Source organism: Coregonus clupeaformis, chromosome 23, assembly GCF_020615455.1.
Source record: "Coregonus clupeaformis isolate EN_2021a chromosome 23, ASM2061545v1, whole genome shotgun sequence".
Lineage (NCBI taxonomy): Eukaryota > Metazoa > Chordata > Actinopteri > Salmoniformes > Salmonidae > Coregonus > Coregonus clupeaformis.
Window position 1 is genome coordinate 37,153,898 of NC_059214.1, and position 72,089 is coordinate 37,225,986.

Below are 72,089 nucleotides of genomic sequence, written 5' to 3' on the forward strand. Positions count from 1 at the left end.
GAGGTGAACCAGCACAAAACCTTCACATCTTCCTGATTAAAGCAATTTTTCAGGGACATCGCTCTGCTTACAAATGCATTAATTAGCATCAACCACTTGATTATTGGCCTTTCTTTCTACCCAGACTAGGTTCCATGCCAGATTCACCTACCTGCCTGGCATGAATATAAGTAATTATTCAACTTCCTCCTTCTACATTGCAGATAGCAACGTGATCACCAGAGGAGAGGAGGCATCCATCCAACCAAAAAGAGGTGGATGGAAAACTCAAGGAGTGGCCTTATTATTTACGATCAGTAGCTTTCAGCTTTAAACATCCAGAACATTTATTAGTGTTGTATACTGATAATCAAAATAAAACACAGGCTATAAGTTATTTTTTATTCTTTCTAATATTCTTGAAGATGATTGAATGAATCAGGGTTAATGGGATAGATGCTTTATAATGAATGGAAATGATTAAACAATGCTGAGCCCTGTCTCCCCCGTAATCCCCGTCTGGCCCAGGTGAAGATCATGTGGAGGTACAGATATAGGATCTTCATTTGATCACCCAGTTGCAAGAGCACTTTCCTGCAATGCAGGAATTTAAAAACTTGTAGTGTTTTTGAGGTTTAAAAAGGCGTCTGAAGTTTGTAATTTCCATTTTGAAATTTCAGACTTGATTTTCCCTTATAAGAAATGTATTAACCCCTACAAAAATGTCCACTACTTATAACCCACATAATAATTCACATTTCCTGTCAATGCAGGATTATCTTCATGCTATAGCAAACTGCTCAAATTAAGATCATACATCTGTAGCACACACATACACACACCTGCTGCCAGGTGACCTGTCACCTACTAGTTTCAACAGGATGGTCAGACGGATGTCTAAGGACTCAGACCTAAAACCAAACAGCTGTCTGTTTTAACGGACCGCAGACGGCAGATGGTACTGTGGCCCCAGCTGTAAGAGAGCTGTCATAAAAGTTCTTCCATTGCCTGTATGGCAAGCCAATACATGTTTTAAAGTTGGTTCCTCTAAGTGCACCATCCAGCAAGTGCTTTATTCAGAACATCTGAGTAAGAAATGTCATTCAAGTTTAACCATAAAAGACCCATGCATTTCAGACTCAGATGAATACGATGATATTATCACAATTTCCTCAAACGAACTGCCAAACCCAGCGGTTTCCTTCCAAAAGCTTCTGTTTTGCATATTGTGGTGAGGTTGGTAAGTTTATCATTGAATCAGAGCCTTCGATCCTATGAAGGAAGATACATACAGTGGGGGAAAAAAGTATTTAGTCAGCCACCAATTGTGCAAGTTCTCCCACTTAAAAAGATGAGAGAGGCCTGTAATTTTCATCATAGGTACACGTCAACTATGACAGAAAAATTGAGAAAAAAAATCCAGAAAATCACATTTTATGAATTTATTTGCAAATTATGGTGGAAAATAAGTATTTGGTCACCTACAAACAAGCAAGATTTCTGGCTCTCACAGTCCTGTAACTTCTTCTTTAAGAGGCTCCTCTGTCCTCCACTCGTTACCTGTATTAATGGCACCTGTTTGAACTTGTTATCAGTATAAAAGACACCTGTCCACAACCTCAAACAGTCACACTCCAAACTCCACTATGGCCAAGACCAAAGAGCTGTCAAAGGACACCAGAAACAAAATTGTAGACCTGCACCAGGCTGGGAAGACTGAATCTGCAATAGGTAAGCAGCTTGGTTTGAAGAAATCAACTGTGGGAGCAATTATTAGGAAATGGAAGACATACAAGACCACTGATAATCTCCCTCAATCTGGGGCTCCACGCAAGATCTCACCCCGTGGGGTCAAAATGATCACAAGAACGGTGAGCAAAAATCCCAGAACCACACGGGGGGGCCTAGTGAATGACCTGCAGAGAGCTGGGACCAAAGTAACAAAGCCTACCATCAGTAACACACTACGCCGCCAGGGACTCAAATCCTGCAGTGCCAGACGTGTCCCCCTGCTTAAGCCAGTACATGTCCAGGATGGATGATCCAGAAGAGGATTGGGAGAATGTCATATGGTCAGATGAAACCAAAATATAACTTTTTGGTAAAAACTCAACTCGTCATGTTTGGAGGACAAAGAATGAGTTGCATCCAAAGAACACCATACCTACTGTGAAGCATGGGGGTGGAAACATCATGCTTTGGGGCTGTTTTTCTGTAAAGGGACCAGGACGACTGATCCGTGTAAAGGAAAGAATGAATGGGGCCATGTATCGTGAGATTTTGAGTGAAAACCTCCTTCCATCAGCAAGGGCATTGAAGATGAAACGTGGCTGGGTCTTTCAGCATGACAATGATCCCAAACACACCGCCCGGGCAACGAAGGAGTGGCTTCGTAAGAAGCATTTCAAGGTCCTGGAGTGGCCTAGCCAGTCTCCAGATCTCAACCCATAGAAAATCATTGAAGGGAGTTGAAAGTCTGTGTTGCCCAGCGACAGCCCCAAAACATCACTGCTCTAGAGGAGATCTGCATGGAGGAATGGGCCAAAATACCAGCAACAGTGTGTGAAAACCTTGTGAAGACTTACAGAAAACGTTTGACCTGTGTCATTGCCAACAAAGGGTATATAACAAAGTATTGAGAAACTTTTGTTATTGACCAAATACTTATTTTCCACCATAATTTGCAAATAAATTCATAAAAAATCCTACAATGTGATTTTCTGGATTTTTTTTTCTCATTTTGTACAATTGGTGGCTGACTAAATACTTTTTTCCCCACTGTATGCAGGAAGGGTAGTTACAGTAAGAGGTTTGGGTACCACACTACACTGCTCAGCATGGCTGAGGTGGTCTGGATGGAGCTGCAGACCACATCAGAATGCACAAATGTGCCACCCGGACAATAAACATATAATTTCCTCTCTGCCTTTGCTACCTGTATGTCATTGTGGCAGGTAACTGGCTGGTTAATATCCTGCATTACACATTCTTCTTGTTCAGACTTGAGGAAAGTCAGAGACCTAAGTTGACTTATGCATCTTCCTTTACATAGCTCTCCAGTATTCCAGTTATTCTGTGGTTCTAGTAGCTAGCTACACCATACCTTCCTCTCTGGTGTGATCTCTGCCCTCCCTCAACTCAACGGTTTCCAGTGGAGAGATGGAGAGATCCTCCCCCACCCACCTGATTGGAGTCAGTTACACGGTAAGATACTGTAAGATGTTGTTATAGGAAGAAGTGTGGGCATAAACCACTGACCTTTACCTATCCTAGAGGCTCTGCATGATAACATTCACACCTGGCTGCTGCCTTACTGGCTCTAAATGATGAGTATACAAGAAGAAAATGGTTTTAAGCTGCATATCATGACATATATACTCTAAATCATCTCACAATGTAGCTCATTGAAAAAAAAGTCACACTTATAGAACCTAAATAGAACAAAGAGTCACGGCAATTAGAATATCCATATGCACAGTATAATTCTACAATAAAGCAAAACGTTTCCCATGTATTGCTCAGTTTATAGCTAATCATTGATGTGATCTAATGTAGGCTTCATGGGGGGTGTATACAGGATATAGGCCTGTGGTTAAACCTAACAATAGATACACTACTGATGCGAAAATAGGGTCTTCAGACGGTAAACGTCCCAATGTGCTAACATTCACTAAAGGGGTTCTGTGGTTTTCACATTGACAAGTGGCAGTGTGGTTTGTGTAGAATTACTATGACAGTTTATGCATCAGGTCCTCACTGCTTACACACTATTGCATCAGGTGAGAATAACAAGTACATTGATGACTCAAAGATGACAGGTGGACATTGTACCTGGAAACCTCAACCAACACTTTCCTCTAACATCTTTCTACCAAGTGCTTTTGGGTGACTGTCTTTCTAAATCAAAGCCAACATATTCAATTTTAACTCCTTCATACAATCATAACCCTATGAATTGTTGTCTCTACAGAAAATACATTGTGGTGCTTTATGGAACCATACAATCCCAGACAATTGACATTATTTGACAGATTATTTATTTAATAAATACGTAAATCGAAATACAACTATGTGCAGCTGTGTAACAGTGAATGGATCGCAGTAAATGAAATTACTCCAGGTTGAGAGAGTTTCAGCCAGACTTACTCAGAGAGCGTGTAGGAGGCAGATGACTCAATCCCAAACCACTAAACAGTCTAAACCCAGCCAACAGTCTCCATGCTACTGTAGTCTCCATGCTACTGTAGGTATAGACCACTGGAGAGATGCTATGGCTCACCCACTAAGAACCAAAGTTACTATAATTCTGCTGGCTTCTCTGAAAAGACTTGCATTCATAGACCTTTGTCCGTCTTGTTTTGAGTATTTCCAGTAAGATGGCTACAAACTATCCTTTCATATCCTTCTAAACTTCACCCAGAGTTCAGAAAGGAAAGAGTAAGTATGACACATCTGGTCAACATGAAAAACAGAATATGTAACAACTAGAAATGTTCCATTGGTTGTCATGACAGAAAAATACCCCTATGATAAAAACCTTCCTAGCATGTCCAATAGAGTGATGCCAGCAATTCTCTCTAAGGCCATAGAGGAGAATGGATTGATGTATTCCTACTTAGTATAAACGTGTGGAGAATGTTGAGGTCGCTTTACAACATACAAGCTGTGACCAATCTGATTGGCCATGCCAATGTAATTACATAGTTCATTCAATGTCCTTGGAGCTGGCTTGCTTTTATTGTCAGCTTGGTGAAGCGAATGGGATTTCATTCAGAACTCTGCAAATGCAGTTTTACTTTCTATTGACCTAAATGAAGATCTGATGTTGGTGAGTGTCAGTAAAAATGTCAGCACGTTTTATGAATTTGTTTCCTTGGTAAAATTTTAATTACAGTAATAGCTGGAAACAGCAAAGTAATCCAAAGGAAAACTGATGTTTAGTTTTACTTCTTTAAACATATACAGTGCCTTCGGAAAGTATTCAGACCACTTTACTTTTTCCACATATCCTTATTCTAAAATTGATTAAATACATTTTTTCTCTCATCAATCTACACACAATACCCCATAATGACAAAGCAAAAACAGGTTTTTAGAAATGTTTGCTAATTTATTAAAAATAAAAAACAGATATTACATTTACATAAGCATTCACTGTACTCAGTTCTTTGTTGAAGCACCTTTGGTAGCCATTACAGCCTCAAGTCTTCTTAGGCATAACGCTACAAGCTTGGCACACCTGTATTTGGGGAGTTTCTCCCATTATTTTCTGCAGATCCTCTCAAGCTCTGTCAGGTTCGATGGGGAGCGTCGCTGCACAGCTATTTTCACTCCTGTGTTGTCTAGGCTGTGTGCTTAGGGTCGTTGTCCTGTTGGAAGGTGAACCTTCGCCCCAGTCTGAGGTCCTGAGTGCTCTGGAGCAGGTTTTCATCAAGGATCTCTCTGTACTTTGCGCCGTTCATCTTTGCCTCGATCCTGACTAGTCTCCCAGTCCCTGCAGCTGAAAACATCCTCACAGCATGATTCTGCCACCACCATGCTTCACCGTAGGGATGGTGCCAGGTTTCCTCCAGATGTGACGCTTGGCATTCAGGCCAAAGAGTTCAATCTTGGTTTCAGCAGACCAGAGAATCTTGCTTGTCATGGTCTGAGAGTCTTTAGGTGCCTTTTGGCAAACTCCAAGCGGAATGTCATGTGCTTTTTACTGAGGAGTGGCTTCCGTCTGGCCACTCTACCATAAACGCCTGATTGGTGGAGTGCTGCAGAGATGGTTGTCCTTCCGGAAGGTTCTCCCATCTCCACAGAGGAATTCTAGAGCTCTGTCAGAGTGACCATCAGGTTCTTGGTCACCTCCCTGACCAAGGCCCTTCTCCCCTGATTGCTCAGTTTGGCCGGGCGGTCAGCTCTAGGAAGAGTCTTGGTGGTTCCAAACATCCTCCATTTAAGAATGATGGAGGCCACTGTGTTCTTGGGGACCTTCAATGCTGAAGAAATGTTTTGGTACCCTTCCCCAGATCTGTGCCTCGACACAATCCTGTCTCGGAGCTCTACGGACAATTCCTTCAACCTCATGGCTTGGTATTTGCTCTGAGGTACACTGTCAACTGTGGGACCTTTATATATGTCCAATCAATTGAATTTACCAAGGTGGACTCCAATCAAGTTGTAGAAACATCTCAATAATGAGCAATGGAAACAGGATGCACCTGACTTCAATTTCATGTCTCATAACAAAGGGGCTGAATACTTATGCAAATAAGTTATTTCTATTTTGGTTTTTTTAAATACATTTGCTAAAATGGGGTATTCTGTGTAGATTGCTGGGGATTATTATTTTCTTTAATCCATTTAAGAATACGGCTGTAACATAACAAAATGTGGAAAAGGCCAAGGGGTCTGAATACTTTCCGAAGGCACTGTAACATCCCAATAGTTATCAATCAATTGCTTACTGTTCCTCTTTCCTGGCATTGTGGCATTGTAACAGACAACATTTACAGTTTCCTATAAATAATCATATGTAATATCTATAAATAATAATAATATCTATAAAGGTAGATAGCCATCAGTGGAAAGCAATACAGTTGAGTTGATCCCCTGTGATATCACAGGTTCAGGAGCAATCACACCAACAACCCCAACTCCCTGAAGTGAAACAACTAGTGATCAACACAACCAAACCAAAATGGCTGCTCAGTCACCTAGACAGAGATCTAGAGGATGGGAAAATGAACAGCTCTGTAGGAGCTACACTGATGCTACCAGACACCCAAACACACCAAACACATGCAGGCATGCATGGACACACACGCACACGCACACACACACACACACGTGATGAGCTAGTCCACCAGGACTGAGCGTCATGTGGTACAGGCAGTTTGAAAACGGTCATTACAAGAGATGTGAAGGTACAGACCACTGACAGTGTCTCTTCTTTTCCAGTATTGATTGAATCGTTTGACCATGCATATTTTATTGTTGAGGTCAGGGCTCTGTGCAGGCCAGTCAAATTCTTCCACACCGATCTCGACGAACCATTTCTGTATGGACCTCGCTTTGTGCACGGGGGTATTGTCATGCAGAAACAGGAAAGGGCCTCCCCAAACTGTTGATACAAAGTGGGAAGCACACAATCGTTTAGAATGTAATTGTATGCTGTAGCATTAAGATTTTTCTGCAGTGGAACTAAGGGGCCTAGCCTGAACAATGAAAAACAGCCCCAGACTATTATTACTCCTCTGGGAAGGTAGCGTTCTCCTGGCATCTGCCAAACCCAGATTCGTCCATCGGACTGCCAGATGGTGAAGCATGACTTCTCACTCCAGAGAACGCGTTTCCACTGCTCCAGAGTCCAATGGCGGCAAACTTTACACCACTCCAGCCGACGCTTGGAATTGCGCATGGTGATCTTAGGCTTGTGTGCGGCTGCTCGGCCATGGAAACCCATTTCATGAAGCTTCCGAAGAACAGTTATTGTGCTGACGTTGCATCCAGAGGCAGTGAGTGTTGCAACCATTGGACAGACGATTTTTAAGCGCTACGCACTTTGGAACTCGGCGGTCCTGTTCTGTGACCTTTGCCGAGCCGTTGTTGCTCCTAAACGTTTCCACTTCACAATAACAGCACAGTTGATTGGGCAGCTGTAGCAGGGCAGAAATTTCACGAACTGATTGTTGGAAAGGTGGCATCCTATGATGGTGCCACGTTGAAAGTCACTGAGCTCTTCAGTAAGGCCACTCTACTGCCAATGATGGTCTATGGAGATTGAATGGCTGTGTGCTCGATTTTATACACCTATCAGCAACGGGTGTGGCTGAAATAGCCGAATCCACTAATTTGAAGGGGTGTCCACATACTTTTGTATAGTGTAGTTGTGACCCAGCCTTAGTTTGCTTTCTGAATACATCTATGTTTTTACAGCCCTCACAGGACACTTCACATAAAGGCATGATCATTTAAACTTTGGTAAAGAGAGGACATCAAATAACCATAGAGAATAAAGGGAATTATTGGCGCAATGGCAGGGCTGCTCTGTGATTGCACTGTGATGTAGTACAAAATGAGATGATATGTCATGTTGCCTTTACCACCTTTCTCTCTGTAATCTGTCCAATGTTTGTGACCAAGGTCAGGTATGGTGGGTTATCTGATTGTCTGTAATTTATTTATTTTCTTAAGTTGCTGTTCTGCAATTTCACAGCCCAGGGTCTTCAGACACAAATGAGAATGAATTAAACAGTCTATTGGTCTCTCTTTGTCTGCATAACTGAAAGTTGCTTAAACTAAATTATAAATGTACCAAATGTTACCAACTTTGAACTAAGTTATAAACCAATTGTAATAAAGTATTTTCAACCAGCTTGGGAAAGATGTCATCACTCAGAACACACATAGATTAACTCTATCGTAAGAAGCTTATTACTTTTACATTATAAATTACTTGAAAACAACAAGAGCAATCTCCAGCTCTACTGAATGTAAGATGTTACTAACAAAGCTTTATCTCTAGCTGTGGGCTTTTTCTGTTAATAATTAATGAACCCGATCATTGGACATACTGCTGACCCGTTGCAATAGAAGACAACTAATGTGTTTACTTCAGGGTTAAAAGCATGACTGGTTATCTAACTGCAGCTAAATCAGATATAATAAGAAACACACCTACAGCACCACCCGAGCCACTGCCTGTTCACCCCGTTATCACCCAGAAGGCAAGGTCAGTACAGGTGCATCAAAGCTGGGACAGAGAGAATGAAAAACAGCTTCTATCTCAAGGCCATCAGACTGTTAAATAGCCATCACTAGCACATTAAAGGCTGCTGCTGCCTATTGAAATCACTGGCCACTTTAAGAAATGGAACACTAGTCACTTTAATAATGTTTACATATCTTGCACTACTCATCTCATATGTATATACTGTATTCTATAATAGTCTACTGTATCTTAGTCCATGCCGCTCTGTCATTGCTTGTCCATATATGTATATGTTCTTAAATTCCATTCCTTACTTAGATTTGTGTGTATGTGAAATTGTTAGATATTACTTGTTAGATATTACTGCACTGTCGGAGCTAGAAGCACAAGCATTTCGCTACACCCACAATAACTTCTGCTAAACACGTGTATGTGACAAATTACATTTGATTTGATTTGATTAATAAAGAGGATCTGCATAGAATTGTTTTTATAATTTTTTCTTTTTTTATTACTATTATTTTATTTTTTTGTAGTAGATCAGCTTTAATATTGCAGATAGATTGTAACTTCCATCCTTCAACTACATTCAACACCACCCATCTATCTCTTAACACCATCCATATTGGATTTCTATTTGCCATATATTTTCAACTGTACCGTAATGTTTTACAAAAGTTCTGAACCTTTCTATTCTCATTGTTTCTACAGATTGTAAATTGAAAATAAATATTTTTGCTAAAAGTATTATTATATTATTGATCGATTGACTATGACTTTTCAGATCACCCAGTAATGCTATCTGCAGGGTTAGCTCCAGGTAAATATTGCAATCCTTTAGCCATTCCTGGACCTGTGTCCAAAAACAAGCTACAAATGGACAGTACCAAAACAAATGATTTAATGATTATGTCTCTTCGCAGCAAAATCTGCAGACCTGGGAAGATTGTATCCCCCATATAAATAACATTCTATTGGTAGCAATAATTTTATATAGTAATTAAAATTGAACAATTTTAATGGAATCGGTACGTCAAAAATCTCTTCCCAACCATTTTGCAATCTATATGGGACGGCTGTCAATCCTTTGGTCCTTAAATGAAACTGGTATACTTTTTTATTAATCACAGTTTTCTTTAACCAATTATGTTCTTTAATGCAAGGCTGACAGACAAGTTCCTTACTTTTTCCCCCTTCCACTTTCCTCTTCCATTTTTGCGGTAATGCTGCAATTATTTGGTTGTAATTTTGGGTAGAGCAGACATGACAATATAATTTAGTTGGAGTTGTTATTGACTGCTTCCATAGCCACGGGAAGTAGTTTGGGTGTGGGGGGGTTGGTAGAAAAAAATGTTTTGCCAGCGCTGCAGATGGCTATATCGGTCCGCTAACACGGGACAATTAAAGGCCCAGTGCACTACGTTTGTATTCATTTTTAATGATTTTTTATGACGATTTTTCAGGGGGGTGCTGTAGCAACCTCTGCACCCATACTTCCCCCGGCTATGACTGCTTCTCAATTGGCACCTATTCCCTAAAACAGGGCTCTCCAACTCTCTTCCTGGCGAGCTACCGTTCTGTAGGTTTTCGCTCAAACCTTAATCTAGCGCACCTGATTCTAATAATTGTCTGGTTGATAAACTGAATCAGGTTAGTTACAACTGGGGTTGGAGCGAAAACCTACAGGAGGGTAGCTCTCCAGGAACAGGGTTGGATAGCCCTGCCCAACATAGTGCACTACTTTTGACCAGGGCCCATGGTGTGTTCCTGCTCAGTTAGACATTCTATTGATATCTTGTTTCGTCTCGTTTCTCAGAAAATGTATTCGATAAGAGACCCAGTCAGGCTTTGAGTGACATGCTGTGATTCGCTTTGGCACCACGGTGTGTGTTAGACAGGCCTGAGTGGATCAGACAGCGCGGAGATTAGCATATCTGTGTGTGTGTGTGTGTGTGTGTGTGTGTGTGTGTGTGTGTGTGTGTGTGTGTGTGTGTGTGTGTGTGTGTGTGTGTGTGTGTGTGTATTGGGATTCAGGAAAATGGGACACCTCAGTAAGTCAACCCAGGTAGCCTAGCGGTTAGAGCGTTGGGACACTGAGCGAAAGGTTGCTTGTTTGAATCCCTGAGCTGGCAAGGTGGAAAAATCTGCTGCTCTGCTCTTGAGCAAGGTGAGACCAGTTAACCCCCACAACAACTGCTCCCCCGGCATAGATGATGTCGATTAAGGCAGCCCCCCGCACCTCTCTGATTCAGAGGGGTTGGGTTCAATGTGGAAGACGCATTCAGTTGTGCAACTGACTAGGCACTTACAAGATAGATCAAGTCCACATGTTCAATATCTTACAAATTACTTATCAAATCAAACTTTATTTGTCACACGCGCTGAATATAACAGGTGTAGACCTTACTGTGAAATGCAAGCCCTTAACCAACAATGCAGTTCAAGAAAGAGTTAAGAAAATATTTACCAAATAAACTAAAGTAAAAAATAATACAAAGTAACACAATACAATAACAATAATGAGGCTATATACAGGGGGTACTGCTACCGAGTCAAGGTGCGGGGGTACAGATTAGTCAAGGTAATTTGTACATGTAGGTAGGGGTAAAGTGACTATGCATAGATAATAGACAGGGGGTAGCAGCAGTGTAAAAACAAATGGGGGGGTCAAGGTAAATAGTCCGGGTGGCCATTTAAATAATTGTTCAGTAGTCTTATGGCTTGGGGGTAGAAGCTGTTAAGGAGTCTTTTGGTCCTAGATCTGACGCTCCGGTACCGCTTGCCGTGCGGTAGCAGAGAGAACATTCTATGACTTGGGTGACTGGAGTCTTTGACAATTTTGTATTCTTTCCTCTGACCGCCTATTATACAGTGGCTTGCGAAAGTATTCACACCCACACGCATTTTTCCTATTTTGTTGCCTTACAACCTGGAATTGGGGGGTTTGTATCATTTGATTTACACAACATGCCTAACACTTTAAAGATGCAAAATATGTTTTATTGTGAAACAAACAAGAAATAACACCAAAAAAACTGAAAACTTGAGCGTGCATAACTATTCACCCCCCCAAAGTCAATACTTTGTAGAGCCACCTTCTGCAGCAATTACAGCTGCAAGTCTCTTGGGGTATGTCTCTATAAGTTTGGCACATCTAGCCACTGGGATTTTTGCCCATTCTTCAAGGCAAAATTACTCCAGCTCCTTCAAGTTGGATGGGTTCCGCTGGTGTACAGCAATCTTTAAGTCATACCACAGATTCTCAATTGGATTGAGGTCTGGGCTTTGACTAGGCCATTCCAAGACATTTAAATGTTTCCCCTTAAACCACTCAAGTGTTGCTTTAGCAGTATGCTTAGGGTCATTGTCCTGCTGAAAGGTGAACCTCCGTCCCAGTCTCAAATCTCTGGAAGACTGAAACAGGTTTCCCTCAAGAATTTCCCTGTATTTAATTCCATCCATCATTCCTTCAATTCTGACCAGTTTCCCAGTCCCTGCCGATGAAAAACATCCCCACAGCATGATGCTGCCACCACCATGCTTCACTGTGAGGATGGTGTTCTTGGGGTGATGAGAGGTGTTGGGTTTGCGCCAGACATAGTGTTTTCCTTGATGGCCAAAATGCTCAATTTTAGTCTCATCCGAGCATAGTACCTTCTCCCATATGTTTGGGGAGTCTCCCACGTGCATTTTGGCGAACACCAAACGTGTTTGATAATTTTTTTCTTTAAGCAATGGCTTTTTTCTGGCCACTCTTCCGTAAAGCCCAGCTCTGTGGAGTGTACGGCTTAAGGTGGTCCTATGGACAGATACTCCAATCTCCGCTGTGGAGCTTTGCAGCTCCTTCAGGGTTATCTTTGGTCTCTTTGTTGCCTCTCTGCTTGGCATGTTGACACACTGGTGGTTTGTTGTGGCCGAGTATTGGTGCTAAACCGTGTTGTTGAAGTCCGGCATGCTAGTTGGCTGTGGCGTCATATGACTAGGTGCCCTGGACGATTTTCACGGAAGAATACTGTACCAAGTTAGCTAGCTGAATAAACTAAGTTAGTCTATTCCTAGAAAACATTGAACCGCTGTTGTTTACAACAATTATAGTTTCTGAGGTGGAAGTTGGGAGAGTTATATTTGGGTGTTTCAGTGAAACATAAGTGAGGGAGGCCCTGCTCTCTCCTTTCCCAGATGTTTAGTTTGTTTCATTCCGATCTCCTTTGCATTATTGTAGCCATTTTCTGTAGCCTGTCAACTATGCCTCTGTCTATCCCTGTTCTCTTCTCTCCGCACAGGCTATACAAACACCTCACAACGCGTGGCTGCTGCCTCTCTAACCTGGTGGTCCCTGCATGCACCACCCACGTGGAGTTCCAGGTCTCAGGCAGCCTCTGGAACTGCTGTTTTGCTGCCAACAAGGCAGAGTTCATCTCAGCCTATGCTACCCTCCAGTCCCTCGACTTCTTGGCGCTGACGGAAACATGGATTACCACTGAAAACACTGCTACTCCTACTGCTCTCTCCTCGTCTGACCATGTGTTCTCGCATACCCCGAGAGCATCTGGTCAGCGGGGTGGTGGCACATTCTCTCTTTTGGACATTCTCTCTTTTTGTGGACATTCTCTCTTTTTCCCCTGACCCATCTGTCTATCTCCTCATTTGAATTCCATGCTGTCACAGTCACTAGCCCATTCAAGCTTAACATCCTTGTCATTTATCGCCCTCCAGGTTCCCTTGGAGAGTTCATCAATGAGCTTGACGCCTTGATAAGTTCCTTTCCTGAGGATGGCTCACCCCTCACAGTTCTGGGTGACTTCAACCTCCCTATGTCTACCTTTGACTAATTTCTCTCTGCCTCCTTCCTTCCACTCCTCTCCTCTTTTGACCTCACCCTCTCACCGTCCCCCCCCCTACTCACAAGGCAGGCAATACGCTTGACCTCATCTTTACTAGATGCTGTTCTTCTACTAATCTCACTGCAACTCCCCTCCATGTCTCCGACCACTACTTTGTATCCTTTTCTCTCTCGCTCTCCTCCAACACTACTCACTCTGCCCCTACTCAGATGGTAATGTGCCGTCGCAACCTTCGCTCTCTCTCTCCCGCTACTCTCTCCTCTTCCATCCTATCATCTCTTCCCTCTGCTCAATCCTTCTCCCTCCAATCTCCTGATTCTGCCTCCTCAACCCTCCTCTCCTCCATTTCTGCATCCTTTGACTCTCTATGTCCCCTATCCTCCCGGCCGGCTCGGTCCTCCCCTCCTGCTCCATGGCTTGATGACTCATTGCGAGCTCACAGAACAGGGCTCCGGGCAGCCGAGCGGAAATGGAGGAAAACTAGACTCCCTGCGGACCTGGCATCTTTTCACTCCCTCCTCTCTACATTTTATTCATCTGTTTCTGCTGCTAAAGCCACTTTCTACCACTCTAAATTCCAAGCATCTGCCTCTAACCCTAGGAAGCTCTTTGCCACCTTCTCATCCCTGCTGAATCCTCCTCCCCCTCCCCCCTCCCCCCTCCTCCCTCTCTGTGGATGACTTCGTCAACCATTTTGAAAAGAAGGTTGACGACATCCGATCCTAGTTTGTTAAGTCAAATGACACTGCTGGTCCTGCTCACACTGCCCTACCCTATGCTTTCCCCCCTCTCTCTCCAGATAAAATCTTGCGACTTGTGATGGCCGGCCGCCCAACAACATGCCCGCTTGACCCTATCCCCTCCTCTCTTCTCCAGACCATCTCCGGTGACCTTCTCCCTTACCTCACCTCGCTCATCAACTCATCCTTGACCGCTGGCTATGTTCCTTCCGTCTTCAAGAGAGCAAGAGTTGAACCCCTTCTCAAAAAACCAACACTCGATCCCTCTGATGTCAACAACTACAGACCAGTATCCCTTCTTTCTTTTCTCTCCAAAACTCTTGAGCGTGCAGTCTTTAGCCAACTCTCTTGCTATCTCTCTCAGAATGACCTTCTTGATCCAAACCAGTCAGGTTTCAAGACTGGTCATTCAACTGAGACTGCTCTTCTCTGTGTCACGGAGGCTCTCCGCACTGCTATAGCTAACTCTCTCTCCTCTGCTCTTGTCCTTCTAGACCTGTCTGCTGCCTTTGATACTGTGAACCATCAGATCCTCCTCTCCACCCTCTCCGAGCTGGGCATCTCCGGCGCGGCTCACTCTTGGATTGCGTCCTACCTGACCAGTCGCTCCTACCAAGTGGTGTGGCGAGAATCTGTCTCTGCACCACGTGCTCTCACCACTGGTGTCCCCCAGGGCTCAGTTCTAGGCCCTCTCCTATTTTCGCTATACACCAAGTCACTTGGCTCTTTCATATCCTCACATGGCCTCTCCTATCATTGCTACGCAGATGACACACAACTAATCTTCTCCTTTCCCCCTTCTGATAACCAGGTGGCGAATCGCATCTCTGCATGTCTGGCAGACATATCAGTGTGGATGACGGATCACCACCTCAAGCTGAACCTCGGCAAGACGGAGCTGCTCTTCCTCCCGGGGAAGGACTGCCCGTTCCATGATCTCGCCATCACGGTTGACAACTCTGTTTAGTCCTCCTCCCAGAGTGCGAAGAGCCTTGGCGTGACCCTGGACAACACCCTGTCGTTCTTCGCTAACATCAAGGCGGTGACCCGATCCTGTAGGTTCATGCTCTACAACATTCGGAGAGTACGATCCTGCCTTACACAGGAAGCGGCACAGGTTCTAATCCAGGCACTTATCATCTCCCGTCTGGATTACTGCAACTCGCTGTTGGCTGGGCTCCCTGCCTGTGCCATTAAACCCCTACAACTCATCCAGAATGGTGCAGCCCGTCTGGTGTTCAACCTTCCCAAGTTCTCTCACGTCACCCCGCTCCTCCGCACACTCCACTGGCTTCCAGTTGAAGCTCGCATCTGCTACAAGACCATGGTGCTTGCCTACGGAGCTGTGAGGGGAACGGCACCTCCTTACCTTCAGGCTCTGATCAGTCCCTACACCCAAACGAGGGCATTGCGTTCATCCACCTCTGGCCTGCTGGCCCCCCTACCTCTGCGGAAGCACAATTCCCGCTCAGCCCAGTCAAAACTGTTCGCTGCTCTGGCACCCCAATGGTGGAACAAGCTCCCTCACGACGCCAGGACAGCGGAGTCACTCACCACCTTCTGGAGACACTTGAAACCCCACCTCTTTAAGGAATACCTGGGATAGGATAAAGTAATCCTTCCACCCCACCCCCCCAAAAAAATACATATTGTAAAGTGGTTATCCCACTGGCTATAAGGTGAATGCACCAATTTGTAAGTCGCTCTGGATAAGAGCGTCTGCTAAATGAGGTAAATATAAATGTAAATTAATGCCATCCTTGCCTGGTCTGTGAGTTTTGGTGGGCGGCCCTCTCTTGGCAGGTTTGTTGTGGTGCCATATTCTTTCCATTTTTTTTATAATGGATTCATTGGTGCTCCGTGGGATGTTAAAAAGTTTCAGATATTTTTTTATAACGCAACCCTGATATGTACTTATATTTATATTATATTTATATTTTAGTCATTTAGCAGACGCTCTTATCGAGAGCGACTTACAGTTAGTGAGTGCATACATTTTTCATACATACTCTGATCACCAAAGCTTTTCAATTGTCTATCCCACTGCAAAGTTGTTCAATCTGTATTCTAACACTCACAACAAAGAACACTTTAACACCCTATCTATGGCTTTGTCTTTGGAGTCTTGTGGCCTGCTGGTCTTTGTTGCCTCAACCAAGAAGTCACCAAGTCAATGGACAATGACCTTACCTGGCTTCTCTAGTGTAAGCCAGTTCATGAGGGAGAGGTAACAATGAAAACCAGCAGACACTATAGATCTCAATGACCAGCTGTGATTGTGAATATGACGGATCTATGATGTAAGTAATGTCTACCATGATTTTCCCACACACGAGTGGAATGAACACGTTCCCAAACCAAACACAGGTTACAACGGTTTCAAGGCCATATGTAGCTACACACCCACATTAAAACATTTTTCTTCAGACCACACACTCTTGGTAACCAGTTATAACCACAATAATAATCTAATTTCTTCAGTTATCCACCTGATCCAAACCCCCTTGAACACATACATATTTATATCGCTATGTATAAAAAAAGAAATGAAGTAAAAACACAGTGCTCAGAAGACAGTGTGCAGAAGTCTCTGCAGGATGTTGAGTAAGAGAGACAGCGAAAGGGATATTCATTATTGCAACACCCAGGAAGTGACATCATCCTCCTCTAATCTCCTTAAAATGGCCAATCCTGGATGTTGGAATGATCACATATGCTGACCAGATGTAGCTTTGTATTCTCTTCTCCCTCTTCTTTGTCTCTCTCTCCTTCCAAGCCTCCACTCTCCCTCGTTGGTTGAAGCGCTAAGGCTGTCGTCACATCGGTCACTGGAACGGGAGGCATCAACCCTGGCATCCCACCTGACATCCCTGCGTTGGGGCCCAACAGGATCTGTCTCTGCTGCTCTAGCTGCTGCTGCTCCAGCTGTAGTCTCTCAGTCTCAAACACCACCGGAAGGACCAGGATCATGAACGAGGTAGTGCCCACCCACAGGGCAACGCGGGAGTAACTGTACAGCTTCTTGGCCACAGTGACTGAGCCCGATGCGGTCACCTCAGCTGCAGAGCGCAGTGTAGCAAGGAACATCTCAGTCAAACCCCACAGCCTCTCCATAAGGTTCTCATCCAGCTCTTCATCTTCATCTTCATCGATCTCGCCTTCTGGGGGCCGGGTTTCGACTGGGCCCCCAGCCAGTGATAGCTCTACGATTCCAGCCATGGAAAACAGTTCTCGCGCCGCTTACCAGCTAATTAGCTAATTTAAAATGTACATCAATCGGTGGAAGGGCAAATCAGTATTTTAATATTTTATTGTGGAATTATTACAATACTGAGGTGGTATACTCCTCAATGCCATTGGATGAATCCCGGAACAGATTCCAGTCTCTGCAAGCAAAACAGTCCTGTAGCCTAGCATCCGCGTCATCTGACCACTTACGTATTGAGCAAGTCACTGGTACTACCTGCTTTAGTTTTGCTTGTAAACAGGAATCAGGAGGATAGAATTATAGTCAAAGTAGATTAAGGATAGGTTTCTATGAATCTTCAGATACTAACATGAGAACCTTTGTCAGACAGCACTATCCTGCCCCAGGGTTGGGGAGTAACTGATTACTTGTAATCAGATTATATAACAAAAACTGTAATTACCTGCATTACCTGCAAAAAATATTGTAATCAGATTATGGATACTTTTGAAAAACTAGATGATTACTTGGATTACTCTTAAATTTAGAAAGGATGTTTGAGAGAAAAATATATACACTACCGCTCAAACATTTGGGGTCACTTAGAAATGTCCTTGTTTTCAAAAGAAAAGCAATTTTCTTTGTCCATTAAAATAACATCAAATTGATCAGAAATACAATGTAGACATTGTTAATGTTGTAAATGGAATTTATGGAATATCTACATAGGCTTACAGAGGCCCATTATCAGCAACCATCAGTCCTGTGTTCCAATGGCACGTTGTGTTTGCTAATACAAGTTTATCATTTTAAAAGACTAATTTATCATTAGAAAACCCTTTTGCAATTATATTAGCACAGCTGAAAACTGTTGTGCTGATTAAAGAAGCAATAAAACTGGCCTTCTTGAGACTAGTTGAGTATCTGGAGCATCAGCAATTGTGGGTTCGATCACAGGCTCAAAAACAAATAACTTTCTTCTGAAACTCGTCAGTCTATTCTTGTTCTGAGAAATGAAGGCTATTCCATGCGAGAAATTGCCAAGAAACTGAAGATCTCGTACAACGCTGTGTACTACTCCCTTCACAGAACAGCGCAAACTGGCTCTAACCAGAATAGAAAGAGGATTGGGAGGCCGCGGTGCACAACTGAGCAAGAGGACAAATACATTAGAGTGTCTAGTTCGAGAAACAGATGCCTCACAGGTCCTCAACTGGCGGCTTCATTAAATAGTACCCGCAAAACACCAGTCTCAACGTCAACAGTGAAGGGCGACTCCGGAATACTGACCTTCTAGGCAGAGTTGCAAAGAAAAAGCCATATCTCAGACTGCCAAATAAAAATAAAAGATTAAGATGGGCAAAAGAACACAGACACTGGACAGAGGAAGATTGGAAAAAAGTGTTATGGACTAATCGAAGTTTGAGGTGTTCGGATCACAAAGAAGAACATTTGTGAGACGCAGACCAAATGAAAAGATGCTGGAGGAGTGCTTGATGCCATCTGTCAAGCATAGTGGAGGCAATGTGATGGTCTGTGGGTGCTTTGCTGGTGGTAAATTGGGAGATTTGTACAGGGTAAAAGGGATCTTGAAGATGGAAGGCTATCACTCCATTTTGCAACGCCATGCCATACCCTGTGGACGGCGCTTGATTGGAGCCAATTTCCTCCTACAACAGGACAATGACCCAAAGCACAGCTCCAAACTATGCAATAACTATTTAGGGAAGAAGCAGTCCGCTGGTATTCTGTCTATAATGGAGTGGCCAGCACAGTCACCGGATCTCTGTAGCTCAGCTGGTAGAGCACGGCGCTTGTAACGCCAAGGTAGTGGGTTCGATCCCCGGGACCACCCATACACAAAAATGTATGCACGCATGACTGTAAGTTGCTTTGGATAAAAGCGTCTGCTAAATAGCTTATTATTATCTCAACCCTTTTGAGCTGTTGTGGGAGCAGCTTGACCGTATGGTACGTAAGAAGTGCCCATCAAGCCAATCCAACTTGTGGGAGGTGCTTCAGGAAGCATGGGGTGAAATCTCTTCAGATTTCCTCAACAAATTGACAACTAGAATGCCAAAGGTCTGCACGGCTGTAATTGCTGCAAATGGAGGATTATTTGACGAAAGCAAAGTTTGAAGGACACAATTATTATTTCAATTCAAAATAATTATTTCTAACCTTGTCAATGACTACATTTCCCATGCATTTTGCTATATTTCATATTCAAACTCATTTCATGTATGTTTTCATGGAAAACAAGGTCATTTCTAAGTGCCCCCAAACTTTTGAACGGTAGTGTACATTATGACACCTTTCTGTTTTCTCAATGACATTTAATTCAGCATAAAAAAGGCACAAATTTACATTTGTTGTTTGAGTATGCCCACCATTTAGAGACCACTATGATGACACAACAAATACGTTTGATGGATCCTTTTTGTCTTCTTCTAATGCCTCTTAAGGGGAAAGTATTCCAAAAGTAAGTGAAAATAATCTGATTACGTTAGTGAGTTTGGGTAATCCAAAAGTTACGTTACTGATGAGAATTTGGGATAGGTAACTAGTAACTGTAATCAATTACATTTAGAAAGTAACCTACCCCAACCCTTTTCTGCCCAGACATTGGGTAAGAAACAATCATATACGGACTGGTGAAAGAGACTTACTGTATGGTTTGATCTGAGGTGTTGTCTCACAGGGGATGTACGGTGCAGAGTGTGTCAGGAGGACTCGAATGAGACGAGAGAACAACTACAACAAAGATACCAGTGTCAGGATGGCATGTTGTCTAGAAATGAACGTTTCTACAAAATGAATTTACAGCCAGCTTTCAAAGCATGTTGAAACGGTTTTCATGACAAGAAGAGTCCCGCTGGGCACAGACATTAATTCAACGTCTATTCCATGCTGGTTCAACGTAATTAAGTTGAAATGACGTAGAAACAACGTTGAGTCACCCAGTGTGTGCCCAGTGGGGAAGAGCATGTTCCATTTGACAAACTCATGTTAGGTTTACATGGCATGCTGCTCGCCCTCGATAGCTGGCTGGGTGTGAAATACGATGCAATCCCCTCCGCTGTCTGTGTAAGATATGCAGCCGCGGCGTGAAGACTTACACCTGGGCCTACTCCTATAACTCTCAGACCCCCCGCCCCCCTCTCTCTCTCAATTTTCCCCTCTCTCTCTCTTCCTCTCTCTCTCTACTCTACACCCACATCTCTGCACTGATGAGCTCGCAGTAAGACCAGGGTTTTCTTATCACAATACATGAAGAGCAAGTCTCTCCAACCTCAGTGGAGCTGATGATATTCATCCTTCACATCCAAGTCTGTGCCTGAGTCCCAAATGGCACCCTATTCCCTTTATAGTGGGCCTTATGGGCTATGGATAAAAGTAGTGCACTATATAGAGAATAGGGTACCATTTGGGACAGACACTGTCTCTACAGATCTGTCACAAAATATGATACTGAGGGTGCTGAGAAAATATATTTATTTCATGGATGAATGGGTGTTATGGTCATAATTTTTCAGTGCATCATACAATACCTTTAAACCTTTTCACATTTAAACTGTGATGAACTGTGATATAGATCACCAGCTAAAAGGGTCAATGACTATACTTTCTCTTTCCAGCTGGGATGTATCCAGACAAAGCCTTAGGAAGAGCACTGGTGCCCTCTACCATCGCCTGATTATCCTATTGTTATTTTGAGAATATAATACCTAATGTAGATATTTCTTCATGTAATGCTTACTGGATGTGTAATCGCCACACTGTGTGCCACTGGATATTGAGAAATAATTAATTAACAATAAGTGGTACATTCATGACTGCATATCAACAGCATGATCAAACAGATGTGCTCCCCCAGTACACACTTACTGTTTTGAACAGTGGATGGCAGCATTGAGGTATATTGCTACAAGTCATAACTCACTGAACTATCTCTTTACATTGCTAATTACCTGCTATAGATCAACATTTCCTGTTTAAAAGTGCAAAGCTGTTATGAGGCTGTATTGAGAGTAGTTTCACACCTTTGCTGTCCTTTTATCCATTGCAGGAGCATGCAGAATATCAAGCCACAACATAATCTGTGACCTTAACGTGGGTGTGAAAGGCACTCGCTCTACCCTGAGGTTATGCCTTCTCACTTTTCTCTCTTCTGAAAGAGAGCATATACAGTTAATGACAACCGTTCGTGTGGCAAATTATTTGAGTTTGATGATGTGGAGGAAAGTGAAAAAAAGGAGTTAGAGGACAAGGCTCTAAATACGAGGAAGAGAGATGGCCTTGTGGTTTGGGGCCCGGCTGTTTTTCTAATTAGTGGTTTTGTGACACAATTCTCTATGTTTTTGTTTTTATATGGTTTTCAGGGACAGTAGTTCCTATACAAGTGATAATTCAACGTGGTTTAAACTTTTACTGTGAGTGAAGTCATATCCTCCCAGACTGTACAGAATATACTCTTAGAAAAAAAGGTGCTATCTAGAACCAATAATGGTTCTTCGTCTGTCCCCATAGGATAACCATTTCAAGAACCCTTCTTGGTTCCAGCTAGAACCCCTTTAGGGTTCCATGTAAAACCCTTTGCACACAGGGTTCTACATGGAACCCAAAAGAGTTATACCTTGAACCAAAAAGGGTTCTATCTGAAACCAAAAAAGGGTTCTCCTATGGGGACAGCCGAAGACCCTTTTGGAACCCTTTTTTCTAAGAGTGTAGATGCTGTGTGCAGTAGGTAACTATCCTTTCAACCATTGAGAGTTATTCAAGCATAGTTCACCAAACCACCTCTGTTATACAAACATACCATTGTCTTGGAGAACCCACACTAAGATGTCTTCAAAGTGTGAAAAAGGGAAAATTTAATTTCAAAATTCTTATGAGATGTGAGTGTGTGTGTGTGTGTGTGTGTGTGAGAGAGGGTGTGTGAGAGAGAGAGAGAGAGAGAGAGAGAGAGAGAGAGAGAGAGAGAGAGAGAGAGAGAGAGAGAGAGAGAGAGACAGAGAGAGAGCAATAGAGAAAGGTGTGGTTGGGGGCTTGCAACGGTTTTCCCTCCACTTCAAACGCCAACTTGCAGTGGAAACTTCCCTTACGCTCACTCTCAGGGTGGGTGTCTACTGTCAGACTCCTTTAAATCCAGGAGCTGCTATGTAAAAGCTTAACTTTGAGGTAAACACTTTCCAAGAGGGCAAATGTTATCATGCAGGAATTTTTTTTACTCAAACTGAAAAAATTTGAATTCTTCTATTTAAATCAAAATCAAATCAAATTTGATTTGCCAATTGCGCCGAATACAACAAGTGTAGACTGTACAGTGAAATGCTTCCTTACAAGCCCTTAACCAACAATGCAGATTTAAGAAAAATAAGTGTTAAGTAAAAAATAGATAAGTAAAAAATATGAATAAAAATAAAGAATAATTAAAGAGTAGCAGTAAAATAAAATAACAGTAGGGAGGCTATATACAGGGATATATGCTTCTCTCATCTGAATAATTTTGAGTTCTAATTTTGATAATTTGTTTACACATTTTATTTATGTTTCTGACAGTGTAATGTCCTAGGTACTGTCCAACTCCATTTTTCTCAAATAATACTCCAATTCATCTTATACTGAATAAAAATGTTCAGGACAAAATATACCACACTTATTCTGCATTACAAACTATATATACTATTGATAAATGAGTAATTGATTACTTTTAATTCATGTAATGCATTATAATAATCCCTATAATTTATAAATTATGAATGTATATTTATTGGGGGATTCATTCCTAGCCCTAACCATAACCCTAACCTTAACCCTTATCTTAACCCTAACCTTAACCCTTTCCCTAAGCCTTATTCTAAACCTAACCCTAACAGTAACCTCAGCAAGCATTTGCTTATCAACAGTTAGTTTGTTGATAGTATGATCATCTGTAGAGCATCTACAGATGGACTATCCAGACTATCCAAATAAAGTGTGACTAATTTCTTTATATCAAAAGTTCTGTATAATATAAATTAAATGTTGAAAATGTATTATATTTGGTTATGTATCCTTGCTGTGACAAAAGTGTGTCATGTTGGCTAAAGGTGCTTCACATTATCTTGTTTTTATTACCAGTAAGTAAGGTATCATATCACATCAGCAGTCTTTTTGTTATTCAAATCCAAAGAGTGAAACATCTAACCATTTGTTGGAAGTGACTAACGTGACCAGAAGTTCTCATGTGTGACATATGAACAACGCATCACATGAAAACATAGAATGTCAAAACTCTCTCACGTTTATTTTTTAGTTTCTTTTCATTCTGAGTGTGCAGCAACTTTTATAACAGGCATTGACAAACAGTAGCTAGGTCATTTCAGACAAGTCTGGTCTTTACCACAGGAGGGAGCAGAAGAGGCGAATAATGAATCTACAGGACAGAACAGAGCTTATTGCTTATTCCACGTCTTACAAGAAAACATTATAATAAATAAACAATAATATATACAATACCGGTCAAAAGTTCTAGAAAAGGGTTTTTCTTTATTTTTACACATTTTCTACATTGTAAAATAGTAGTGAAGACATTACAACTATGAAATAACACATATAGAATCATGTAGTAACCAAAAAAGTGTTAAACAAATCAAAATATATTTTATATTTGAGATAATTCAAATAGCCACCCTTTGCCTTGATGACAGCTTTGCACACTCTTGGCATTCTCTCAACCAGCTTCACCTGGAATGCTTTTCCAACAGCCTTGAAGGACTTTCCACATATGCCGAGCACTTGTTGGCTGCTTTTCCTTCACTCTGCGGTCCGACTCATCCCAAAACATCTCAATTTGGTTGAGGTCGGGGGATTGTGGAGGCCAGGTCATCTGATGCAGCACTCCATCCCTCTCCTTCTTGGTAAAATAGCCCTTACACAGCCTGGAGGTGTGTTGGGTCATTGTCCTGTTGAAAAACAAATGATAGTCCCACTAAGCCCAAACCAGATGGGATGGCATATCGCTGCAAAATGCTGTGGTAGCCATGCTGGTTAAGTGTGCCTTGAATTCTAAATAAATCACAGACAGTCTCACCAGAAAAGCACCCCCACACCATAACACCTCCTCCTCCATGCTTCATGGTGGAAAATACACATGTAGAGATCATCTGTTCACCCACAGCGCGTCTCACAAAGACATAGCGGTTGGAACCAAAAATCTCAAATTTGGACTCCAGACCAAAGGACAAATTTCCACCAGTCTAATGTCCATTGGTCGTGTTTTTTTTGGCCCAATCAAGTTTATTCTTATTATTGGTGTCCTTTAGTAGTGGTTTCTTTGCAGAAATTCGACCATGAAGGCCTGATTCACACAGTCTCCTCTGAACAGTTGATGTTGAGATGTGTCTGTTACTTCAACTCTGTGATGCATTAATTTGGGCTGCAATTTCTGAGGCTGGTAACTCTATTGAACTTATCCTCTGCAGCAGAGGCAACTCTGGGTCTTCCATTCCTGTGGCGGTCCTCATGGGAGCCAGTTTCATCATAGCGCTTGATGGTTTTTGCAACCGCACTTAAATAAACTTTCAAAGTTCTTGAAATGTTCCGTATTGACAGACCTTTATGGCTTAAAGTAATGATTGACTGTCGTTTATCTTTTCTTGTTTGAGCTGTTCTTGCCATAATATGGACTTGGTCTTTTACCAAAAGGGCTATCTTATGTATAGAGAAGATGGCGCCGGAGGGGATGGCTGCCGTTTTATGGACTCTTAACCAAACGTGCTATTTTGAGTGTTTTTTCTCATTGTTTGCGACTTATTTTGTACATAATGTTGCTGCTACCGTCTCTTATGACCGAAAAGAGCTTCTGGACATCGGAACAGAGATTAATCACCTTGAACTGGACAAATAATTTTTATTTAATGAGTCGGACGAGAGGGATTTGCTCCAGACAACCTACAGGGCCCTCATCCCCGTCATTCGCAGTAGAAAGAAAAGGAGATATTGCGGAAGGAGATCGGGGTGCTTGGTAAGGAGCCGGCGACGAGTGGCTAATCTGCCTTTGCCATCGATACTACTGGCCAACTTACAATCGCTTGATAATAAAGTGGACGAACTACAGGCACGAATATCCTACCAACGAGACATGAAAAACTGTAATATCTTATGTTTCACCAAGTCGTGGCTAAACAAAGACATGAATAACATACAGCTGGTGGGTTATACACTGTATCGGCAGAATAGAACAGCAGCCTCTGGTAAGACAAGGGGTGGCGGTCTATGTATATTTGTAAACAACAGCTGGTGCACGATATCTAAGGAAGTCTCAAGGTTTTGCTCGCCTAAGGTAGAGTATCTCACGATAAGCTGTAGACCACACTATCTACCAAGAGAGTTTTAATCTATATTCTTCGTAGCTGTCTATTGACCACCACAAACTGATGCTGGCATGTTAAATGTGCAACCAGAGGGAAGAACACTCTAGACCAACTTTACTCCACACAATGAGACGTGTAAAAAAGCTCTTCCTCGCCCTCCATTTGGCAAATCTGACCATAATTATATCCTCCTGAATCCTGCTTACAAGCGAAAACTAAAGCAGGAAGCACCAGTGACTCGGTCAATAAAAAAGTGGTCAGATGAAGCAGATGCTAAGCTACAGGACTGTTTTGCTAGCACAGACTGGAATATGTTGGCATGATGGCATTGAGGAATACACCACATCAGTCACTGGCTTCATCAATAAGTGCATTGATGACGTCGTCCCCACAGTGACTGTACGTACATACCCCAACCAGAAGCCATGGATTACAGGAAACATCCGCACTGAGCTAAAGGGTAGAGCCGCCGCATTCAAGGAGCTTATAAGAAATCCCGCGGTGCCCTCCGACGAACCATCAAACAGGCAAAGTGTCAATACACGACTAAGATTGAATCGTACTATACCGGCTCCGACGCTCGTCGGATGTGATAGGGCTTGCAAACTATTACAGACTACGAAGGGAAGCAAAGCCGCGAGCTGCCCAGTGACACGAGCCAACCAGACGAGCTAAATTACTTCTATGCTCGCTTCGAGGCAAGTAATACTGAAAAATGCATGAGAGCATCAGCTGTTCCGGATGACTGTGTGATCATGCTCTCTGTAGCTGATGTGAGTAAGACCTTTAAACAGGTCAACATTCACAAGGCCGCAGGGCCAGATGGATTACAAGGACGTTTACTCCGAGCATTAGCTGACCAACTCGCAAGCGTCTTCACTGACCTTTTCAACCTCTCCCTGTCTGAGTCTGTAATACCAACATGTTTCAATCAGACCACCATTGTCCCTGTCCCCAAGAACACTAAGATAACCTGCCTAAATGACTACCGACCCGTAGCACTCACGTCTGCAGCCATGACGTGCTTTGACAGGCTGGTCATAGCTCACATCAACACGATTATCCTAGAAACCCTAGACCCACTCCAATTTGCATACCGCCCCAACAGATCCACAGATGATGCAATTTCTATTGCGCTCCACACTGCCCTTTCCCACCTGGACAAGAAGAACACCTACGTGAGGATGCTATTCATTGACTACAGCTCATCGTTCAACATCATAGTGCCCTCAAAGCTCATCACTAAGCTAAGGACCCTGGGACTAAACACCTCCCTCTGCAACTGGATCCTGGACATCCTGACGGGCCGCCCCCAGGTGGTAAGGGTAGGTAACAACACATCCGCCACGCTGATCCTCAACACGTGGGCCCCTCAGGGGTGCGTGCTCAGTCACCTCCTGTACTCTCTGTTCACTCATGACTGCATGGCCAGGCACGACTCCAACACCATCATTAAGTTTGCCCATGACACAACAGTGGTAGGCCTGATCACCAACAACAACGAAACAGCCTATAGGGAGGAGGTCAGAGACCTGGCTGTGTGCCAGGACAACAACCTCTCCCTCAACGTGATCAAGACAAAGGAGACGATTGTGGACTACAGGAAAAAGAAGAGGACCGAGCACGCACCCATTCTCATCGACGGGGCTGTAGTGGAGCAGGTTGTGAGCTTCAGGTTCTTTGGTGTCCACATCACCAATAAACTAAAATGGTCCAAGCACACCAAGACAGTCATAATAATAATATGCCATTTAGCAGACGCTTTTATCCAAAGCGACTTACAGTCATGTGCGCATCATTTTTTTTAGGTATGGGTGGTCCCGGGGATCGAACCCACTACAATGGCATTACAAGCGCCATGCTCTACCAATTGAGCTACAGAGGACCACATGAAGAGGGCACGACAAAACCTATTCCCCCTAAGGAGACTGAAAAGATTTGGCATAGGTCCTCATATTCTCAAAAGGTTCTACAGCTGCACCTTCGAGAGCATCCTGACCGGTTGCATCACTGCCTGGTATAGCCTAGTACATCACTGGGGCCAAGCTTCCTGCCATCCAGGAACTCTATACCAGGCGGTGTCAGAGGAAGGCCCTAAAAATGTTCTCTCTGCTACCGCATGGCAAGTGGTACCGGAGCGCCAAATCTAGATCCAAGAGGCTTCTAAACAGCTTTTACCCACAAGCCATAAGACTCCTGAACATCTAATCAAATGCCTACCCAGACTATTTGAATCCCCCCTTTTAAGCTGCTGCTACTCTCTGTTTATTATCTATGCATAGTCACTTTAATAACTCTACCTACATGTAAATATTACCTCAATTACCTCGACTAACCAGTTCCCCAGCACATTGACTCAGTACCGGTACCCCCTGTATATAGCCTTGCTTTTGTTATTTTTACTGCTGCTCTTTATTTATTTGTTAAATTCATTTTGTATTATTTTATATTGCATATGTTTGTGATTTTTTGGGGTATTCTTTCTTAAAACTGCATTTCACTGTAACACCTGTTGTATTCGGCGCATGTGTCAAATAACATTTTATTTTATTTTATTTATACCCCCCCATCTTGTCACAACGCAACTGATTGGCTATAACACGTTAAGAAGAAAATAAATTCCACAAGTTAACTTTTAAGAAGGCACACCTGTTAATTGAAGTGCATTCTAGGTGACTACCTCATGAAGCTGGTTGAGAGAATGCCAAAAGTGTGCAAAGCTGTCATTAAGGCAAAGGGTGGGTATTTGAAGAATCTCAAATATCAAATATATTTTGATTTGTTTAACTCTTTTTTGGTTACTACATGATTCCATGTGTGTTATTTAATAGTTTTGATGTAAAAAAAAAAGTTTTAAAAAAGAAAAGAAAAGAAAGAAAAAGAAACAAAAAGAGAAAAAAAAGAAAAACCCTTGAATGAGTAGGTGTTCTAAAACTTTTGACGGGTAGTGTCTTCGGAAAGTATTCAGACCCCTTGACCTTTTCCACATTTTGTTACATTACAGCCTTATTCTAAAATTGATTAAAATCCTCAGCAATCTGCACACATTACTCCAAAATGATGAAGCGAAAACAGGTTTTTGCAAATGTATTACAAATAAAAAACAGAAATACCTTATTTACATAAGTATTCAGACCCTTTGCTATGAGACTCAAACTTGAGCTCAGGTTCATCCTGTTTCCATTGATCATCCTTGAGTTGTTTCTCAACTTGATTGGAATCCACCTGTCGTAAATTCAATTGATTGGACATGATTTGGAAAGGCACACACCTGTCTATATAAGGTCCCACAGTTGACAATGCATGTCAGAGCACAAACCAAGCCATGAGGTCGAAGGAATTGTCCGTAGAGCTCAGAGACAGGATTGTGTCGAGGCACAGATCTGGGGAAGGGTACCAAAAAAATTCTGCAGCACTGAAGGTCCCCAATAATGCAGTGGCCTCCATCATTCTTAAATGGAAGATGTTTGGAACCAACAAGACTCTTCCTAGAGCTGGCCGCCCGGCCAAACTGAGCAATCGGGGGAGAAGGGCCTTGGTCAGGGAGGTGGCCAAGAACCTGATGGTCACTCTGACAGAGCTCTAGAGTTCCTCTGTGGAGATGGGAGAACCTTCCAGAAGGACAACCATCTCTGCAGCACTCCACCAATCAGGCCTTTATGGTAGAGTGGCCAGATGGAAGCCATTCCTCAGTATAAGGCACAGGACAGCCCACTTGGAGTTTGTCAAAAGGCACCTAAAGACTCTCAGATCATGAGAAACAAGATTCTCTGGTCTGATGAAACCAAGATTGAACTCCTTGGCCTGAATGCCAAGCGTCACGTCTGGAGGAAACCTGGCACCATCCCTATGGTGAAGCATGGTGATGGCAGCATCATGCTGTGGGGATATTTTTCTGCGGCAGGGACTGGGAGACTACTCAGGATCGAGGCAAAGATGCAGGATCGGAGTAAAGTACAGAGAGATCCTTCATGAAAACCTGTTCCAGAGCACTCAGGACCTCAGACTGGGGCGAAGGTTCACCTTTCAACAGGACAAAGACCCTAAGCACACAGCCAAGGCAACGCAGGAGTGGCTTCGGGACAAGTCTCTGAATATCCATGAGTGGCCCAGGCAGAGCCTGGACTTGAACCCAATCTAACATCTCTGGTGAGACCTGAAAATAGCTGTGCAGCAGCGCTCCCCATCAAACTTGACATGTTTTAAGAAGATCTGCAGAGAAGAATGGGAGAAACTACCCAAATACAGGTGTGCCAAGCTTGTAGCGTCCTACCCAAGAATAATCTATGCTGTTATCGCTGCCAAATGTGCTTCAACAAAGTACTGAGTAAAGGGTCTGAATACTGTAATGTATTTTTGCTTGTGTGCATGTTTTTTATTATTTAGACCTCTTTGTAAATAGCCTAAATGCAGGCAAATGTGGTGTCAAAAAGAACTGGAATCCCCCCTATTATAATAATAATAATAATAATAATAATAATAATAATAATAATAATAATATAATAATAATAATAATAATAATAATAATAATAATGGTGATAATAATGATCTGTTATTAATATATGTTAATGTATTATCAACATATTTATTTTAAGTCATAGCCTACTTTATTGCGCATCGTCTTGGTTGATATGCACTTTTTAATAACAGTTTAGTAGGCTAATACAATTAATATTATTATGAGAATTGTATCTACTGTAATTATTAAGTAGCAGTATCACTTTATTATTCTCCTATTCTTATTCTTATTCTTATTATTATTATTATCATTTTGCATCCTATTCAATCATTGTTTTCACCATTTACTCACAACCAAAATGTATTAGTGTTATCTTAGAAAAATGTAATGTCAATATGTTAAATGCAAAAGCAACAGGCTGTGAAGTACTGTAATCGATTGCCGAACACACAGGCAGCCAGAGAGCGAGAGAGATCAGTTTCTCTGTGTTAGACCAAGTTCCCATAGTAGACACTCCGCGACTCGTCTGCTCTGCTTTCTAATATGGAGGAAGTATCGGCGGATTAACTGTTGCTGCCTGCGGAACTACTGTAATATATTACAGTGTGATCCAAGAAAGACATTGTGATGGGATTATTCAATCTCCTGCGTTTATAAGGTAAATAAGGAAAGAAAACAAATACACCACAGTGATGATTATATATTTAGCCTACAAGGATGACAGTTACTCTGCTATGATGACATATAAAATATGCCCCTGGATAAACGCTCAACATCCGACAATTGATTCATCCAGACAATGCAATGCCTGCTGCTGTCTCCACTGCATCCAGCAAGTCAAGTGCTTCTCACCTATGAAAGCCAGACGGCTCGCGACTCAACAGTGATCCGATTCCTGTTGATGAGTAACTGTCTCCCGAGTGGCTGTCTCCCGAGTGGCTGTCTCCGGAGAGTAACTGTATCCGGAGTGGCGCAGTGGTCTAAGGCAGTGCTAGCTGTGCCACTAGAGATCCTGGTTCGAATTCAGGCTCTGTCGTAGCCGACCGGGAGACCCATGGGGCGGAATTGGCCCAGCGTCGTCCAGGGTAGGGGAGGGAATGGCCGGCAGGGATGTAGCTCAGTTGATAAAGCATGGCGTTTGCAACGCCAGGGTTGTGGGTTCGATTCCCACAGGGGGTATGAAAAAATAATAATGTATGCACTAACTAACTGTAAGTCACTCTGGATAAGAGCGTCTGCTAAATGACGTAAATGGAAATGATGCAGGAGTGGGGGGTTCTGCAAAGTCTCTATGACACTATTCGAAACGTTTTTTCCCCAAACAGCAGTGCCAAGAGAGACACTTTATTATCTTATGTAACCTAAATGAATTAGACTGAATGGGCACCATAGTTGAGGAGACGTTCTGTATCTACTGAAATGTATTTGTAGCTGCACCTGTGAATACTTTGACAGGTTAGTATGAGACGGCATGCTATCTGGCATATCTCTCAGGCACTGCCTACTGACTCACTCTCTCACTCACTCACTCCGACTTCATCCAATACCTTTTGAATATCATACGGATGCTTTTTCTGATTCCTTAGCCTCCCTCGGCTGAAAATAGGCTGTTCCCTACTCCTATTCTTTGGCTAATTCCATAGGAACCGGTGTATCCAGTTCTATCCCCCTAGTTCTTTATTTCATTTAGTCTAAAAACAAGTTGAGTCTTCGACCTCGCTGCTTTAGTAAACACAACATCCAGTAATACACAGTCTATAAATGTTGACGTGCCCATATAGAATACTGTAGGAGACATGGAAGGCGCGTGCGGGGGTCACGTTTGAGGTGGAAAAGTTGACGGGCTAGTTCAGCACAGAGGAAGGAACTACCAAAGCTACTTCTTGAGGAGTGCGCTGCTCTGTTCCTATACTTGATTCAGGTTGTATGCAGGACAGGACAGTGTTATACTCAACTCAAGTTTTTTTGGGGGGCATCCCACTTTTTTTGGAGGAGAGTAGCCCCTAAATTATTGTTTGTTATTGTCTATCAAAAACATATTAGGCTACTGAGGATTTTCACTTGAATTTTAGGAGGTGCAGCTTCACTGACGAAGATCACTGATTATCACTTGAACAGGGGAGACACAAAAGGTAATGTCCGGTCAAATATTTTGTCAATTTATCAAGTTACAGGCATCCTACACATTAGAATGACCTCAAAATAATTCGGCTACCAGCCTTACACGACAACGTTATGCAACTTTGTAATACATTTATAATAACTTTGCATCATTGTTTTATCTGGACGCAATAGATAAACTTCAAAGATCCTCATTCTGCTTACTGTTTCAGAGCGATTGATCGATAAATTGACAGTGCAACCCATTCGATTGCTCAGGTCATACAATAACAGGTGACGGCCGATTGTGTCAATCAAATGCCTTGATTCAGATCATCTAAATGAAAAAAAAATCAACCCATATATTTTTTCTTAAGCTGAAGGGAGATCTTGGGCTGTCAATTAGCCTACACACGTGCACGGCGGAGCGTCTGTAGAGACAGGTTTCCACCATGGAGGCGCAGATAGTTGGTGCAAATACTTCTTATGGGCTTTCTGTCTATTGCTGATGAAGCACTTCTAATTTCAATTGTCAAAAATATAAAGGTACATTTTATTGATTGAATTAATCAAATAACTTAGGTTGCTTATCACTTTAACTTTAGAGTCTAAAACAACTGTTTTGTTTATTTATTTATTTGAATAGCCTAGTCTACCCATATAGGACTGACTGTAAATTCGAGAGAAAATACTCTTAACCCTCCCGTTGTCCTAGGGTCAAAAAGAAAGTATCACTGCCTCCTTCTCACAAATGATCCAAAAAATATAAAAATAAAATAAAATTGGTTCAACACAGTGGCGGGTCATTTTGACCCTAGGACAACGGGAGGGTTAAAAATATAAACATATCATGGCTCTTAGTCTTATGTATGAATCGTTTTCATTGCAGGCTAATAGGTATCCCAATTATTGAAGAGTCAATTCTTAAGGAAAATCTATGCCATTTTTTATTGACTGATTATGAATATGTATGTGTGGTTATTATTATATTGTATGTAGAAAGAAGTGGTAATCATTTACAAGACAGTTGCCAAAATGTTGACATCTGTATGCTAGTTCCTAAAAGAAAATGTTTTGCTAGGTCAGTCCCCGAGATTGGGTTTATATGCTTTAAAAAAAAAACTGAACTATGAGGGCTTAGCCCTCTTGTGGGTCATGCTATTAAGGACATACTCCTCTTGTGGGTCATGCTATTAAGGACATACTCCTCTTGTGGGTCATACTATAAGGACATACTCCTCTTGTGGGTCATACTATAAGGACATACTCCTCTTGTGGGTCATACTATAAGGACATACTCCTCTTGTGGGTCATACTATAAGGACATACTCCTCTTGTGGGTCATACTATAAGGACATACTCCTCTTGTGGGTCATACTATAAGGACATACTCCTCTTGTGGGTCATACTATAAGGACATACTCCTCTTGTGGGTCATACTATAAGGACATACTCCTCTTGTGGGTCATACTATAAGGACATACTCCTCTTGTGGGTCATACTATAAGGACATACTCCTCTTGTGGGTCATACTATAAGGACATACTCCTCTTGTGGGTCATACTATAAGGACATACTCCTCTTGTGGGTCATACTATAAGGACATACTCCTCTTGTGGGTCATACTATAAGGACATACTCCTCTTGTGGGTCATACTATAAGGACATACTCCTCTTGTGGGTCATACTATAAGGACATACTCCTCTTGTGGGTCATGCTATGAGGACATACTCCTCTTGTGGGTCATGCTATGAGGACATACTCCTCTTGTGGGTCATACTATAAGGACATACTCCTCTTGTGGGTCATGCTATGAGGATGTACACCTCTTATTATCTTGTGCATCAAACATCAATACTACACAATTACATCTGAACCACCAACAGATAATACATGTCTACTACATTTCCGTTGAGACAGATAGCAGACATTAGGTTGGCTAGTGGTGGTTTGTTTGCACCTCACTACTGTTCTCTCAGACATATTTATTTTTAGCTTAAGGCCTTTTTCAGGGGACCTGAAACTACTAGAACTGCAATGTCTGTTCTCACTCTATGTACATTTATAGCACATAGTATAGTTTTAGCTGGATATATGTGTTACTTCTCTAATAGTGCAACTTTCAATGAACCACTTCATTCTATTCAAAGGCTATATTTTACATGCCACCAGCCCTTTAGCAGCTTTTTGGGAAGTTGAACCATAGAGTTTTATGTTGCAGTGATGCTAGACAAAAGCCTGGTGGTGTGAACCTTTCGGCTTCAGTTGTATTTGAACACTGTATCATTTTTGTACGTCCTGTAATTGTATCAGTCATAATGAGTTTAATGTATTTTCACTCAACCTTTATTGTAATATATTTGTGAAATATCTCAAATTAATCATTGCCTTTTTCATAAATCAACATATCCTCTAATTTGGCTATTTTAGCATTCATAAATATTTATAATAATTCATAATGGCTTATTCATTAAATGTATTATGAAGTGTTGTCTAAACATGCAATGATCACGTTAAAAAAAAATCACTCCAACCAAACAGTACAATCTGTCTAATTTCATTAGGATTTAGAAGAGGTTAGGAAGAGAGTACCCTCTGGGCACAGACGTCAAATCTACATCCATTCTACGTTGGTTCAATGTAATTTCATTGAAATTACGTGGAAACAAAGTTCATTCAACCAGTGTGTGCCCAGTGGGTAAGCATCGTGGTACAGCTCAAGTGCTCTTCTAATTTATTGTTTCTTTTGATACCTAAAGCTCTCCACCGACTATGGAAACAGAGGCAACTGATGGATACTCTGCAAGTAAGTCAACTCTTCAATTACTCTCTAACCTGAAGCCTCCTGACCTATTCTAATTCTTTAAACTGTTGAAAAGTTGTGTTAGCGACATCCTTTTTCACATTGCAGATGCTGGATGTGTCTCTCAATTGTCATTTTATGGTTTTATACAAGCTGGTCTTTCTAATCAAGTCTGTAGGGTATCCGTCCGTATCCATAAATATGGTAGGTTTGTAATTGTTCTGGTTCCCTGATGAGAGGCCTAGGCCTACAGGGATACTGGGCAGGTGGACCAGGTGTAGGAGCAGGGGTGAACAGTCTTGTAGGAGAAGGAGGCATCCCCTCTCCCACCCTCCTCCTCCTTCACAAGCTACATGCGTTCTGATCCTGTAAAACGATCCTGCCAACTTGGCTCCCCTAGAGATGTCTTATCAGTAGGGTGGTGCTGTACCAGGTACACAGTGGTACTTCCGTCCTCTTTACATTATCCTTCACAGATTCCCTCTGATAGAGCACACTGACAATCTGGAGTTTGACAACTCCTTCTTGTGTTTGTTGGAAATAGTTTTGGGACGAGTTGTAAAAAACATGAATGTTATAGCGTGAAGGAAAAAAGTAGGATGAAGTAGGATATAGCGCCCTCTGCTTTCATTCACATCGCTGATACACATATATTTTGGTTCATGTTTGAAGCATACCGCCATATCTCCTCTAAAATGTTAATAGGCAAGTTGGTGAATGAGATCTCTCACAGTCTGGAGGGATGGTCCGGAGGTTGAGAGTTTGACAGGAAAAACCAGATCCTTGCTCCAGCCTATGCTGCCTGTGTGTTTCCAACAAGCCACAACAGAGTTACTCTGCCGTCCAGGGGGAGAAATCCTGCACAGTTCCAAGCCTTGATCATTCTAACTTTATGTCATTCCTGTTTCTGTGGCTCATTATAGTCCTCCCACTCAGAAATGATGGTATTTTTATAACCAGCCAACAACATGTTGCTGATAATTTAACACAACTCATTTTCAATCTCACTTCATAAGACATCCTACAGTAACTAACATGTCTGATAAGATAAATCATATACACGGTAGCCTATATCATGATTTCTTGTTCTCTCTTTGTCATTTTCATACATTTTAGTTTCCTTTTGGCCACGCCAACACATGGAACAATCCATATCTGATGCATTACACACTTTGTCTTCTTCCAGTGAAGCCTCCACTGTCTATACAAGTCATCTGGGCCATGGTGTGGTGGTAAATACAGTATTGAGTCAGCTAACAAGTGGTGTGAATCAAAGCTCTGATTCTTACTTAGCAGACTGTGTGTGTGTGTGTGTGTGTGTGTGTGTGTGTGTGTGTGTGTGTGTGTGTGTGTGTGTTGTTGGCTCCAGTCGCTGAGGTCACTGATGTGGGCATACACTGTCTCCTCAACCTGGTTCCAGCATGCATCACTTAGGGGCCAGCGAGCTGCAATTTTAACTATTGTATGAGTAATGGCAGCTGATAAATAAGTGAGTGTGTATGAGTGCACACATATAACTGTATCAAAACATTACATTTACATTTGAGTCATTTAGCAGACGCTCTTATCCAGAGAGATTTACAGTTAGTGCATTCATCTTAAGATAGCTAGGTGGGAAAACCACATATCACAGGTATAGTAAGTCAATTTTTCATCAATAAAGGAGCTGTCAGCAAAGTCAGAGCTAGTAAGGGGAAAAGAGTCAAGTGCGAGTGTTAGTTCACAAAAGGCTTTATTTATTATTATTATTTATTTATTTATTTTTGGTGGGGGGAGGGGTGGGGAAGGGGTGTGAGGGGGGAGTGCTGTGGGATTATTTAAGATACTCTTTGAAGAGGTAGCGTTTCAGATGTTTTTGGAAGAGGGGCAGGGTATCTGCTGTCCTTGTGGTCCCAAGACAGAGAAGAGCTTGGACTGGGCTGAGTGGGAGCTGCTCTCCCATAGGGGTGGGAGGGCCAAGAGACCAGAGGTGTCAGAACGGAGTACTCGGGTTGGGGTGTAGGGTTTGAGCAGAGCCTGAAGGTAGGGAGTGGCCGTTCCTCTTGCTGCTCCGTAGGCAAGAACCATGGTCTTGTAGTGGATGCGAGCTTCAACTGGAAGCCAGTGGAGTGTGCGGAGGAGCGGGGTGACATGGGAGAATTTGGGAAGGTTGAACACCAGGTGGACTGCAGTGTCGTGGATAAGTTGCGGGGGTTTGATGGCACAAGAGTGGAGTCCAGCCAACAGTGAGTTGCACTAGTCCAGACGGGAAATTAGTGTGGTAGGGTAGGGGCGTACTCTACGGATGTTGTAGAGCATGAACCTGCAGAAGCGAGTCACTGCTTTGATGTTTGCAGAGAATGACAGGGTGTTGTCCAGGGTCATGGCAAGGTTCTTTGCACTCTGGGATGGAGATGTCTTGAAGCGGGCAGGCCTTCCCCGGAAGGAAGAGCAGCTCCGTCTTGTCGAGGTTGAGCTTGAGGTGGTGGGCCAACATCCAAGCTGAGATATCTGCCAGGCACACAGAAATGCTTATCGCCACCTGGGTGTCAAAAGGGGGGAAGGAGAAAAGTAGTTGAGTGTCATCCGCATTGCAATGATAGGAGAGACCATTTGATGATATGACAGAGCCGAGTGACTTGGTTTATAGAGAGAAGAGTGGAGGGCCTAGAACCGAGCCCTGGGGGACACCAGTAGTGAGAGTAGTGAGTAGTGAGAGACACAGATCCTCTCCACGTCACCTGGTAGGAGTAGACTGCCATGTTGGATGCAATCCAAGAGTGTGCAGAGCCTGAGACTTCCAGCCCTGAGAGGGTGGAGAGGAGGATCTGATGGTTCACAGTGTCGAATGCAGTGGATAGATCTAGGAGGATGAGAACAGAGCAGTCTTGGTTGAGTGACCTGTCTTGAAGACTGACTAGTTAGGGTCAAGAAGATTGTTCTGAGAGAGCGTTTTTGACGTCGGAGGTGTCGAGTGTTGGTTTCTTGAGGAGGGGTGCGACAGTGGTCAAGGATGAGTTGATGAGGGAAGTGAGGAATTGGAGAAGGTTTACAGAGATTTCTGGAGAAGGGAGGAGGGGATGGGGTCGAGCGGGCAGGTTGTTGGGCGGCCGGACCTCACTAGTCGCAGGATTTCATTTTACATTTACATTTTAGTCATTTAGCAGACGCTCTTATCCAGAGCGACTTACATGAGCAATTAGGGTTAAGTGCCTTGCTCAAGGGCACATCGACAGATTTTTCACCTAGTCGGCTTGGGGATTAGAACCAGCAACCTTTCGGTTACTGGCACAACGCTCTTAACCACTAAGCTACCTGCCGCCCCTGGAGAGAGAGGGGAGAAAGAGGTAAAAACATAGGGTAGCTCTGTGTGAGTGGGACCAGTGGACTCAATAGGCTGAGTGAATGAAGAGCGGATATCATCAACCTTCTTTTTAAAGTGGATGACAAAGTCGTCCGCAGAAAGGGAGGATTAAGGAGGGAGGAGAAGGTGGAAAATAGTTTCCTAGGGTTAGCAAGCATGTATACTGTATATATGAATAACAACCACAGTTCGTCTTTTAAACCAGTTTCAGCTAAATACCATTAAGGGTTTCAGTAATAATTACAAGTACATATAAACATACGAACATCAACATTCAGGTGCTATTAGTACACACCACCTTTGAGACACACTGAGCCTTTACCTAACCTGAGAGGCCCTACAGAGCTGCTAGGCAGACATCAAGGCGTCAACACTTAGCACAGTAATGGAAAATCCTTCATGACAAATCTGGGCCACCCCTATCTCTACAACAGACACCACTGCCAATGGATAGCTACCCGTCAGTCACCTGAGATTTCATCCAACCCCAGCGTGGCGTGCAACCGGAGACCAGACCCAGGGATTGTGTCATCATAGTCATGGACCACAACTCCCAGTGTGCCTCATTCAGCAGCAGCCAATCCTAACATTGTAACACTAGTCTACCACATAAAAGACAAGCATTTTGTTTTAGCTTCCATGAGGGAAGCTTTGACGAAGATTAACTGTTAGACTGTTACTTTCAGGTACTTTCCTGTAAACCTACACTACTGGTCAAAGGTTTTACAACACCTACTCATTAAAGGGTTTTTCTTTATTTTTTTTACTATTTTCTACATTGTAGAATAATAGTGAAGACGTCAAAACTATCAAATAACACATATGGAATCATGTAGTAACCAAAAAAGTGTTAAACAAATCAAAATATATTTTAATATTAAAGATTCTTCAAATAGCCACCCTTGATGACAGCTTTGCACACTCTTGGCATTCTCTCAAACAGCTTCACCTGGAATGCTTTTCCAACAGTCTTGAAGGAGTTCCCACATATGCTGAGCACTTGTTGGCTGCTTTTCCTTCACTTTGCGGTCCGACTCATCCCAAACCATCTCAATTTGGTTGAGGTCGGGGGATTGTGGTGGCCAGGTCATCTGATGCAGCACTCCATCACTCTCCTTCTTGGTAAAATAGCTCTTACACAGCCTGGAGGTGTGTTGGGTCATTGTCCTGTTGAAAAACAAAATATAGTCCCTCTAAGCCCAAACCAGACGGGATGGTGTATCGCTGCAGAATGCTGTGGTAGCCATGCTGGTTAAGTGTGCCTTGAATTCTAAATAAATCATAGACAGTGTCACCAGCAAAGCACCCCCACACCATAACACCTCCTCCTCCATGCTTTACGGTGGGAACCACACATGCGGAGATCATCCGTTCACCCACACCGCGTCTCACAAGGACTCTGCGGTTGGAACCAAAAATCAGCAGAGGTAACTCTGGGTCTTCCATTCTTGTGGCGTTCCTCATGAGAGCCAGTTTCATCATAGCGCTTTATGGTTTTTGTGACTGCACTTGAAGAAACTTTAAAAGTTCTTGAAATGTTCCGTATTGACTGACCTTCATGTCTTAAAGTAATGATGGACTGTCATTTCTCTTTGCTCATTTGAGCTGTTCTTGCCATAATATGGACTTGGTCTTTTACCAAATAGGGCTGTCTTCTGTATACCTCCCATACCTTGTCACAACACAACTGATTGGCTCCAATGCATTCAGAAGGAAATAAATTCCACAAATTAACTATTAATAAGGCACACCTGTTAATTGCAATGCTTTCCAGGTAACTACCTCATGAAGGTGGTTGAGAATGCCAAGAGTGTGCAAAGCTGTCATCAAGGCAAAGGGTGGCTACTTTTTTAGAATCTCAAATATAAAATATATTTTGATTTGTTTAACAATTTTTTGGTTACTACATGATTGTGTTATTTCATACTTGTGATGTCTTCACTATTATTCTACAATGTAGAACATAGTAAAATTAAACAAAAACCCTTAAATGAGTAGGTGTTCTAAAACTTTTGACTGGTAGTGTATATTAACAGAATACTCCCAGGTGATAGCTTGAACAGTGTTGTCTTTGCTGTGGTCTGGCTCCTGTGGGATTTGACACCTGGGTCATTGGGGGTGCTGTGGTGTTGCTGCTGTATTGTTTGAGAGGCTGTGCTGGAGCCAGGCTGTAACGGGATAAGGGATTGTACAGCTCTCCTTCTGAGTGGACAGGAAAGGACCCACAGCTATAGCTATCCCATGGCATTGCCTGTGTGTCAGGGAGGGTGCTGACAGGCCGCAATCTGATCTGATCTGTATGGAGAGGACACGAGGCTGACAGAAAAATGGTACTGTACTGGCTAGCACCTGAAGCTAAGCAAGTACTGGGTCTGGTTGGAAGATCACCCACGGAAAATCTCTTTGCTACTGGAAGTGGTTCAGAATGATTTCCTGTTATGAATTAGAAGTGTGAAATACAGCATTAAGTTATCCCCAGGCTAAGTATCTCTGGGTATCATCAGGCATTTTTACACTTTTTTAGAAGGTGTGATTGCTACAATTGACACCTCTCAAAGCATTTGTGTAGGATGTGATGACATTTGGAGAGATGGAGTTGTATATATGTACACTACCAGTCAAAAGTTTGGACACACCTACTCATTCAATGGTTTTTCTTTATTTTTACTATTTTGTACATTGTAGAATAATAGTGACGACATTAAAACTATGAAATAACACATATGGAATCATGTAGTAACCAAAAAGTGTTAAACAAATCAAAATATATTTTATATTTGAGATTCTTCAAATAGCCACCCTTTGTCTTGATGACAGCTTTGCACACTCTTGGCATTCTCTCAACCAGCTTCATGAGGTAGTGACCTGGAATGCATTTCAATTAACAGGTGTGCCTTCTTAAAAGTTAATTTGTGGAAAAGTTAATGCGTTTGAGCCAATCAGTTGTGTTGTGACAAAGTATGTGGGGGTATAAAGAAGATAGCCCTATTTGGTAAAAGACCAAGTCCATATTATGGCAAGAACAGCTCAAATAAGCAAAGAAAAACGGCAGTCCATCATTACTTTAAGACATGAAGGGCAGTCAATACGGAAATTTCAAGAACTTTGAACGTTTCCTCAAGTGCAGTCGCAAAAACCATCAAGCGCTATGATGAAACTGGCTCTCATGAGGACCGTCACAGGAATGGAAGACCCAGAGTTACCTCTGCTGCAGAGGATAAGTTCAGCCCCGTCAGAGTTAGCAGCCTCAGAAATTGCAGCCCAAAAAATTATTATTTTTCACAGAGTTGAAGTAACAGACACATCTCAACATCAACTGTTCAGAGGAGAATGTGTGAATTTGGCCTTCATGGTCGATTACTGCAAAGCAACCACTACTAAAGGACACCAATAAGAAGAAGAGACTTGCTTGGGCCAAGAAACACGAACAATGGACATTAGACCAGTGGAAATCTGTCATTTGGTCTGGAGTCCAAATTGGAGATTATTTGGTTCCTACCTCCGTGTCTTTGTGAGACGTGGTGTAGGTGAACGGATGATCTCCGCATGTGTGGTTCCACCGTAATTCATGGAGGAGGAGGTGTTATGGTGTGGGGGTGCTTTGCTGGTGACACTGTCAGTGATTTATTTAGAATAAGGCACACTTAACCAACATGGCTACCACAGCATTCTGCAGAAAAACGCCATCCCATCTGGTTTGGGCTTATCATTTGTTTTTCAACAGGACAATGACCAAACACACCTCCAGACTGTGTAAGGGATATTTTACCAAGAAGGAGAGTGATGGAGTGCTGCATCAGATGACCTGGCCTCCACAATCCCCCGACCTCAACCCAATTGAGATGGTTTGGGATGAGTCGGACCGCAGAGTGAAGGAAAAGCAGCCAACAAGTGCTCAGCATATGTGGGAAGTCCTTCAAGACTGTTGGAAAAGCATTCCAGGTGAAGCTGGTTGAGAGAATGCCAAGAGTGTGCAAAGCTGTCATCAAGGCAAAGGGTGGCTATTTGAAGAATCTCAAATATAAAATATATTTTGATTTGTTTAACACTTTTTTGGTTACAACATTACATTTACATTTTAGTCATATAGCAGACGCTCTTATCCAGACAGACTTACAGTTAGTGAGTTCATACGAACCCACAACCCTGGCATTGCAAGCGCCATGCTCTACCAACTGAGCTACAGGGGACCCATAATTCCATATATGTTATTTTATAGTTTTGATGTCTTCACTATTATTCTACAATGTAGAAAATAGTATAAATAAAGAAAAACCCTTGAATGAGTAGGTGTGTCCAAACTTTTTCACTGATACTATGTATGCTGTTCAGTGCATTGCAATGCTGTGCAGTGCGATGTTCCCAGCTATCTTGTTGTCTATCTGTCTCCCAGGTAATGGAGACTGCTCTCCCAGGAAGACAGAGAACTCTAGATTGTTGGTGGACCTGTCTGCAAACACACCCAACGCACAGCAGCCCAAGGGTCCTTATTCACCCACTGGTGAGTGGTTACACATTCACACACACACACACACACACACACACACACACACACACACACACACACGCGTCAAGAGGAATCAGTTTGAGAAACAGTTTATTTTATTTTATCAAAGGGTCATCAAAAACTCATTTCTTATCTGAAGGGTCTTGCATAGTTCCCTTCCCTTAAATGAACAAAAATAGGAAGAGCTGAGACATGGTGCCATTTTTCTGATTGTCTTCAGACATGTCACCATGAGGTGGCTGAACCAGAAAAGGGAAGTTACTTCCCGCAGCATCCCCCAGTATTAGTAGACTGGTCCCAGATCTGTGTGTGCTGTCAGAGGGAGAGAGACTCTCACATATACATCTTGTGTCATCCCAACCCAGAGGTTTCCTAACACCACTCTACCATGACACCGCTTTTGTAACACAACACTGACTGACACTGAATTCCTCTTGAAATTAAGCAGTTGTGTCAGTGTGTTCAAAACAAAAAAACATGTTTGTCTATACACTTATGTTTAGAATCAAACTATTAGTATGGTATAACATTTTAAAGTATTTTTTCATTCACTTCAGCAAAATACCTCTACAGTTCCACTAGCAAAATACCTTATGGGTGGCTCTTCTTGACCCTCTTGATCTCTGACCCTTGAGTAATGTAAACAATGAGGTGTTCAATACACAGCCAGGTATGGGACAGGTATCCTTGCTCAGATTAGCTTATGATAGCACTTTTCACTTAGCTTGGATACCTAATGTAGTTTATCCTCCTTGGTAGTTTGACCCATCAGTTTCTTTCTTCATATTTTATTTATCTGGGTTCTATAATATGCTGTTGTCCCAGCAACCATCTCAAGTTCAGCCAGCTTCGACAGAGAGTGGAGAGCTCTTCATGTGAATACCCCACTTCCAATACCCCTCAATCTGCTAGCTCCATGTTGGCAGAATACAGCTCTGGAGGATAAATTCAATGTCATGCTGTTAGTAAAAGAGGATCTCTTTCAGTTTACACAAGGCTAAGAGATAAAAGGGGAAATATATCTTAAGAAAATACTGGCATGTAGTTGCAGAGATTGCCATGTCATTGCTGACAATAGCAAGACTCCAGAATTATATTTAGTCTATGTTGTGAGATAAATGGATGTAGTCAACCCTATCACCTCAGTGGAGTGGATAGTGTGACATAGTGTCAACCCCATAGCAATCACCATGACTTAGTGTCAACCCTATAGCAATCACCATGACTTAGTGTCAACCCTATAGCAATCCCCATGACTTAGTGTAAACCCTATAGCAATCACCATGACTTAGTGTCAACCTTATAGCAATCACCACAGTGGATGTTGTTGTCATCCCTAAAGCAATCAGCACACACAGTCAACTCTAGCAATCACCACGCTCCACTTGCATATAAAAATAATATTTGATGAAATATTGAATTTGGCCTTACTGCTATTAGCTCATAGAAATGAATTGAATAACAGATTCATACCTGGAAAAACAGATAGTAAAAATAAAATGCTAAAGGAAGTTTGTATCTGAGAGATATAGGAAAGATCAGGAAATTATTTACAGTACCAGTCAAAAGTTTGGACACACCTACTCATTTAACGTTTTTTCTTTATTTTTACTATTTTCTACATTGTAGAATAATAGTGAAGACATCAATTATGAAATAACACACATGGAATCATATAGTAACCAAAAAAGTGTTAAACAAATCAAAATATGTTTTATATTTGAGATTCTTCAAATAGCCACCCTTTGCCTTGATGACAACATTGCACTCTCTTGGCATTCTCTGAACCAGCTTCACGAGGAATGCTTTTCCAACAGTCTTGAAGGAGTTCCCACATATGCTGAGCACTTGTTGGCTGCTATTTCTTCACTCTGCAGTCCAACTCATACCAAACCATCTCAATTCAAATCAAATCAAATCAAATTGTATTGGCAACATGCGCCGAAAGAAAAAAAGAGCAGAAGTAAAATAAAATAACAGTAGGGAGGCTATATATACAGTGGGGTACCGGTGCAGAGTCATTGTGCGGGGGCACCGGCTAGTTGAGGTAGTTGAAGTAATATGTACATGTGGGTAGAGTTAAAGTGACTATGCATAAATAATTAACAGAGTAGCAGCAGCGTAAAAAGGATGGGGTGGGGGGGGCAGTGCAAATAGTCCGGGTAGCCATGATTAGCTGTTCAGGAGTCTTATGACTTTGGGTAGAAGCTGTGTTTGAAGTCTTTTGAACCTAGACTTGGAACTCCGGTACCGCTTGCCGTGCGGTAGCAGAGAGAACAGTCTATGACTAGGGTGGCTGGAGTCTTTGACAATTTTGAGGGCCTTCCTCTGACACTGCCTGGTATAGAGGTCCTGGATGGCAGGAAGCTTGGCCCCAGTGATGTACTGGGCCGTACGCACTACCCTCTGTAGTGCCTTGCGGTCGGAGGCCAAGCAGTTGCCATACCAGGCGGTGATGCAACCAGTCAGGATGCTCTTGATGGTGCAGCTGTGTAATTTTTTGAGGATCTGAGGACCCATGCCAAATCTTTTCAGTCTCCTGAGGGGGAATAGGCTTTGTCGTGCCCTCTTCACGACTGTCTTGGTGTGTTTGGACCATGATAGTTCGTTGGTGATGTGGACACCAAGGAACTTGAAGCTCTCAACCTGTTCCACTACAGCCCCGTCGATAAGAATGGGGGCGTGCTCAGTCCTCTTTTTTTCCTGTAGTCCACAATCATCTCCTTTGTCTTGGTCACGTTGAGGGAGAGATTGTTATCCTGGCACCACACGGCCAGGTCTCTGACCTCCTCCCTATAGGCTGTCTCATCGTTGTCGGTGATCAGGCCTACCACTGTTGTGTCGTCGGCAAACTTAATGATGGTGTTGGAGTCGTGCCTGGCCATGCAGTCATGGGTGAACAGGGAGTACAGGAGGGGACTGAGCACGCACCCCTGAGGGGCCCACGTGTTGAGGATCAGCGTGGCGGATGTGTTGTTACCTACCCTTACCACCTGGGGGCGGTCCGTCAGGATGTCCAGGATCCAGTTGCAGAGGGAGGTGTTTAGTCCCAGGGTCCTTAGCTTAGTGATGAGCTTTGAGGGCACTATGATGTTGAATGCTGAGCTGTAGTCAATGAATAGCATCCTCACGTAGGTGTTCTTCTTGTCCAGGTGGGAAAGGGCAGTGTGGAGTGCAATAGAGATTGCATCATCTGTGGATCTGTTGGGGCTCTATGCAAATAGGAGTGGGTCTATGGTTTCTGGGATAATGTTGTTGATGTGAGCCATGACCAGCCTTTCAAAGCACTTCATGGCTACAGACGTCAGTGCTACGGGTCGGTAGTCATTTAGGCAGGTTATCTTAGAGTCCTTGGGCACGGGGACTATGGTGGTCTGCTTGAAACATGTTGGTATTACAGACTCAGTCAGGGTTGAGGTCAGGGGATTGTGGAGGCCAGGTCATCTGAAACAGCACTCCATCCCTCTCCTTCTTGGTCAAATAGCCCTTACACAGCCTGGAGGTGTGTTTTGGGTCATCGTCCCATTGAAAAACAAATGATAGTCCCACTAAGTGCAAACCAGATGGGATGGCGTATCGCTGCAGAATGCTGTGGTAGCCATGCTGGTTAAGTGTGCCTTGAATTCTAAATAAATCACTGACAGTGTCACCAGCAATGCACCCCCACACCATCACACCTCCTCCTCCATGCTTCACGGTGGGAACCACACATGCGGAGTTCATATGTTCACCTACTTTGCGTCTCACAAAGACACGATGGTTGGAACCAAAAATCGCAGATTTGGACTCATCAGACCAAAGCACAAATTTCCACCGGTCTAATGTCCATTGCTCGTGTTTCTTGGCCCAAGCAAGTCTCTTCTTATTATTGGTGTCCTTTAGTAGTGATTTCTTTGCAGCAATTCGACCATGAAGGCCTGATTCACACGGTCTCCTCTGAACAGTTGATGTTGAGATGTGTCTGTTACTTGAACTGTGAAGCATTTATTTGGGCTGCAATTTCTGAGGCTGCTAAATCTAATGAACTTATCCTCTGCAGCAGAGGTAACTCTGGGTCTTCCATTCCTGTGACGGTCCTCATGAGAGCCAGTTTCATCATGGCGCTTTATGGTTTTTGTGACTACACTTGAGGAAACTTTAAAAGTTCTTGAAATGTTCCGTATTGACTGACCTTCATGTCTTAAAGTAATGATGGACTGTCATTTCTCTTTGCTTATTTGAGCTGTTCTTGCCATAATATGGACTTGGTCTTTTACCACATAGGGCTATCTTCTGTATACCCCCCTACCTTGTCACAACACAACTGATTGGCTCAAACGCATTAAGAAGGAAAGAAATTCCACAAATTAACTTTTAAGAAGGCACACCTGTTAATTGAAATGCATTCCAGGTGACTACCTCATGAAGCTAGTTGAGAGAATGCCAAGAGTGTGCAAAGCTGTCATCAAGGAAAGGGTGGCTATTTGAAGAATCTGAAATATAAAATATATTTTTATTTGTTTAACACTTTTTTGATTACTACATGATTTCATATGTGTTATTTCATAGTTTTGATGTTTTCACTATTATTCTACAATGTAGAAAATAGTAAAAATAAATAAAAACCCTGGAATGAGTAGGTGTGTCCAAACTTTTGACTGGTGCTGTATATATATTTTACATGTGTAACCCTTTTTTTAGGCACCAACATTTTAACTGGTACTAGGCTACCTTCAGACAAGTCTTGGGAAGCTTGTGGGTGTCCTAGAGAAAGACATGTACGTGTTCATGAGAGTCTCACCTTTCCATAGAGGGGTCATATTAATGTGTAGCCTAAACTGTTTGGATGTTACAGACAGAAGATCGGCGGTACCGACTTCAGACGAGTCCCGTGACGCTTGTGGGGGTCGTAAAGCAAAACGTAGAATACCATCGTGAGAGTCTAATCTTTCCATAGAGGGGTAATACTAGTTTGTAAGCCATTCGGAATCTACAGACGTTTTCGTGAGAAGACCGATTTTCAGGATGTCTCATGGTCTGACAAACACCGCTGTAGCTCTGACACCTTTCATTGCAGATGCGGATGGCTGACATCGGCGGATGCGGTGGATTGAGACGCAGCCCATGCAAAAAAGATATCTCTATCTTAAACAGACAGATTTTTATGGGGATTTGTCTATTGTGCTATAAAATGTCAGCGGGGCCGTGGATATCGACTCTATTTAAACATAGGCCTTAGATTTGCTAGAACGCCTATGGGGTTGAGCTATATCAGCTGATCATCCCGAATGTAGGCTAGATGACTCAGCTAGCTAGTTAGCTAGGCTATGCTGTCAAAACAAGCTAACTAGTCTTTACTTGATTTGAATTTGTTCTGCTACTGACAAAGAGTCAGAATGCAGGGTCCCCCATCCCTGTCCCTGACCCTGAGACAACACATGCTAGCAACTCCAAATGAACCTACTACTGGCTGTATTCATTTGAAACTCATCGCTAGTGTATGGCCGGACGAGTGCAGCAGCACACTAGTGCTCACGGTGGCAGAAGGGCGGAAGAGAGGACTTTTTTCAAGATTCATGAGTTTATGAAATTATATAGTTTGATGGGCAATTCATTGCATTTAAAGTTAGAGAGAAAAGAGACAAAAGTATTAAATAAAATGGAATTCTTTTTGAAAATATTCCACCAATCAAAAGGGCACTTTTTTTCATAGGAGGGCAAGGGGGCAGGTGCTCCAGCACACCTACGGCTCTATCTGTGCAAGTGCCTGGTCCAGTATGAAGGAAGACTTCCAGTCTTTGCGCTAAGCTAGTTAGCATTGGCTCGCAAAACGACCTCTAACTTCCTTCATACTGGATGCAAACATAAGAATGGTATTCACGAGTTCATCTGACTCTCAGGACGTAGAAACTGTAAGTGGCTTAATTGCCAAAATCCCCTTTAATGGAGCCTAGGAGCCTGAAGGGACCCAGTTAGGGGATGGATGATATGGATGTGAGAGGTTTGGGTTTATTGCTCCGGCTCCTTCCGTACCCACACCATGATTATGGTCTCAGTCACAAATCACAAACAGGCTTGTCTGGATGGTTAAGATTATCGTCCGTATCAGGTTTTCCTTCAGGCTACTGTGAAGGAATGCAATAAGTCTTCTTTTCACGGCACAATGCCTCTGACCTTGAATGACCTAAAAACTTGTATGTACTGTATATGCTGTAATGAATATGCTGTATGTATACGCAGTACAGGACAATTTTTTATTCTATTGTTCTTATTTTAAATTTGTGTTTCTGTTCTTGTCTAATAGTGTTATGTATTTTGTCATGCTTTATGTTTTGTGTGGACCCCAGGAAAAGTACAGTAGCTGCTGCTTCTGCAACAGCTAATGGGGATCCTATAAAATACCAAATACCAAACATTCAAGCGTAAGGTCCCTACGTATATGCTAAGCATAGCATAATCTTAAAGCTGCAATATGTAACTTTGTGGGCGACCCGACCAAATTCACATAGAAATGTAAGTTATAGATCTGTCATTTTCATTGAACGTAAGTCTAAGAAGTGGTAGATATGTTCTAATTTATGTGTGCTGTTTCTATGCTTCCCGGTCTTAAGTTTTGTTTTTGTGTCTTTTACTTTCGGCTTTAAACAGCTGAAAATACAATATTTTTGGTTATTGAAAATATATTTTAGATGGTACATTTTCTGCATATTGCACCTTCAACAGTTGTGTGGGAAAGGACGATCTCTAAATATTATTCTGTGGCTATGTGTGTGTGTCCCTAGTGACTCAAGAGTCAAAAGTTACTTAAGCCAGACTGGAGGAATATGAATCTGGGCCATATTTGTGTGTCTGTGTGTCAGCCTCCCTATAACGTCGGATGAGGGATACTGAGAGTCTAGTGGCCAACCCAGTAGAGTTGAGGCGTTCGTGCCTTTAGTCAGCCAGAGTCTCCCCCCATCCAGCCAGCCAGCCAGTCTCCCAGCGCCAGTCAAGTCGAAACCCACATGGACTTTTCTCCACATAACTACTTTACTGTGTAAATTCCAAAAGTCTCAGGTTTAAAAAAGATAGCAGTAATAATTGCATACAATTCCAAGAATGTACCAATAACTAACCATTGTTAGTCAGATGTGGAGAGTCCCTGCCTCTAGGATTTATCATTAACTTTGGCAATTTATGTTGAGCATCATTATATTACTTGCTTCTCCAGGGGAAATAACATGCAACATTACCTTGTTCCAATCAATGGAGGTATACATTAAAAGAGAAACAGATTTACAAGGTTTAGAGCCACTGCACCTCTTACTGGAAGAACAAGGATCACCCACTAAAGCCATGTCATGTGATTGTCATGTATTGTCTGAAAAACAGTAATTTGATTGGTCATACCTGTCTCTTCCAGAAAACACCATCAAACAAGAAGAAGAGCCAGAAGATGAAGGGCACAGGAGGACCACAGCAGAGGATATAGGACAAAGCGGGGAAGAGGAATCGGGATTGGAAGAGCCCATGATTGACAGCCCAAACAACCTACAGGATGGGGTCCCTGGGTCAGATGGGTCATGTGACCCAGGAACTCGGCTGCCCAATGGTAAATGTTTCTCTAAAGTGGTTTCCCCTTATGTCCCTTATGGCCCAAACCTAATGTACTTTAAATTGAACAACAATGACTCAATAATCTGTGATGTATCTAAGGAATGTCAATGTTTTACCATTAACATCTAACAATCTGCAAAAACCCATTAGTTATACGTTAATAAATGATGGATAAATGATACTTCACGTGGTAGCTCCCTATGAGATATGTATTTTACAGACTAAAGCAATTGTACGTCTCTCATCCTATGATTAAAAAAAAGAAAAAATTGTGTGAGTCAGAAATTGTTTCTACGGGTGTGGAGGTGGAGAGCTTTGCTGTTTTGTACAATACAATAGTTTAGCCTTGGAATCATTTCCATGGAAAACATCCCAGGAATCCTCCACAACCTGTTCCCTAGCCCTTAACTGACGCTATTATTGTGTCTCGGCCTTCACAGATTTAGGATCACATTTCACTTTTCCAAATGTTCGGCTGCAGATCAAGAGACGATCATCAAGATGTTGATGAGATTACTGTAGTTTACTGGTGAACCGGGCAAACTTTTTGCATAGATACAGACAAACATACTTCCATGGTAAAGCTGGAATTAAAGATGTCCAGTATTTTTACGCAATGGAAGATTTTAAGACACACTGTAAGACTGTCTAAGTCTTAACCATTTACTATCTGAAGAGACTTTGACAGGCACACTAAGCCTTATTAACTTATACCAACTTAGTGGTGTTGGTGGTGGTGGTGTTTGTGTATGTGTGTGTAGAAGGTCTACAGCCCTACCAGGGGCCTGATAAAAACTCACTGTATTTCTACACCTACTGTGTGGTGAGAAGAGACCCAGAGCAGAGCTATTAGGGTGGAGATCTAACACCTCATCTCACCACACTCCAGACACTATTACTGTAGATATACAATAAATGGCTCTGTAGTGACAACTGTAGGTTGTAGTTCAAATGTATCAATTGTACACAGCACACATCAGACACCACACGTTAGTGTTTTTCTACCCACTGACAATCCTCCTAGAAATATATTCTCTGCATTACTTGAGATGTTACAACGTTCTCAGCTAAGGCGTGTTGCTTGTCTTTACCAATCTAACCATGTTTTACCATTGCAATGTGTTGATTGCTGTTGAGTAGCTGCGAACCTCCATTTCCGTCTTTCTCAAGTATTTTCGGTCCACTAGCCGAGTGAAATCGAGACTTGTGGCAACTCAAGACTAGGTAGCAAGAGTAGGTAGCTGGTGGGTATTGTGTGTTGCTGATCTGGCTGTATGTAAAAGGGGGAGGGAGAGATGAGAGCCTGCATTTCCTGTGCCCCTTCGAGTGGTACCCCGTTCCAGTTTAACACTTCCTGTGCCCCTCTCAGGTGATAGGCCATTCCAGTGTAACCAGTGTGGCATGTCGTTCACTCAGAAGGGCAACCTGTTGAGACACATCAAGCTGCACACGGGGGAGAAGCCCTTCAAATGCCCCTTCTGCAGCTATGCCTGCCGCCGTCGTGACGCACTTGCAGGCCACCTACGCACACACTCAGGTCAGCCCCTCTGCGTCCTCTCTTCTTTCGTTTCTTCCTCTATGTTCCTATTTTTCTCCTTGTCTTCCTATTCCCTTTGTCTTGGGTCTATGCTTCCTTTAACTTTTTCATTACTGTGGTTACTCCTGAGTATTTATCCTGGTTTCAATAACTTCTCAAATAGTCCATACTATGTTGATGCTATAGAACAGGCCTATCTCGTTGTAACTTAAAGCATGATCTGGTCTGGCCTGTGTCTAAATTTGTGTGAGACAGATTAGCAACAGTCCCCACAAATATCTAACCCTGACAGGGTTTCGTATTGTTGGATGGATGCATCTCTCTGGGGATTTTTGTGCAGACAGATGAGGGCTGTGGTTAGGCACCCAGGACATGCTGTTCCTATAACCTGCTCAGCTCACGTCTCCTCAGAAAGGAACTCTCTCTGTTCTCTGTAGATATACAGTATGGGTAGACCAGAGAAACACTGCGCTGTGTTGCTCTAACTGTAACCCACTTTCCTATCTCTGCATCATATGCCTCTGTCTCTGTGTTCTCCCCTGCCTCTTCTTTGAGATCTGGGACACACGACAGTATACCCTAATCTCTAGTGTTGTCCTCTTAGAAGTATTCACATGTACAGTGCATTCGGAAAGTATTCAGACCCCTTGACTTTTTCCACATTTTGTTACGTTACGGCCTTATTCTAAAATAGATTACATCATTTTTTCCCCTCATCAATCTACACACAATAGCCCATAATTACAAAGTGAAAACAGGTTTTAGACATTTTTGCAAATGTATGAAAAAAACAAACGGAAATATGACATTTACATAAGTATTCAGACCCTTTACTCAGTACTTTGTTGAAGCACCTTGGGCAGCGATTACAGCCTTGAGTTTTCTTGGGTATGACGCTTCAAGCTTGGCACACCTGTATTTGGGGAGTTTCTCCAATTCTTCTCTGCAGATCCTCTCAAGCTCTCTCAGGTTGGATGGGGAGCGTCACTGCACAGCTATTTTCAGGTCTCTCCAGAGATGTTCGATTGGGTTCAAGTCCGGGCTCTGGCTGGGCCACTCAAGGACATTCAGAGACTTGTCCCGAAGCCACTCCTGCATTGTCTTGGCTATGGGCTTAGGGTCGTTGTCCTGTTGGAATGCTGTAGCTACCCATTACCAGTGGGTCTTTCTCTCTGGGCTCTATGTTCGGCTGGTATTACACACGCTCTTTGACAATTTCGACTTGTAAAAGCCAGCACTCTGCTATTTTCTAACACTGGCACCAGGGTTGGTAACTTAGCTGTCTTATATCAGCTCGCTTGTTCTGAGGTGGCAGGGTTCGGCTGTTCCCATAGGAGAACCCTTTTTAGTTCCATGTAGCACCCTCTGTGTAAAGGGTTCTACATTGAACCAAAAACGGTTATACCTGGAACCAAAACGTTTCTTCCTGGAACTAAAACGTTTTCTTCAAAAACCCTTTTAGGTTCTAGATGGCACCTTTTTTTCTAAGGGTGTAGTTACTCCACAATACTAACCTAATTGACAGAGTGAAAAGAAGGACGCCTGTACAGAATAAAAAATATTCCAAAACATGCATCCTGTTTGCAACAAGGCACAAAAGTAATACTACAAAAAATGTGGCAAAGAAATGCACTTTTTGTCCTGAATACAAAGTGTTATGTGTGGGGTATATCCAATACAACACATTACTGAGTACCACTCTCCATATTTTCAAGCATAGTGTTGGCTGAATCATGTTATGGGTATGCTTGTAATCGTTAAAGACTGGGGAGTTTTTCAGGATAAAAAAGAAACGGAATGGAGATAAGCACAGGCAAAATCCTAGAGGAAAACCTGGTTCAGTCTGCTTTCAACCAGACACTAGGAGATTCATTCACCTTTCAGCAGGACAATAACCTAAAACATAATGCCAAATCTACACTAGAGTTGAATACCAAGAAGACAGTGAGTGTTCCTGAGTAGCCGAGTTACAGTTTTGAATTAAATCTACTTGAAAATCTATGGCAAGACCAATTTGACAGAGCTGGAAGGATTTTGAAAATAATAATGGGCAAATGTTGCACAGTCCAGGTATGGAAAGCTCAGAGACTTACCCAGAAAGACCCACAGCTGTAATCGCTGCCAAAGGTGCTTCTACAAAGTATTTACTTTGACATTATGGGGTATTGTGTGTAGGCCAGTGAAACAAAATCTAAATCGAATCCATTTTAAATTCAGGCTGTAACTCAACAAATTGTGGAAAAAGTCAAGGGGTGTAAATACTTTCTGAAGGCACTGTACATGGCTCGAATGCAATGCTATTTCGTCTGCTATTTCTGGAGAAGTGCAAATATGATCTGTGAGATGGTTCCATGATGTTTATAAAACATTCATTTGGGAGCATTATAACGGTGAGTGGACAATCTCCCTTTCTCTTTATATTGGATCTTTGTCCAGCTCCTGTGAAAAGTTTGGATGTGCGTAAAACCAGCCATAGTCTAAGTTGCCTAGTCTGTGTTCAACATATTTAGTATGTTTAACATATTTAGCAAATATGGGTCAGGCTATTTAACGAACTGGGCTATAACGGACTAACATTCGAATTGGAGTTGATTACAATGCAATACATGAAAGACCGTAAATAGACAACTTGAAGCAACCACATATTTAACCACGGAGCATGTTCTAATTGGCCAGTGAGGTGTCAACCCTCGACACACCCACAACGTTTTTATTCATCAAAACCCAGCCCATTCGTGCCATCACCAACTACTGCGCACATAATTCTGGTTGTGAAAATAGAAAAAATATTTCTGACACAATCCCGAACCTATAGCGCTACCAGATTTACCATTGAGTTAAGTTTGTTAAAATAGAGCCCTCTGTGTCGCTCTCTCTTTTTCTGTCATGCTTTCTCACACACTCTCTCCATGTCTCTTTCTTTCTCTTTTGACCTTTTTCTCATTTTCACTTCCTGTTTTGTTAGGCTAAATTAATTCTTCACCCTCCTCAAGTCAGTGTAGGCGGCACATTTAGGTGTACTGTAGTTCCCTATGCAGTGCTGTAGTATGTGGTAGTGCTGCATGAATCCCCTCTACCCCTCAGCCTGCCTACTACACTACCTGAGGGTTGAATGGAATGTTAGGAACTCTTCTGTGGCATAGGGAGTAGGTTGGCATGGCGTTCTCTAGATAAAAGGCCTCTTCTGCTTTCTCCTCTCTCTCTCTCCCTCTCTCTCCCTGCCCCCAGTGACGAGAGAGGGAGGTTAGGTGTGGAGAGATAGATTGAGTGGGGAGAGAGACAGAGAAACAGAGAGAGAGAGACAGCGACAGGTGAACGCTTTCATGTATTGCACAATCCGATGTGCAAGACAAGAATATACTTTTCCGTGTCACTGTCAAGACACAGAGTGGCACTACATGGACTGTGTTGTATCTAAACCCATCCCCAAACACATTGTTAAATGTGAATCAAATAATTATTTGAATTGCTATGCAAATGTGTGCAAATGGTTAATCTTGAAGGTGTTTAAGGTGCAACATTAGGAGTGATAGGCTCACTCATTTTTTTACATTACATGAGACAACAATACGTTTCTGAGATAGGTTCCTGTTTATCACCCAACTGGATGCAGCCAACTGTGTCTGAAGGCAGAGAAAGATGAGGCTATTTGCATGTTCAAGAATAGCTGCTGAAAGTGGGATTTTTGTGATACATCCAAAATCAGCAAAAGGCCAGAGGTTTTGCTAATGAGTAATATAATAAAATGTGTGTGTGTGTGTGTGTGTGTGTGTGTGTGTGTGTGTGTGTGTGTGTGTGTGTGTGTGTGTGTGTGTGAGTGTGTGTGTGTGTGTGTGTGTGTGTTTGTGTGTTGCCTATTCCAATATGAAAGTGTGACTGCCCAATCCGGCTGGCTACAGTTAGCAGGTGCTGTGGCTGAGATCATTGGAGCAGACAGACAGTTCAGGGTGTTTTTCAATTACAGTGACATTATATTAGGCTACATAAGGAGAGACTCATAAGTAAAATAGGGCAAGTGTTCTGTAATGATGATGATCATGACCTGTAAATTACATGATGATGCCATTGCTAGTATAAAGCTTACTCAAATACACTAAACCAATTGGCATTCACAGACCACAAGACAAGTAACCTACACAGTCAGATTTTTTCCACAATCAAGTTTTTGAGATCAGCTTGAAAAATGTAAACCAGACGTTCACCCACTCACCAATATGTCCAAATATCAATATGTTCTGATAGACTTAGTGAAATGTTACATAAGCGTATCTGTGTCTTACTTTCAAAGTACTTGTCAGACTGAAACATGTTATTCCCACAGTAACAGGTCAGGTAGTTTCTAGTAACCTCTGGTGCTAGTACATTTTCTCATGTGAACGGCACCTATTTTGTGCCAGTGTCTGGGCCACTGCTTGGTGTCGTCTGGACCACTGTTCCCCCTTTATGACTCATTCTGAGGACTTTCAGAGCCTTGTTTCTACTACAGAAGACTTTGATTAGTACTCTTCAGTAGTTTCAGCCTTTGGTTGCCAATTGTATTAATTCATTCATGAGTAATTCATTCATGAGTGAATGATTGAAGGACAATTAATAAATGAATGAAGGAAGATTGGAAGGAAGGGAGGATGGAAGGAAGGATCAATGGATCGATCTTCTCTAGGGGAAAGCTAGAGGAGATTTTGGCCAGTCTCACCAGCATAGACCCCATCTGAATGGAACTGGAAGCATGAATCACTCCCCACCTCCAGCTGCTGAGGAGAAACAGATATGTTGTTTAGGTCTGACGTTAGAGTTATTTTCCTTCTACAACGGGATGCAGAGTGTATCTGTGTCTGTGTACAGCAGGCCAATTGAGTTATGCACCGTAGTAGTAGTGATGGGCTCCCGGAAGAGTTGTAGGTTTTAACAGTTGTTCCAGGGCGTATGAAAGGCAAATGTGTGTATTCGAGTGTCTTGGTATATCTCGCCTGCCCACACCTTCTCTGTCTGGTTGGCAATGATGGTGTGTGGGATCCCACTAATGGAACAATTATGACTCCATGAGCTCATAGCCCTGCTCTAGTTTCTGTGTTCTCCACGGGTTCTATGTGTTTACTAAAACCTCCTAGAGAGTTCAAATAGAATTACGTTACCTGTCTGTTTATGTGAGTTGATGAATGAATGAAATTAATAGTTTTTTCCTTTGATGTCATTTCTCTAATTTAGTGGGTAAACCACACAAGTGTGACTACTGTGGGCGGAGCTACAAACAGAGGACGTCATTGGAGGAGCATAAAGAGCGCTGCCATAACTACCTTCAGAGTGCTGGCATGGATCCCACCTCCAACACTGGGCCTTATCCAGGTGAGTGTGAATGTCCTGCTCTGGTACAGAGACCTGCTATATGGTATCTCTGTTGATGGCATGGACTCAGAAACATTTGCTTTTTCTTTGGCACCTTTTTTACACTTTGCACTTGAACCTTTTATCATTTATCATTTATAATTTAGGTATGGAGTTAAATTAAAGATAATTTTAGCTTCTCTTCCTCCTTCCTTTTTATGGTTTGTGTGAGTACCCTGTGAACTCTACTTATGTTACTTTTACACACCAGCCACCTACTACCTACAAGCCTTGGCGCAGACCTCACACACACTCACACACTCTCATGCTCTGACTCCTGACCCCCAGGTGAGGTCCCTAAAGAGCAGAGGCCCCTGGTAGAGGCCGCTGCCATGGCAACATTAAACCGGCCACCTGTCATTGAGAAACTGCAGAGTAACGTAGGGAAGAGGAAGAGCACCACTCCACAGAAGTTTGTGGGTAAGCATCATTGCATCACTTCCTGTCTGGGGGCACCATAATGTGTTCACCGTAAGGACCCCTAACTCACAATTATTAATAGTAGGTTAGATAATTATTGTATATTTTGTAATTTTTCTTTAGAATAATAATTATGTAATTTTCATAATTATGGTATTAAGGGTATCAGTAGGGTATTTAGTTAATCCCATTTTGGGATTGAATTTGACCTGTTCTGTTGGATTAAATTCAGTCTACAGTTTTGACTGTTTATTTGTTATGTTCAGTTTAACAGAACTGCAACAGAATGAGTGTATGCATGCAAAAAATGAATTGAATTGCGTGCCTGGGCAGAGGTACATTGAAACATGATACTGTTGTTCAGCAACTAACAGATGACCTTGACTAAACGGTAGAAATTAAGACACTATTCACATACTGCACACTTTTGTTGGATTAATGTAAATTTTCAAATTTCAGATCCAGTTGTTCCACTCTGAATATTTCTCAATCTTTTTAATTTTTAATTTTAACATTTTTGATAATTATTGAAATACATTAATAAATACATTAGTTTTGTATTACGAAACAATTGTTACAGTGTTGTAAACATTTTGTTGGCATATAACCGCCAATTTTTGCATTTTAGTGCTGAAGACAATTATTTTGTTTTTATTATTTACTGCACTATTAGATAGAGAAGAAGAGATAGAGTGAGACACAGAGAGCGGATGAGAGAGACGAGGACATGTTTTTCACTCTGTGGTTTGTTACACCTGTATCTCTGCAATAGCTCTTATCGAGAGAAGAGCAAAACAGCTCACCGCATCCCTGTTTTGGAGGGGTTAAACAGTGCATTCAGATGGATGGGGCTTTCCACTATTAAACAACACAAGAGAAAATACAATAAGATGAAAGCAAGAGAAAAGGAAGTGTACTTTGGTAATGCTTAGCTTATTAAAAATGGAAAGGTTAGACGCACACAAAATTAAGGCACTCTTTCATATGCTATAGAGTTACAGTTGTATGTATTCTGTACTATCCAGTGATGTCATTCGACTGGACAATTTCTCCTACGGTGAGCTTATGCATATGTGAGTTTCATTGTGGTAATATGCAAGCTGTGCTCTGCAGGTGAGAAGATGATGCGCTACAGTTACCCGGAGCTGAGCTATGAGATGGGTCTGAAATATGAGAAAGAGGCAGAGCTGATGCAGGCTCACATGATGGACCAGGCTATCAACAACGCCATCTCTTACCTGGGCTCTGACTCCCCGAGGCCCCTGGTCCACCACCCCCACCCCCATGGTCCCCACCGTCCACAGCCGTCCCTTTCTATGGCTGAGGTGGTACCCATGGTCAACCCCCTCTTCCACCACGTCTACCCTCTTGGGCCAGAGCTGCGTATGGACCGACCGGGTAGCCGCAACGCCCCACCTCATCCTTCACCTCTGCCCCCTCCTCCCCCTGACTTCCATCCCTCCTCCAACGGGCCGATCGCCCTTACCAGACCCAAGCAGCACCACCCCCAGGGTACCAGAGAGGAAAAAGAGTCTCCTAGCAACAGTGGGCTAGACTCGGCCGACTCCGCCCGGAGCAGCCCACAGGATAGGCTGGGTTACCACTGGAACAACCCCCACCACCGTCCCAGATCCAGCCCAGCATACGGCGGCAGAGAGGAGGGGCGAGGCGTAGCTGAGATGGCCCAGGGAGGGGCGGCAGAGAGGCCTATGAGTCGGGAAGGGGTGCGTGTGTTTGGGCGAGAGGGGCGGGAGATGAGGGTATTCCAGTGTGAACACTGCCGCGTTCTCTTCCTGGACCATGTCATGTACACCATCCACATGGGTTGTCATGGTTACAGGGACCCGCTGGAGTGCAACATCTGTGGCCACCGCAGTAAGGACCGCTATGAGTTCTCATCTCACATCATCCGCGGGGAACACACCTTCAACTAGAGGGCTGGACAGGACAGGAGCCACCCCTGCCCCCCCCATCCCACCTCAGCACAGTGATGTTGAGATAACTGTGTGTGGTCAATGCAACCAACCAGGAGAGAGAAATGTAACCAACATTTGCTGCAGCATAATGATACTAGCTATATATCATTCCAAACTAATATATGAAGGTCTGGGCCAAATACACATTTTTATTTTTCAAGGTGTTTTAAAAAATTTGAGGTTGAGATATATATCTCATGTGAGGGATTTTCTTTAAGTGAAAAAAAATCACAAAGAAGTAGTACACCTAGACAGTTTTGTCATGGTGTGTCTCAGATTGTCACAGAGCAGCTAATACTGTGAGTAGTTATATTATAGTTTTATAAGTATTTTCACTGTTCCTTTCTTGCTGAATAATGTACTGTTGGACTTGTTTGTTGTCACACAGACTGCCATGTAAGGTCTCAACTTATCAAGGGTGCTTTCCCTGACCCCACCAACTGAACCATACTTTAGAATATAATATTATTTCTTACATGATTTCTTGCAAGATACTGTACATGTTCTCTGTCTTTCTAACGGCTAACTGTACAGGTGTGTTGTCACACTAGTCACATTAAATAATTACATTTTCTGCAGAGGGAAAGGAAGAAGTGAGAGAGAAAGAGAGAGCGAGAAAGAAAGAAAGAAAGGGAGAAAGACAAATAAAGACAAGGAGAGAGAGTCAAAAAAATTGAAATGTGCAAGAAAGTGAGGGAGAGGGAGAAAGAGACAGAGAGAGACAGAGCGAGAGAGAGAGCGAGAGAGAGAGAGAGAGAGAGAGAGAGAGAGAGGGCGAGAGAGAGAGAGAGAGCGAGAGAGAGAGAGAGAGAGAGAGAGAGAGAGAGAGAGAGAGAGAGAGAGAGAGAGAGAGAGAGAGAGAGAGAGAGAGAGAAAGGTATTCATGATTTACCTTTTCAAACATTGTCTACAGATTACAGATTTTTTTATTGTTTCGTTCAATACCCTAGCTAAATATCTGCTTTCTGTGGAACAGTTCCTGTAACCTTCTCAGTTTCACAGCACTTCACAGAGGAAAGGAAAGGAAAAACACTGCACTGCAACCCACCTCCTCCCTAAACCTGTTCTTTCACTAGCAGCCTGATGCCTTGAGGGATGGGGAAGACGGGAAGGGATGAGCCAATCCCTGTTTTGATGGTTCAATAGTAACTTCAAATCTCCAGCTCGCAGCTTGCCTTTGCCCCACTCATGTGTCTTATAGGAAACAGGCTGCTTTCTGCAAGCGCCATGTCAGTGCATGAGCTCTACTGTACTCCTGGGTTGGAAACAAAGCCATTTCAATTCAGTCAATAAAAAAAAAGCTATGAGGAAAATTGGAATTTGGATTAGCAGTTTATTTGAATGGAGTTGATACCAACCCTGCTGTACATTGGATGTGAATGTGATGTGGAAGGGATTGAGCCCAGTACAATTAAGCTGATGCACTGGTACTGTTAAGTAGATAGATAGCAGTGTGGTTTAGGGTTTACTAAAAGCCTTTTTAGAATCAAATATGATCATCTAGGTGTACTTGGACAAATGCGTAAGACAATGTACATGCTGCTCTTTAGATAACAAATATTTTGCTGGCAAAGTATGTAATGTCGCTGTTGATCTGTTTATTATGCAGCATGTACCATATTTTGAATTGCCACTGTCTTTTGTCCTGATGGTCTTTGGCCATAGGAATGGCCCTATGTGCATATGGCTAGGCTCAGTTCACTGTTCAGTTCAAACTTATTCACTCCTTCCTGTATGTTATGTGGTATGTAACCTTCCTAATCAAAGTGCCAGCTTATTTCTGTTAATATTTCTAAAGACATACTGTACTTTTATTGCAACAGCTTATTGTTACTGTAAAGTATTGGCAATGGTATCTGTTTACATCTTTTAACTATTGTAGTAGCTATTACATGCATTCTGCATTCCCTCAATGCATTATTCTTTTTAAATGAAAGCCCCTATTTTTGTATTTACTCACACCTTTATCTTTGATAATTAATCTTTCTATAGATGTTCTAATGCACCGGTATAGGCCTATTCTATGTTATAACTGTCTTCAATCTACTGTATGTCCGCCTATTGTTTTTCTAAGCAAATCCAGAATCATTACTATTCTTTATGAAGCAAGCATGGATGCTAACAAATAGTTTTAGAATATTTGAAAAACATATGTCAGCCCACCTGTAGGAAAGTGCACACTATTGCTTTACTATCTGTTATGAAATAATTGCTGCAGAGCCGTTATATGTTTTACTTGTCATTGTAGATAATCTTACTATATTCTGATTTGTCCCGTGCGTACATCAATTGAGGGAGACCATGTGAGCACCAAGATTAGACTTCTGAAAAATGTTCGACATAACAAAAAGTCAGACTACCGGACCGGGAAGAAAAAAAAACGATTATTGTCTGTGAAAGTGAGATTGATATTGTATATTTACATTTATTTTTCAGTTTTTTTTACTACAGATGTAGGATCTTAATTTGTTCACCTCACCCTGTTGCAGGAGAACTTTCCTGCAATGTAGGAAATTTCAAACTTGTAGTGTATTTGAGGTTTAAAAAGGCTTCTGAAGTTTGTAATTTCCACTTAGAAATTTCAGACTTGTTTTTCCCTTACGGAAAATGTGTCAACCCCTACAAACATGCCCATTCATTATAATCCACATAATAATTAACATTTCCTGCTGCTGCAGGATTATTATCCTGCTGTAGCAAACTGGCTCAAATTAAGATCCTACATTTCATCTGTATGTGTGTATGTAAAGGCCTTAGCTCATAAAGTGCTTTCCCACTGGGCACAGGCGTCAATTCAATGTCTATTCCACGTTGGTTCATTGAAATGACGTGGAAACAATGTTGATTCAACCAGTGTGCGCCCAGTGGGTTGTTGATGGAGCTACAGTCTCTCTGCTGTATGAGCCGTCTTACCTCTATAAGTACTGTACAACCTTGTTAAAGAGTGATAAATATAATGTTGAAGCATCGTGTGTAAATATATCTGGAGGCTGCAACCTATAAATGAATTTATATGAGCCTATATGAACACAAAGAAGAAATGATCTTATTGACAGACTCCACACTCCTAGATGAAGAGCATACTTGAAGTGGAATTAGTGACGCTCTCGGTTGTGATGAATTTTATATGTACTAAAAATTGCACTGGATTTCAATTTTTCTTGGTAAATGTCAAATTTGAATAGTTGTGTAAAAATGCAGTTTTTTATTATTCTTAAATAACAAGTGCTAACTAACAATACTGGTAAAAGTGAGGGTTGCTGGGTACTTCTGTATACATAATATGAATGGTGTATATTCTGGCACTATATTAAAACGGGTTAGTAATGTGCACAGATACGCACTGATGTTGAAATTATTATCATGTGGGGGTCTCAGGTATTTGTAATCTATGTACTTCTATAGACTGTTGTATTTCTTCCAATACATCTTGGAATACATAATTTCTGTATCAACAAAATCTCAAAATCATAATTTGGGATATTGCTTTTTTCTTTTACTTTTACAATGTCTTTAATTGTATCACAATCATTTAAGTTACACATTTACATTGTTGATAGAAACACCAGCCACTCTGCTAGTATACAAGCATGTTTACAGCTTCAAATTATGTTCATTTAAAAAGATATACATCTCTTAAGGAATCTTACTCCTTTAGTTCTATATATGATACAGTATTGCTTATTAATTGCTTTCATTTATAGGTCAAACTCTGAATTGGATGGATTTGATGATGTTACAAATGTTACAAAATTCTAAAACCTCAAGAGAATATTGAGGTATTAACAAAACCAATGTTGCTACTGAAGTCTGTTTCCAATATCCTTGACATGAGATGAAGATACTGTGCTGTAAATAGCTAAATATATGTTTATAAGGCATGGGCTTCCCACTATTAAAGTATTGATTTTACTGATATGGATGTAAAGATTTTTACAATATGTACTAGTTGAATATCATGAAGCAAGGTATTACCTGTTTGTATGTTAAAATACAGTATATACACATACAATCTATGTATTCTAATACCTGCAATTCTGCATATACAGTAAATGAGGACACAGGATTGTAAAAAGATGTGACCAATTCTTGGTCCTCACTTGTGACCCAGTAGGACTGTCTCTCTCTCACACCCTGTTCCCACTCAAGTTGTACAACTGCTGTACAACACATTTGACACAATGATTATTTATGTGATACAACAGAGTCTGTACACTTTTTTTATACAATCAAGGTGTGGTGTCTCCCCACAAATCAAATCACATTTTATTTGCCACATGCGCCGAATACCTTACTTACAAGCCCTTAACCAAAAATGCAGTTTTAAGAAAGAATACCCTAAAAAAATTAACAATAATAATAATATTAATTAAAGAGCAGCAGTAAAATAACAATAGTAAAATAACAATAGCGAGTGTCACGTTCGTTGAGAGAAGGGTCAGACCAAGGTGCAGCGTGGTATGCGTACATGTTTATTAAGACGAATAAACACTTGACAAAATAACAAAACAACAAAAACGTGAAGTCCTATGGCCTATACACACAACAAGCCTAACAGGAACACAAACAAGATCCCACAACTAAGGTAGGCAACCAGGCTACCTAAGTATGATCCCCAATCAGAGACAACGAGCAACAGCTGCCTCTGATTGGGAATCACACCCGGCCAAACCTAGACATACACATACTAGATCTCCAACATATAATATAATCACATAGATCTCAATCTGAAACTCACACCCTGACCCAACCAACAAGAGTTCTCTAGATCAGGGCGTGACAGTACCCCCCCCCCCCCCCAAAGGTGCGTACTCCGGCCGCACCAACCTGACTCAGTAGGGGAGGGTCCGGGTGGGCATTCAGCCTCGGAGGCGGCTCCGGCCTCTCCCTCTCTGCCTCCCCGTTGCACCCCTGGTCTGGTCTGGACCTCGGCGCGATGCTTCCCCTCTCCTTCCTCCCACGATGCACCAAGCCCTGTCTGGACCCTGGTGTGGGAGGCCCCGACCCTGGAGAGGGGCTAACGTCTGGGCCTGGAGTGGAGCCGCTGACCGGAGCTGAACTGGACCCCGGTGGAGCGGACTGCTCTGGCTCCGGAGTGGAGCCGTTGACCAGAGCTGGACTAGGCACCGGTGGAGCGGACAGCTCTGGCTCCGGAGTGGATCCGCTGACCGGAGCTGGATTGGGCACCGGTGGAGCGGACTGCTCTGGCTCCGGAGTGGAGCCACTGACCGGAGCTGAACTTGACCCCGGTGGAGCGGACTGCCCTGGCTCCGGAGTGGAACCGCTAACTGGAGCTGGACTAGGCACCGGTGGAGCGGACTACTCTGGTTCCGGAGTGGAGCCGCTGACCGGAGCTGGATTGGGCACCGGTGGAGCGGACTGCTCTGGCTCCGGAGTGGAGCAGCTGACCAAAGCTGGACTAGACCCCGGTGGAACGGACTGCTCTGGCTCCGGAGTGGAGCCGCTGACCGGAGCTGGACTGGGAACACGCAGCACTGGTCTGGTGCGAGGAGCAGGCATGGGTCGTGCCGGACTGGAGACACACACCACTGGTTTGGTGCAAAGAGCAGGCACGGGCCGTGCCGGACTGGATACACGCACCACTGGTTTGGTGCGGGGAGCAGGCACGGGGCGTACCGGGCTGGGAACTGGCGTTGGAGATCCACGACTGTTCCAGTCCTTCTCTCTCCACCGCCAATCCCCCTCCGGGAGCCCCCACAAGTGAGGGAACAGAAATTAATCGTCGTCGTCTTCCTCCGACTCCTCTTTGTAAAACTGCTCCCATTCCTGCTCCCATGGTTGTAGAGACTCCACCTGGAACCCCCACGGGTGTAATGGTCGAGGCTCTTCTCTCTCGATCCCCGACCACCCCTTTAGCCCCCCAAAAAAATGTTCTTGGGGCTGCCTCTCGGGCTTCCTCCTCGGCCGGCACCGTTGATGTCGCCGTTGATCCTCTCCTACCCGGGCTTCTTCCTTCGCCCAGGGTCCTTCATCGGCTACACTTTCCTTCATTGCCTCCCGGTAACGGACGGCCTCCTCCTCAGTAATTTTCCCCCAACCGAGGAGGACATCTACCAAGGTTACCTCCAATTGAGTCCCAGGCGTTTGCTCTTTCTGGGCATGCTGCTTGGTCCTTTTACGGTGGGATCTTCTGTCACATTCCTTGAGTGACGGGTCAGACCAAGGTGCAGCGTGGTATGCGTACATGTTTATTAAGACGAATAAACACTTGACAAAATAACAAAACAACGAAAACGTGACGTCCTATGGGCTATATACACAACAAGCCTTACAGGAACACAAACAAGATCCCACAACTAAGGTAGGCAACCAGGCTACCTAAGTATGATACCCAATCAGAGACAACGAGCGACAGCTGCCTCTGATTGGGAATCACACCCGGCCAAACCTAGACATACACATACTAGATCTCCAACATAGAATATAATCACATAAATCTCAATCTGAAACTCACACCCTGAACCAACCAACAAGAGTTCTCTAGATCAGGGCGTGACAGCGAGGCTATATACAGGGGGCACCGGCACATAGTCAATGTGCGGGGGCACACCAGCCAGTGAGGCAATGTGTACATGTAGGTGGAGTTATTAAAGTGTGTTTGGGCAACATGCGGCAGATCCAGTGTGAAGATACTGTAAGTGTTGTTCAGAGGTGTTGGGGACACAGCAGCTATTCACACACAGTTGTGCTGTGGTCAGGCTCGGCCAAGATCTGACAGAGACAACCCAATAACAGTTAACCAAGTCAGGCAGCACAGTAACACTACTGAAGCCCTCCTCCGCAATCCTGAATGAGCACTCAACCGAATATCAAAATGTGAAGTAGATATAGGCCTATATACTGCTTGGATAGGTCGATCTGAGCCACTGGCTTACTCCCATTCTTCAACTTTTATTTTTGGTTGAGTTGGAGATGTGAATCCAACATATAATTTGTTTACTTGTCAACAAGTTAATATACTATTTATTGTATTTCAAAACTGATATTGAATTGTGTTTGGTTGTCAATGCAACCAAATATCAACATTTGAAGGAGATGTATCTTCTGCTTGGATAGTTCCATCTGTGTCACTGATTTAATCTGGCTTTAATTCCAGTTTGTCTACAAATTAATAATGTACACTGAACAAAAACATAAACGCAACATGTAAAGTGTTTCACAAGCTGAAATAAAAGATCCCCGAAATGTTCCATACACACAAAAGGCAAAAAAAAAATGTGTGCATAAATGTGTTTACATCCCTGTTAGTGAGCATTTCTCCTTTGCCAAGATAATCCATCCACCTGACAGGTGTGGCATATCAAGAAGCTGATTAAACAGCATGATCATTACACAGGTGCATCTTGTAAAAAGCCACTCTAAAATGTGCAGTTTTGTCACACAACACAATGTCACAGATGTCTCAAGTTTTGAGGGAGCATGCAATTGACATGCTGACTGCAGGAATGTCCAGCAGAGCTGTTGCCAGATAATTGAATGTTAATTTCTCTACTATAAGCCACCTCCAACATCTTTTTAGAGAATTTGTCATTACGTCCAATCGGTCTCACAACCGCAGTCCACGTGTAACCACGCCAGCCCAGGACCTCCACATCCGGCTTCTTCACCTGCAGGATCTTCTGAGACTAAGAATTTCTGCACAGGGAAGCTCATCTGCGTGCTCATCGTCCTCACCAGGGTCTTAACCTGACTGCAGTTCGGCGTCGTAACCGACTTCAGTGAGCGAATGCTCACCTTCGATGGCCACTGGCACGCTGGAGAATTGTGCTCTTCACGGATGAATCCCGGTTTCAACTGTAGCAGACAGAGGAAAACAGCGTAGCGTGTATGGCGTCGTGTGGGCAAGCAGTTTGCTGATGTCAATGTTGTGAACAGAGTACCCCATGGTGGCGGTGGGGTTATGGTATGGGCAGGCATAAGCTACGGACAACAAACACAATCGTAGTTTATTGATGGCAATTTGAATGCACAGAGATACCGTGACGAGATCTTGGGACCCAATGTTATGCCATTCTTCTGCTGCCATCACATCATGTTTCAGCATTATAATGCACGGCCGCATGTCGCAAGGATCTGTACACAAAATGTCCCAGTTCATCCATGGCATGCATACTCACCAGACATGTCACCCATTGAGCATGTTTGGGATGCTCTGGATCGACGTGTACGACTGATTGTTCCAGTTCCCGCCAATATCCAGCAACTTCACACAGCCATCGAAGAGGAGTGGGACAACATGCCACAGGCCACAATCAACAGCCTGATCAACTCTATGTGAAGGAGATGTGTCGCACTGCATGAGGCAAATGCAGCCTGATCAACTCTAAGCGAAGGAGATGTGTCATGCTGCATGAGGCAAATGGGGGTCACACCAGATACTGACTGGTTTTCTGATCCACGACCCTACCTTCTTTTTAAAGGTATTTGTGACCAACAGATGCATATCTGTATTCCCAGTCATGTGAAATCCATAGATTAGGGCCTAATGAATTTATTTCAATTGACTGATTTCCTTATATGAACTGTAACCCAGTAAAATCGGAGTTTAAAATTTGAAATTGTAGCATGTTGCGTTTATATTTTTGTTCAGTGTATATGTTAGATTCACGTCTCCATCTCAATCAAACATTAAGTTAAAGAATAGGACTAAATCAAATCAAACTTTAAATGCACTTTAAATAAAGTTTGATTTGATTTATTCCTATTCTTTAACTTTGATTTTCGGTTGAGATGGAAATGTGAATCCAACATATAAATTATTAATTTGTAGACAAACTGGAATTAAAGTCAGACTTAGTGGCAGAGATGGAACTATGCGAGCAGACAATACATATCCTTCAAATGTTTTTCTTTTTTTTTCATTTTTTTTAGGGTGTAGATCAGCTTAATATTGCAGATAGATTGTAACTTCCATCAATGTAATTGTCTGCATCACTTCCAATCCCCCATGTTTTATATATATATATATATATACAGTGGGGGAAAAAAGTATTTAGTCAGCCACCAATTGTGCAAGTTCTCCCACTTAAAAAGATGAGAGAGGCCTGTAATTTTCATCATAGGTACACGTCAACTATGACAGACAAATGGAGGAAAAAAATCCAGAAAATCACATTGTAGGATTTTTTATGAATTTATTTGCTAATTATGGTGGAAAATAAGTATTTGTTCACCTACAAACAAGCAAGATTTCTTGCTCTCACAGACCTGTAACTTCTTCTTTAAGAGGCTCCTCTGTCCTCCACTTGTTACCTGTATTAATGGCACCTGTTTGAACTTGTTATCAGTATAAAAGACACCTGTCCACAACCTCAAACAGTCACACTCCAAACTCCACTATGGCCAAGACCAAAGAGCTGTCAAAGGACACCAGAAACAAAATTGTAGACCTGCACCAGGCTGGGAAGACTGAATCTGCAATAGGTAAGCAGCTTGGTTTGAAGAAATCAACTGTGGGAGCAATTATTAGGAAATGGAAGACATACAAGACCACTGATAATCTCCCTCGATCTGGGGCTCCACGCAAGATCTCACCCCGTGGGGTCAAAATGATCACAAGAACGGTGAGCAAAAATCCCAGAACCACACAGTGGGACCTAGTGAATGACCTGCAGAGAGCTGGGACCAAAGTAACAAAGTCTACCATCAGTAACACACTACGCCGCTAGGGACTCAAATCCTGCAGTGCGAGACGTGTCCCCCTGCTTAAGCCAGTACATGTCCAGGCCCGTCTGAAGTTTGCTAGAGTGCATTTGGATGATCCAGAAGAGGATTGGGAGAATGTCATATGGTCAGATGAAACCAAAATAGAACTTTTTGGTAAAAACTCAACTCGTCGTGTTTGGAGGACAAAGAATGCTGAGTTGCATCCAAAGAACACCATATCTACTGTGAAGCATGGGGGTGGAAACATCATGCTTTGGGGCTGTTTTTCTGCAAAGGGACCAGGACGACTGATCCGTGTAAAGGAAAGAATGAATGGGGCCATGTATGATGAGATTTTGAGTGAAAACCTCCTTCCATCAGCAAGGGCATTGAAGATGAAACGTGGCTGGGTCTTTCAGCATGACAGTGATCCCAAACACACCGCCCGGGCAACGAAGGAGTGGCTTAGTAAGAAGCATTTCAAGGTCCTGGAGTGGCCTAGCCAGTCTCCAGATCTCAACCCCATAGAAATCTTTGGAGGGAGTTGAAAGTCCGTGTTGCCCAGCGACAGCCCCAAAACATCACTGCTCTAGAGGAGATCTGCATGGAGGAATGGGCCAAAATACCAGCAACAGTGTGTGAAAACCTTGTGAAGACTTACAGAAAACGTTTGACCTGTGTCATTGCCAACAAAGGGTATATAACAAAGTATTGAGAAACTTTTGTTATTGACCAAATACTTATTTTCCACCATAATTTGCAAATAAATTCATTAAAAATCCTACAATGTGATTTTCTGGATTTGTTTTTCTCATTTTGTCTGTCATAGTTGACGTGTACCTATGATTAAAATTACAGGCCTCTCTCATCTTTTTAAGTGGGAGAACTTGCACAATTGGTGGCTGACTAAATACTTTTTTTCCCCACTGTATATATATATATATATACATATATACATACATATGCATATATACTGTACATACACACATATTGTCAAGCCCTGACCTGGAGAGACTGTTATTTTCTAGGTAGTTTGGTCAGGGTGTGAAACTCTATGTTAGAATTTCTATGTTTAGGATCTAGATGTGGTGTTTCTATGTTTGGCCGGGTGTGATTCCCAGTCAGAGACAGCTGTCGCTCATTGTCTCTGATTGGGAATCATACTTAAGTAGCCTGTTTGCCTACCTTAGTGGTGGGATCTTGTTCCGTGTTTAGGCTTGTATGTGTATAGCCGTAGGACTTCACGTTACGTTGTTTCTTGTTTTGTTTATGTTTATTGAGTTAAATAAACATGTACGCTTTTCACGCTGCACCTTGGTCTGACCCGTCTCTCAACGTTCGTGACAGAAGATCCCACCACAAAAGGACCAAGCAGCGTGGCCAGGAGGAGAAAACACCCGGGACACAGCAGGAGGCCACGTTGGTAGATGTCCTCCTCGGTTGGGGGAAGATCACCGAGAAGGAGGCCGTCCGTTACGGTAGGGCAATGAAGGAGGAAGCCCGGGTAGGAGAGGATCAACGGCGACATCAACGGTGCCGGTCGAAGAGGAAGCCCGAGAAGCAGCCCCAATAAAACATTTTGGGGGGGGCTCACGGGGTGGACGACGAGGCAGCAGGAGGCCGCTATTCTAGAGGTCCTCCAAGACCTGCGGATCGAGTCTGAGAGATCAGGCCACCACATTACGGGGGCTGTTAGATCAGAGGGAGCAGGAGGTATCCGTTCAGAGGGAGGTGCTACAGGAGGCTCAAAGGGAGAAGGAAGTAGTGGAGGCAAGGAGAGAGGAGCTGGTCAGCCAACAGAACGAGCGTGTGTTCATAGAGGAACCTAAGTATGCGGAGATACGCACTGTGTCGCCAGTGCGCATGCTCAGCCCAGTGCGTCCTGTGCCAGCGCCCCGCACATGTCGTGCGAGAGTGGGCATCCAGCCAGGACGGGTTGTGCCAGCTGTACACTCCAGACCTCCAGTACGCCTTCACGGTCCAGTATATCCTGCTCCGGTTCTACGCACTGTGTCACCAGTGCGCCTCACCAGCCCGGTAAGCCCTGTACCTGCTCCCCGCACAAGACCAGTGGTGCGTGTCGCCAGCCCGGTACGCCCCATACCTGCGCCCCGCACCAGTCCAGTGGTGCGTGTCTCCAGTCCGGCCCGGCCCGTTCCTGCTCCTCGCACCAGACCAGTGGTGCATGTCGCCAGCCCGGTACGCCCCGTACCTGCTCCCCGCACCAGGCCAGTGGTGCGTGTCTCCAGTCCGGCCCGGCCCATTCCTGCTCCTCGCACCAGATCTGTGGTGCGTGTCCCCAGTCCGGCCCGGCCTGTTCCACCGGTGCCTGGTCCAGCAACGGTCAGCTGCTCCACTCCGGAGCCAGAGCAGTCCGCTCCACCGGTGCCTAGTCCAGCTCCTGTCAGCGGCTCCATTCCGGAGTCAGAGCATTCCGCTCCACCGGGGTTCAGTCCAGCTCCGGTCAGCGGTTCCACTCCGGGGTCAGAGCAGTCCGCTCCACCAGTGCCCAGTC

The 72,089-nt window shown here is 43.0% G+C and overlaps 2 protein-coding genes across 4 annotated transcripts; one reads left to right on the top strand and one right to left on the bottom strand.

The window, feature by feature from the left end:
• Window positions 1-16,827: 16,827 nt before the first annotated feature.
• On the bottom strand, window positions 16,828-17,481 carry LOC123481711 (mitochondrial import receptor subunit TOM22 homolog). Its single transcript, XM_045206461.1, has 2 exons — window positions 17,082-17,481; window positions 16,828-16,851 (listed from the first exon to the last, which is right to left on the bottom strand). Exons 1-2 carry the CDS (start codon window positions 17,478-17,480, stop codon window positions 16,828-16,830), a joined length of 423 nt encoding a protein of 140 aa, XP_045062396.1. The 5' UTR covers window position 17,481.
• A 13,345-nt stretch (window positions 17,482-30,826) lies between these two features.
• Window positions 30,827-59,897, top strand: LOC121536999 (zinc finger protein Helios-like). 3 transcript variants are annotated; one of them, XM_041844707.1, is made up of 8 exons: window positions 30,827-30,922; window positions 35,125-35,171; window positions 42,905-43,012; window positions 50,400-50,588; window positions 51,963-52,130; window positions 57,336-57,473; window positions 57,801-57,932; window positions 59,046-59,897. In XM_041844707.1, exons 2-8 carry the CDS (start codon window positions 35,138-35,140, stop codon window positions 59,864-59,866), a joined length of 1,590 nt encoding a protein of 529 aa, XP_041700641.1. In that variant the 5' UTR covers window positions 30,827-30,922; window positions 35,125-35,137; the 3' UTR covers window positions 59,867-59,897. The 3 variants fall into 3 exon arrangements, with proteins under 3 accessions (XP_041700641.1, XP_041700640.1, XP_041700642.1); XM_041844706.1 differs by lacking the exon at window positions 30,827-30,922 and adding an exon at window positions 32,203-32,396; XM_041844708.1 differs by lacking the exons at window positions 30,827-30,922; window positions 51,963-52,130 and adding an exon at window positions 32,203-32,396.
• The last annotated feature ends 12,192 nt before the right edge of the window (window positions 59,898-72,089 follow it).

Coding starts and splice junctions, on each gene's coding strand:
- LOC123481711 (XM_045206461.1), bottom strand. CDS start 17,480: ATGGCTGGAATCGTAGAGCTATCACTGGCTGGGGGCCCAGTCGAAACC. Junction 16,852..17,081: donor CTCCCGTTCCAGTGACCGAT/GTGACGACAGCC, acceptor AACATCCTGCAG/AGACTTCTGCACACTGTCTT.
- LOC121536999 (XM_041844707.1), top strand. CDS start 35,138: ATGGAAACAGAGGCAACTGATGGATACTCTGCAA. Junction 43,013..50,399: donor GGGTCCTTATTCACCCACTG/GTGAGTGGTTAC, acceptor TGTCTCTTCCAG/AAAACACCATCAAACAAGAA. Junction 52,131..57,335: donor CCACCTACGCACACACTCAG/GTCAGCCCCTCT, acceptor TCTCTAATTTAG/TGGGTAAACCACACAAGTGT.